The sequence below is a fragment of the Colossoma macropomum genome, unplaced genomic scaffold (assembly GCF_904425465.1).
Source record: "Colossoma macropomum unplaced genomic scaffold, Colossoma_macropomum, whole genome shotgun sequence".
Classification (NCBI taxonomy): domain Eukaryota; kingdom Metazoa; phylum Chordata; class Actinopteri; order Characiformes; family Serrasalmidae; genus Colossoma; species Colossoma macropomum.
The window spans coordinates 426,032-481,356 of NW_023494792.1; the positions used below are offsets into that span (position 1 = coordinate 426,032).

A 55,325-nucleotide genomic window follows, 5' to 3' on the forward strand; every position below is an offset into this window, starting at 1 on the left:
CTTTCAGACATTATAGGGATACCATATCAAGTTCAGGAGCTTTTGTGATCCTTTGTCTTCTGAAGAGGCAGTGCATGTCCTCCTCACAGAGTGTACTGGATGAGGAGCAGTAGAGGTGAAAGGGACCCTGGGAGAACATAATGTTGGTTGGTTATTGGAATTTTCCAACTTTCCAAATTTTCAGCCAGACGTTGGCTCTGATCCAGGTTGGAAGATCGTTTCTTGTAGTTAGTAAGATCTTTAAAACCTCTCCACACTGACGCTGGGTTGTTGACAAGGAATGTATTCTTCAGTTTTTCCGAGTAGCTCCTTTTAGCTGCCCCATTTCCTTCGTCAGTGTGTTTCTGGCCCTGTTATACTGGACCCTGTCTCCTCTTCTGTAGACTGCCTCCTTATCATGTCGAGACTGTCATAGTTTAGCTGTAAACCACGGTTTGTCATTGTTGAATTTCCTGTGAGTTCTGGTCAGCACACATGCATCTTCACAGAAGCTGATGTATGATGTAATGTAATGTCTGTCAGCTCAGCCAAGTCCAGAGCCACAGGTTTGAACATGTGATCAAAGTAATCCTGTAGCTCAGGCTTTGCCTCCATGGTCCAACTTAATGTACTTGATGTGAACATGTACAAGACTATGGTCAAAGTGACCTACAGCTGCACGGGGGACAGCATTGTATGCTTTAAGACAGTGTGGCAAAGATCGAGTGTTCATTTCCCTGGTTGGACACTGGATGCGTTGCCTGTATCTGGGAAGTTTGTGGCTAAGATTTGCTCTATTGAAGTCCCCTAAATGATAAGGAGAGAATCTGGATGATACGCTTCCATGTGATTCATTTAGCTACAGAGAAGTTTATGTGTTATCCCTAACCAGGATGAACAAGGAAAACTTGTGGTGAATAGAACAGTCTACAGTTAATGAAAAGGTCCTCCAGATAAGGCTGACATATTGTTATTAAAACAGTGACGTCTGGTACCAACCTTCATTTATGTAGAAACAAAGTCCACCACCGTTTAGCTTTCCTGTTAGCTCTGATTTGCAGTCAGCATGGTATAGTTGGAAGCCAGGAAGGTGAACTGGACTGTCAGGAGTTTGGTCGGATAACCAGGTTTCTGTAAAACACAGAGCAGTGGAGCTCGAGAAGTCCTTGATGGTTCTGATGAGCCCATCCTGTTGCTAAGAGAGCGGAGATTAGCAAAGCAGGGAGTGGAGTTCGGAAGCCCCATCTTTGGAGTTTCACCAGTGAGCCTGCAAGTCTGTCTCGCCGGCATTTCCTGCATCTCCCATACAACCTTGCAGCAGTGCCGGCTAAGATGTTGACAACCTCCACTGGATGAATGGAGTTAGGCGTCAAGTCATGAGTGAGCTACCGAATGTTCAACAATTCCTCTCTTATATATTTATTGAGTGGATTACACTGTACAGAGTGATACAAACAAAGAAAAACAAACAAAGTACGTAGAAGCACAGTCCCAGAGGCAGCCATGCGTGGCGCCATATTGTGTAAATGCAGAGCATTGAGTTAGTTTCAGCTAACAGGTCTGTTGACAATGCTACAGCATCTTGACAGCCCTGGAAACTACGCTTAATTTCTGTTTGTGGACTTTAGGTCAGCATTCAACACTATAATACTGGAGCTGCTACAGTTCAAACTGTTCCTGCTGTCTGTGCCAGATCTCATGTGCCAATGCATCATGGATTTACGGACAAAGAGAAGACAGCAGGTGTAGTACTGGAGCCCTCAGTACTGGAGAACCACAAGGTTGTTTGCTTTCACCTCTTCTTCTCAGTATCCACACCAATGAGTGGTGTGGAACCAGCTGTGAGAATCCTTGTAGCTGGAACTGCAAATGACATCACTGTGGTGGGCCTTATAGCCAATGGTGATTCCTACAAAAAGTAAGTCAAACTGCTGGTGTCCTCATGCAGCAGCAAGCAAGTGCTGCTCAACATGCAAAAATCAGTGAAGAAGGTGGTGGACTTTAGGTTCTAACTGCCCCCCCCACCCCAAACATCAGTGGCTCTTTGTTTTCCACTGAGGATTCACTCAAATTCCTAGGCACTACTATATCCAAGGACCTGAAGTGGAGCAGGAACATGCTTTCCATAGCCAAGAGAGGACAGTAGACAATGTTCTTCCTGAGACAGCTGAAAAAATTTAACCTGCTGCAGAGCCTGATGATCAAGTTCCATACAGCGATCATCAAGTCTATCCTCACATCATCCATAACCATTTGGTTTGATTCCTCCCCCTCACAAGAATGAGCCAAACTCCAGCGCATAATTAGGACAGCAAAGAGAACCATTGGATGTGGTCTGCCAACACTTCAGGACATCTACAACAGCAAAACCAGTGCAACCAGATACGCTAACAGCTTTTTTCCCCAGAACTGTAGTGCTTATCAACTACAGTGGACACGTTACACTTTAAATTTAAACTAAACCAACAACCTCCTTATTGTATTACAGTAACTCCTCTGTAACATAATACTTATTTGCTGTACTGTACTGAAGTTTTTGTTACAGGTGTTCATATCATTTTCTAACATGCGGTTTATAATAGTTTTTAAAGTATATTTTAGAGAATGTGTCTACTCAGACATAAAAACATGGTTGGCTGAGTTTGGCATGGAAGAACTTGACTGGCCCGCACAGAGCCCTGACCTCAACCCCATCAAACACCTTTAGGATGAACTAGAACGGAGATTGCAAGCCAGGCCTTCTTGTCCAACATCAGTGTCTGATCTTACAAATGCTCTTCTAGATGAATAGGCAACAATTCCCACAGACACTCTCCAAAATCTTGTAGAAGCTTCCCAGAAGAGTGGAAGCTGTTAGAGCTGCAAAGGGGGACCAACTCTATATTAATGCCTATGGATTTAGAATGGGATGTCATAAAAGCTCCTGTAGGTGTAATGTGTAGAAGTCCCAGTACTTTTGTCCATATAGTGTATGTGTGCACTCATCTAGATATTCCTTGTATGTGCAACATATTTGGTGAGATAAATTGATTCGAATTTTGTGGACCTTCATTGGTTAGCCTATAGTCAAGTGTCTAGATACAACAAGGTTTTATTCAAAATAAAGGTGAGACTGGGTCTCGACTAATTTAATAACTAGGCTTTGATGATTGTCTTTGAAAGTAATCTACCAGATAAGGTTTTAGAAGAGAAAGAAATTCTAGATTTTTGACCCTTGCAGAATTCAGGCAGGCTGTAGCCATTTGCAGTACACGTGGAACAGTAAGCAACAGTGCTGTTTTCTGCATCATTTCTAAGTTTTTTTTTGACAGTTTTCACCATTCTGACTGACCCTCTGTTAATTTATAGGTAACATGGTGCATAAATTCCTAAGTTTTGGCAGAAGATTTGTATTGCAAGCACCCATATTTTGGACCGTATTTTAGTGTCTTATATTCTGTTATCTCAACATATCTGCTGTGGCAGACTACAGAGAGAAGGCAGCTCAAACCTGTTTGTGGCTGTGATTTCCAAAGCCTTCATTTAGGTTCTGGTGATGTTCCCTATATAGTTCACTCTGACTGTTATCACGTTGTATGGCAACTGTATTAACAACTTGGGCAACATTTTTCAATACATGAATGTCCGTGCTGCATTTGACATGGAATTTTACATTTTTTTCTGCCCAGTTCTGAATCACTTTAAGAAAAGCCACCAAAAGAAATGTCACGTTGTTGAAATTGGTGACAGAACACATTAGAATATGGTGAACAGAAGCTCCAGTAATCCAAAAACATCCTCTGCTACTTTCCAAACTGGCACATCTAGCAGAGATAAACAAAAAAATGGAGGCAAAGAAAGAAGTCATCAGTGCCTAGATTGTGGGAAGAGATTTACTAAACAGAGTGATCTCAAAAGACACCAGCTCATTCACGCAGGAGAGAAGCCATATCGGTGCTCCATGTGTTCACAATGTTTTACTTTACAGAGTAATCTCCGAATACACGAGCACATTCACACAGGAGAAAAACTATATCACTGTTCAGACTGTGGAAGAAGTTTTATAAGATGGAAACATCTCCAGGAACACCAGCGCATTCACATGGGAGAGAAACCGTATCACTGTTCAGAGTGTGGGAAAAGTTTTAGAAAAAGTGGTACTCTCAGAAAACATCAGCTCATTCACTCAGGACGAAAACCGTATCAGTGCTCAGAGTGTGGACACAACTTTACTGCACAGAGTCATCTCCAAACACACCAGCACATTCATAGTGGTGAGAAACCATATCACTGTTTAGACTGTGGGGAGAGTTTTACTAGACAGAGTAATTTCCAAACACACCAGCGCACTCACACAGGAGAGAAGCCGTATAATTACTTAGATTATGGGAAGAGTTTTAATCAAAGGAGTAATCTCCAAACACACCAGCGCATTCACACAAAAGAAAGACCGTATCACTGTTCAGAGTGTGGACAGTGTTTTACTAGACAGAGTCATCTCCAAACACACCAGTGGATTCACACAGACGAGAAAACGTATCTGTGTTCAGAGTGTGGGAAGAGTTTTATTCGACACAGTTCTCTCCAGGAACACCAGCGCACTTCACACAGGAGAGACACCATATCACTGTTTAGAGTGTGGACGGCATTTTACTTGACAGAGTACTCTCCCACGACACCAGCACATTCACACAGGAGGGAAACCGTTTCAGTGCTCAGAATGTGGGAAGAGTTTTAGAGACAGTGGTGACCTCACAAAGCACCAGCGCGCTCACACAGGGGAAAGACCCTATCACTGTCCAGAGTGTGAGAAGACTTTTACTTCATGGAGTAGTCTACAAACACACCAGCGCATTCACACAGGAGAGAAACCATTTCACTGTTCAGAGTGTGGGAAGAGTTTTACTAGACAAAGTAATCTCCAAGAACACCAGCATATTCACAGAGGACAGAAACTGTCTCACTGTTTGGAGCGTTGGCAGAATTTTACTAGACTGAATCGTTTTCAAAAACACCAGCACATTCACACAGTGAATGTCACTGCTCAGACTGTGGGAATACCTTCATAGATCTGGATTTAAATCTAAAGAATGAGGTAAAAATGCAAATATAATGATTCGGATAAGTTTGTTTGTTGACTTATCTGAAATATTCAACTAAAACAAATTTCAAATGCTTTGAAGTGTAAATAAAATACAGTAGGCTGTTTTTTCTTTGTACAGAAGTGTTATAAAATGTATTGAGTAAGCATAGCAACAAAAAATGGCATGACTTGAAATATTTATTAGTGATTAATGATTATTAATGGACTAGCTGACAAAAGAACAGATTATAATCTGTTTATCTGTACCTGTAGAGAGATAACTGAAGACCTGGTTAACATATCCAAGCCTCCTGCTAAGCACACAGTCCAACAGTCGGTGAGCTGTCCAAGGTGTTAAAAACACAGGCTTCTCTTAAATATTAATCTTCAGAAAGCTGAGGTTTCATCTTCTGGGAAGCAGATCGCCAAAAATCAGCCCCACAACCAGCTCCACTGCACTGTGAGAGATGAAGAGACACCCTGCTTAAAACACCCATCTGAACTCTGCAGTGGTAACTTAAGTTAACCAAAAGTATGTGCACACCCTTTTTTAATTGGTGGCTTTGGATATTTTAACCACAGTAATTGCTTAAAAAGTCTTAAAAGTGGATAAAGAGAACCCAGTTAAACAAATGAGACAAAAATGTTATACTTGTTTGTTCTTTTTTGAGGAAATTATCCAATATTACACATCTATGGCAAAAAATAGGTGAACATTTGTATTCAGTATCTGGTGTGACCCACTTGTGCAGCAATAACTGCAAATAAATGTTTCCAGTACCTGTTGATTAGTTCTGCAGATCAGCTTGCCCATTAGCCCATTCCTCCATACAGAAGGGCTTCAGTTCTGGGATGTTAGTAGGTCTCCTCACATTAACTGCTCACTTCAGGTCCTTCCACAACATTTCTATAGGATTAAGTTCAGGGCTTTGACTTGGCCATTGCTAAACTTTACTTTATTCTTCTTTAACTATTCTTTGGTAGAACGACTTGTGTGCTCAGGGTCATTGTCTTGCACATTCTCTTGCAATTCAGTTCATAGGCAGATGTCCTGACATTTTCCTTTAGAATTCACTGGTGTAATTCAGAATTCATTGTTCCATCAATGATGGCAAGCCGTCTTGCCCAGATGCAGCAAAACAGGCCCAAACCATGATACTACCATCACCGTGTTTCACAGATGGGATAAAGTTTTTATGCTGGAATGCAGTCTTTTCCTTTCTCCAAACATAACGCTTCTCATTTAAACAAGAAAAGGTCTATTGTGGTCTTGTCTGTCCACAAAATATTGTTCCAATAGCCTTCTGGCTTGTCCATGTGATCTTTAGCAAACTGCAGATGGGAAGCAATGTCCTTTTGGAGAACAGCAGCATTCTCCTTGCAACCCTGCCTTGCACACCATTGTTGTTCATTGTTCTCCTGATGAAAAATGTATGAGCATTAACATTAGTCACTGTGATTCAGGCCTTTAGTTGCTTAGAAGTTACCCTGGGTTCCTTTGTGACCTCATGGACTGTTACATACCTTGTTCTTGGTGTGATCTTTGTTGGTTGATCACTCTTGGGGAGTGTAACAGTGGTCTTAAATTTCCTCCATTTGTACAGAGTGCTGATTGGTGTCAATAGAGGTGGTTTGTAACTCTTCAGCCTGATGAGCATCAACAGCTCGTTTACTGAGATCCTTAGAAATCTTCTTTGTTCATGCCATGATACACTTCCACGAACGTTATGAAGATCTGTCTTTAATCAATCTCTGATCTTTAAATGCATCAGGTCTGCCACTCACACCTGGTTTCAGTCACATGAATTGAAAACACCTGACTAATTAACTGCTGAGCCGAGAGTTTCACATACTTTTGCCACTCATATTCTCCCAAAAGGTTAGGAGATTGCCCAAGTGTTTTTTTGGGAATGTGAGACAAGCATTGATTTTTTTTTTTTTTAATAGTGTTTTCTGTGTTGCTGCTCTTCTGTGGATGTTACTTTTGCTACGCAGTCTCTTTCTCACAGATAACTAATATATGATAATTTTTCTCAATAAATAAATGATTGAGTATAATATTTATGTTTCAGTTGTTTAACTTGGTTCTCTTTATCTAGTTATAGGACTTGCATGAAAATCTGATTATGTTTTAGGTCATATTTATGCACAAATTTTCAAGCACCACAGTATCAGGGAAAAATATGGGAAGTACAGCAATCTGGATGCTGAAGGATGAAGACAAGTCATGTACGCTCTCAGGGATGTTTTACTGCTGGTGTATTATGTGCATAAAGAAGGGACAGCATTGGCAGATACTTCTTAATCTATGTGGATAAAACCATTACCAATTGATTTAGTTTATGACGGAACAATTTTAGACACTGTAATTAATCCCCTTTCTTTTGTCTTTTATGTTATTTTAGATGTTTAATGTGTGACCTGTAAATCTACAGCCTGCCTTGTCCTTTTCACTTCACATTGGTTGTTTCTTGGTTGCAACAGTGAGAGGACAGAAGAGGAGAAATATCAATGGCTGCAAGTTATGGAGTCACTTTCACTACCCAGTCTGTTTCTTATTGTGAAGTCATGGACAGTGACCTTAACGGAGGGAAGAGAGACCTGCAGTTCATTGGATGTTTTCCTGGAAGTTTTGGTGATTTCCTGGATTATTTCACCTCTGCATTCATGAATGTTGCTGTGGTTCTGAACTTGCAGACAATTGCTCTCACTATGTGTGTATGTGTGTGTATATATATACGTCAGGCATAACATTATGAGCACCTCCTTGTTTCTATGCTCATTGTCCATTTTATCAGCTCCACTTACTATATAGGTGCACTTTGTAGTTCTACAATTACAGACTGTAGTCCATCTGTTTCTCTGCATACTTTGTTAGCCCCCTTTTACCCTGTTCTTCAGTGGTCAGGACCCCCATGGACCCTCACAGAGCAGGTACTGTTTGGGTGGTGGATCATTCTCAGCACTGCAGTAACACTGATGTGGTGGTGGTGTGTTAGTGTGTGTTGCGCTGGTCTGAGTGGATCAGACACAGCAGTGCTGCTGGAGTTTTTAAACACCTCAGTGTCACTGCTGGACTGAGAATAGTCCACCAACCAAAAATATCCAGCCAACAGTGTCCTGTGGGCGGCGTCCTGAGACCACCGATGAAAGACTAGAGGATGACCAATACAAACTGTGCAGCAGCAGATGAGGTATCATCTCTGACTTTACATCTACAAGGTGGACTGACAAGGTAGGGATGTCTAATAGAGTGGACAGTGAGTGGACACAGTGTTTAAAAACTCCAGCAGCACTGCAGTGTCTGATCCACTCAGACCAGAACAACACACACTAACACACGTCAGTGTTACTGCAGTGCTGAGAATGACCCACCACCAAAGTAGTACCTGCTCTGTGAGGGTCCATGGGGGTCCTGACCACTGAAGAACAGGGTAAAAAGGGGCTAACAAAGTATGCAGAGAAACAGATGGACTACAGTCTGTAACTGTAGAACTACAAAGTGCACCTATATAGTAAGTGGAGCTGATAAAATGGACAATAAGCATAGAAACAAGGAGGTGCTCATAATGTTACGCCTGATTGGTGTGTATGTATTGGAATGTTTGTTAAAGATAGACAGCATCTACAAAGCATCTACAGTGGACCATCCAAATAAAGTGTTACCTGGTTAGGATCAGGTTGGGGGTTGAGGTTAAGGTTAGGGTTAGAATTAGGTTTTAGATTGAGGTTAAGGTTAGGGTTAGGTTTTGTTTAATAGAAGTAACATATTAAGTCTTCATGTAACATATCAACAATACATATACTTAATGTAAGAAGTGCATAAACAGGACATCTTCACAATATTTACCTCAATGTATTCAGATGCTTCTTTACTGCTACTTTACTGGTAGGTTGTTGATGTGTTACTAATACTCTGTTAAGAGTTTATTAATCATCTACAAATGACCACTCCAAATAATGTTACCAATAGCTTCACAGTATAGTGAAGCTGAAGTAATGATACAGCCCATAAACAATCCTAAGCACTATTTTGACTGTTGAAATAGAACACTGTTTTTATTTTATTTTAATTTAAAATACATAACTCTATGATTCAACAATAGAGTGACTGTAAGGAAAACTCTGAGATAGGATACACATGATGAGAGATTTATTAACAAACTTGATGTTTACATGACCCAAGAAATAAATGTACAGCAGAATGCAGCACCATGTTATAACCATTTCAGGAAGCAAGCATACATAAAATGAACAGAACTTAACCATATACTAACAACCATGATTAATCAAAAGATTGAGTTCTAGAAGTTATAGAAATATTACTACTATAGAGCTTATAGTTACTTACAATTTTGCAATGAACAGTTGTTAGTACTGATTAAAAGAAGAAGAGGATAAAGTTGATGAATACAAGTGATTATATTGAATAAAAAAGGATGATTTTTTTTTACTGCTGAGCATTTACATCTGTAATATATAAATAATTACACAATGAGGTATACTATATTTAGGTATAATAACCATCAAAGCAAGCATTGCACTACAGTACATGGAATGCTATGGACCAATGTGATCTTTTCAGTTTGCACACAAAGTGGGAACAAACATTTCAGTCAAATTTCAAGTTTGTAAAGCATTATTAAAAAAAAAAAATCAAAAATAACATTTTTAAAAAACTGAACATGTCAGTCACCATCCAAACTCCACTAATGCTAATTTTCTGTTACCTCAGTAATGGTACTAGCCAAGACACAGCACAAACTATTTCACTCAAAAACAGTGAATTAGCACATTAGGTTGGGAATCCCTTAAACAAATCGTAGTATATACGCCTGTAGAAACACCACTACACCACTGGAATAAAATTCAGTCTAAAAAAGATCAGATAGGCCTATTAACAGATTTCATAAGAGTGCGAAAGTGTGTGTGTAAGATCGTAAGGAATCTGTATACAAGATCTGGTCTGCATACAACTTTACACAGTGTAGAACAAACACGTGGAGGCTACTGAGGAGAGGTGTTTAGCACTTACACCCTGTAATTTGTGAGGACCAATGTGATGAAGTGAAGAGGACAAGCTAGGATGTAGGCTGACATGCCACACAGCAAACTGTAAAAAAATAAAAGACAAACGTATCTCATTGTCCAAATATACAACGACTGTCAAACATTTTAAGTGAAAAAATTGAGCAAGTGTATATAATGCATCTTCATCCTTCACCTGACCATGTAAAAATCAATTGCACTCAATTATGGGACTGCCCTTACCTTTAACTGCCATGACCTAAAAAGTAGGTGGATATGTTAGTTTGAGATGTTTCACTTAAACTGATATACACTTAATGGCCAAAAGTGTGTGAACACCAAAACATCACAACTGTATGTGCTTGCTGAACATCTCATTCCAAAATGGACACTGTTATGGAATTTCCCCCTTTTGCTGCAGTAACAGCTTCCACTCTTGAGAGAAAGCTTTACACTGGATTTTGGAACATGACTGCGGGATTCACTTCTATTCAACCATGAAAGCATTAGTGAGATCAGGTACTGCTGTTGGATGATAAGGCCTGGCTCACAGACAGTGTTCCAGTTTATATCAAACATGGTGGATATGGTTAAGTTCAATGATCTGTGCGGGTCAGTCATGTGCTTCTACACCAAACTCACCATACTGTGCCTGCGTAAAGTTGGAGGCACATAATTCTCTAGAATGCCATTGTATATTGTAGCATTACGATTTACACATTAAGGTTCCAAAACAATCTGTTCTAGAACTTTTACTATTCTCATTATGTGTGTTTCATTGAGTATTTTTATTTGTAAACATGGCATCAGCTCTAACTGATATACCGATGACACAAAATTGTATGTATCGGCCAACTAGGCTAACTTAGTAAGATTTCCAGAGTGTCAATGAGTCCAGAATGCAAAGGTTTTGACCATATCAGTTTGGTATTATGAACATTACACTAGCTGACCTCTACTGTTGTACGAAGGACTCCAGATTTTGCACTAATGAGGTCAGGTGCTGATATTGGATGACAAAGTCTGGCGCCCATTTGGCATTTCAGTTTATCCAAAAGGTTTTGTATGGAGTTAAGGTCAAGGCAAACTGTAAATAAAAACAGAATGCAATGATGTACAAATCATTTAAACACTATAATTAAGTGAAAATCGTACTAGGACAACATATCAAATGTTGAAACTGAGAAATGTAAATGTTTTTTGAAAAATTTATGATTTATGAATTTATGTTTTGAATTTGACACCAGCAAAACATTTCAAAAAAAGTTGGGTCAGGGGCATGTTTACCACTGTGCTGTATCACCTCAGTTTTGCACTTCGCCTCAGTCCATCTTAAATGAGCTCAGGCCCAGAGAAGGCAGCGGCATTTCAGGATCCTGTGTATATATGGTTTCTTCTTTGTGTTTAAGAGTTTTAATTAGCATTTGTGGATACAACGATGAACTGTGTTCACAGACAGCGGTTTTCAGAAGTGTTTCTGAGCCCATGCAGTGATTTCAACTATAGAATTGTGTCCTCTTTTTAATGTAGTGCCGCCTGAGTGCCCAAAGATCACAGCCAGCAAATACTGGTTTTTGGCCTTGTCCATTTCATCAAAGATTTCTCTGGATTCTCTGAATCTTTTATTGATATTGTGTACCGTAGATGATCCTAAAAAAAAACCCAAAGTTCTTTGCCATTTCACATTATGAAATTTTTTTTTTGAATTGTCTTTCACAGAGTGGTGTTCTTTTCTGAAAGACTCTCTCTGGGATGCTCTTTTTATACCCAATCATGTTACTGACCTGTTGCCAATCTAATTAATTGTGAAATGTTCCCCATGTCCTAGTATTACACAATTTTACCAGTCTATTGTTGCCCCTGTCCCAACTTTTTGAAATCCAAACAGTGCAGGAATCAGTCCCTCAAGGACCAGAGTTCCCCACCCCTGTATAATGAGCAAGATAGCTTCTTCTTTAAAGGCAGAAGGAGAACACACTAAATACTGAAAAAAATGTATACTGTATTTAGCTGTTGAGGCTTCTGTGTAATTTTCTGTCAAATACTGCTTTTTTCCTGATGTTGAAAAATTAATAGCTTGTACAAAATGGTTTTGTAGAATGTATTGACTAAAAAGTAAATAAATAATCTCTGACACTTGCAAAATACTGCATTGTTTTTAAAGTCTAGAACAGCATTCTAGATAATTTTAGGAATGCATTTACTTATTTTACCTTTCCAATGATTTATTTATCTCCTTGAGGGTCTTGTTTAGCATTGTGTTAGGCAAGTTTTCAGTAGTTAACAGCTTGTTTAGTACATTGGCAGCCATAAATAAAATTCATTTCAAAGTAATGCAGACCTCTAAATGTAAGCCATGGGATCTGTTAGCTGAAATCTCCAAGACTGTAGTTATATATTTAGGATAAGCCATACATAACATTCTGCCTCAACAACAAAAAATAATGAATAATCTGGGCTGTTTTCTTTGAATCAGTAATGTTTTGGTAAGAACAGCTTAACTTACCACTGCATAGTTCAGATGGATGTTTTAAAAATGGCCCCTTTTGCCTTTCCACTGCAGAGTTGGTTGTGGTGCTGTTTGTTTCTCAGAAGACGACACTTCAGCTTTCTGAGACGTCAAGGCTGTGGGCTTAGAAGGAGGCTTGGATGTTTATTGAGAACACTTTTTTTTTCCACAAAGATGTTAACAAGTTGACCAGGCCTCTTCGGTTTTCAGCTCTCTACTTTCTGCTTGGCAGAGAAAAAACATACAGGTTATATATCGTCACTGTCCAATGAAACAATGTATCTCCATTTTTGTTGATTTTTAGTTTTTTACATCATTTCAACACACCAGCTGTCCTTTATTTAATGTTGAATGGATCAATAGAAATGCTCTAAAATCACTTGGAACAAAATCTCTTTACATTGACTTACATTGAAAGGTAAGAGTGTTTTTACCTTCTCCTGTAAAGTTCATATTTTGGAGATACTTGTTTTTCATTGGACAGCGACGATATATTTATCGCTTCAGTCAGCCATTGACTATTCCCAATTATCAGTCAGGGTGACCATTTGTAAATAAACAATAAAAGTTCAATGATGAGATGGATAATTAGTGCAGAAACAATAAGGAGGTTTTAATGTTATGTTTTATTGATGTAGTACTTGGGGTTGGGCGGTATGATAATACGACATACCACGGTAGGTAAAAATGATAATGTTTAAAAACTATGACAGTATTTCAAAATCATGACATCACATTTCTATTCCACATCTAAATGGATAAATCAACACATTCCACCCATTTATAAGGCTCACTGATTGTTGCTGTGTGAGCTCACTGATAAGTGGCATTAATAGAAAGAGGGGGGGGGAATCAGAGCCAGGAAAAACTGAGCAGCTCAGTAACGGCACATACCACAGAACATGTTTGATTTCGGCTTACTGTCACTGTACTTTTACTCTCTTAAAAATTTTTACCTTCTAAATTTGTGTCAACAGAGCATCAATTTTGGTACTGTTTCTGTAGCCTGCTCGCTAAGCTACCGCTAACGCTAACATTAGCAGCACTAACAGATCGCAACACCACAGAACAGGTTTAATTTTGCCGTTCTGTCCCTTCAAAAGTTGCTCGACTCAACTCTCTCAGATTTTAATCATTAGTTTTAATCATCTAAACCTGTGTCAGTGCTTAAGTTAGCCAGAATCGAACCATTTTTTTTGGTGGGCAGAGCTGTTTGTATGCTAGTGAACGCTAACCAGTGCCACTTTTTATTTATCATTTGTTTGGTAGATGGTTTAACATTTATTGGCTTGAAAATTGTGCACTGTGTCTGTGTTTACTTTAAAGAGTTTACTGTGTTTATCACCAGCAGCTCAGCTTCTACCTTTTTTAAGACAAATACCGTTATATACTGTATACCCTGGTGAAATGTCAGAAAGATATAAAGGTATGAAAATATAGATACTGTCCAAGCCTATTTGTACTTGTTAAAATTTTATGTGCAGTTGAAAAAAGGTACATTAGACTGGAATGCCTGGAGCTCTTCCCACAGTCTAAGCCAAGGGTGTCCAATCTTATCTGCAAAGGGCAGGTGTGGCTGCAGGTTTTCATTCCAAACAAGCAGGAGCACACCTGATTCCACTTCTTTAATCAGTTGGTCAGACTTCAAATGACTGATCACGATCCTGCTTGGTTGGAATGAAAACCTGCAGCCACACTGGCCCTTTGTGGATAAGACTGGATACCTCTGGTCTAAGCAGTGCTAGTTTCTCACCTGTGTGAATGCGCCGGTGTGTTTGGAGATTAATCTGTCTGGTAAAACTCTTTCCACAGTCTGAACACTGATAGGGTTTCTCTCCTGTGTGAGTACGCCAGTGCTGTTGCAGAGAAATCTGTTGATTAAAACTCCTTCCACACTCTGAGCAGTGATACGGCTTCTCTCCTGTGTGAATGCGCTGGTGTGTCTGGAGGTGACTCTGTCTTGTAAAACTCTGTCCACACTCTGGGCATTGATAGGGTTTCTCTCCTGTGTGGATGCGCTGGTGTACTTGGAGATTACTCTGTCTAGTAAAACACTTCCCACACTCCGAACAGTGATATGGTTTCTCTCCTGTGTGAATGCGCTGGTGCTGTAGCAGAGAAATATGTTGATTAAAACTCTTCCCACATTCTGAGCAGTAATACGGTTTCTGTCCTGTGTGAGTGCGCTGGTGTTGTTGGAGATTACTTTGTCTAGTAAAACTCTTCCCACAGTCTGAACAGTGATACGGTTTCTCTCCTGTGTGAATGCGCTGGTGTAGCTGGAGATAAATTTGTCTAGTAAAACACTGTCCACAGTCTGAGCACTGATACGGTTTCTCTCCTGTGTGAATGCGTTGGTGTGTCTGGAGGTAAATCTGTCTAGTAAAACTCTTCCCACACTCTGGGCAGTGATGTGGTTTTTCCCCTGTGTGAATGCGCTGGTGTGATCTGAGGGTACCGCTCTCTCTAAAACTCTTCCCACACTCTGAGCAGTAATACGGTTTCTCTCCTGTGTGAATGCGCTGGTGAATTTGGAGAGTATGTCTGTCAACAAAACTCTTTCCACAATCTGAGCAAAGGTGAGTTCTCTCTTTGCCAATATTTTTTTGTGATTGTCTGCAGGATGTGTTACTGTGGATAGTTTTCCGAGTGCTGGAGCTTGTGGACACCATATTCTCACATTTAATTACTGTGACATATTCCTTCTGGTGGTGTTACTTGATGTGTTTGTGAAAGTAAATTAGGACTGCGTAGGAAGGCAAGAGCAGGGGAAGACTTGCAACAGGAGGTCAATCCTTTCTGAAAGATAAAAAGGGAAAAACATCAAATAGTACAAAATAATGACTAATACAAAGTTTGGTCAGGAATTAAAGTAGTCACTGTCAGTGTTTACAAGATGTATTACACTCAAAAATAATGGTTAACTGTTATAACATTTTATCCAATTATCTGCTCCATATCAGTTTAGGATACCTTAAAGCTAGATCTGATGGCAGGAAAAGTTAGCCGGTAACAAGATCACGGATTCAAATCCCAGGACAGACTCTTTTCGTCTGATTACTATCTTTGCCCCAGGAAGCAGCAGCTCTTGCGGCAATGCTGTGATGCTCCCAGGCTGGACATAGTTAGGTAGCAAAATGACCAAAGTTTGCTCTGATGGCACATTGCCCTGCCCTTTATCCAACAACTCTGAGCCTGTTGCTTAGCAGTCCTATAGTCAAAGACCTTGAAATGGCTCCTCTACAAGAACTCATGGCCTGAGGGGGTAAGAGGCACCTTCATGGGCTTGGACCCCCTGGAATTCGTCATCCTTCTGGGTCATTGAGGAGCTTTGATGAAATTCTGATACTGCTGGGGAGCACAGAGTGGCTCTCTGTGTGGCTGAGGAGCATCAGTTGGGTTCTAGAATTGTTCTGTAGGCACATCTCACAGACTTCCTACTATGCAGTCTGGTATTCCTGAGGCAATCCCAGGTACGCTATATGGACAAAAGTATTGGGACACCCCTCATAATTATTGAGTTCAGGTGTTTCAGCCAAACCCATTTCTAACAGATGGATAAAATTAAGCACATAGCCTTGCAGTCTCGATAGACAAACACTGGCAGTAGAGTGGGTCAAACTGACGGGCTCAGTGACTTTAAACATGGCTCTATCATAGGATATCACCTCTGCTACAAGTGAGTTTGTGAAATTTCTGTCCTGCTATATCTGCCCCAGACAACTGTAAGTGCTATTATTGTGAAATAGAAGCATCTGGGAGCAACAACAGTTTAGCCACGAAGCGGTAGACTCACAGAGCAGTGCCGAGTGCTGCCGAAGCTCACAGTGCCTATACTTTGTTGAATCACTCACTAAAGAGTTGCCTCTGGAAGCAACATCAGCAACAGAACTGTGAGTTAGGAGTTTCACGAAATAAGTTTCCATGGCTGAGCAGCTACACACAAGCCTAAGATCAAAATGCACAATGCCAAGTGTCGGATACCCTTGTATAAAGCATGCCACCACTGAACTTGGAGCAGTGGAAATGCATTCTGTGGAGTGACGAATCACGCTTCTCTATCTGTCAGTCTGATGGACCAGTCTGGGTTTGGCAAATGCCAGGAGAACGTTACCTGCATGACAGTATTTTGCCAACTGTAAAGTTTGGTGGCAGAGGGATGATGCTATGGGTTTGTTTTCAGGGATTGGCCTAGGCCCCTTAGTTCCAGTGAAGCGAAATCCTGAAGCTTCAGCAGAACCAAGACATTTTGGACAATTGTACACTTCCAACTTTGTGGGAACAGTTTGGGGAAGAACCTTTTCTGTTCCAGCATGACTGAGCCCCAGTGCACAAAGCAGCTCCATAAAGGCCTGGCTGGGTGAGTTTGGTGTGGAGGAACCTGACTGGCCCTCACAGAGCCCTGACCTCAACCCCATCCAACACCTTTGGGATGAACTAGAACGGAGATTGTGAGCCAGGTCCTCTCGTCTAACATAAGTGTCAGAACTGCTCTTCTGGATGAATGGGTAAAAATTCCCACAGACACTCTCCAAAATCTTACTGGAGAAAAGTGCCATGTAAATCTATTGAGAGGCTCGTTGGTTAGATTTGGGAGCTCTCAGTCAAGTTTTCCAGATTCTTTGTCCTATACATGCTAAAAAAATTAAGTGCTGAGATGTTTGTTTGCTACAGTTGATACAGGCAAAATACAGGCAAAATTCCTTCCAATTTTGACTATCATGGGAAAGTTGCTTTTTTTGTAGAAACTTGCTCTTGCTTGACAGTGACAACAGGCAGGGGAACAGAAACTGAGTATAAGACTAAGTATAAGAAGACCCACAGTCCATCATCACATCCTAAATCTCCATCTGGTTTTTGCACACCAAGCATAACCTGCAGCAAATGGTGCGATATGCAGAGAAAATCATCACCCTGAAAGATCTTTACCCATCTAGGATATGAGAATGTCTGTATAGTACCAAAAAGGGTCCTTCTATTGTTACAAGCTCATATTGTAACAACTGCAGAATCTTTTCTGGTGCTATACAGAACCCATTTCACAAAAGTTCTATATAGAACAATCTACAACAAATTCTTCATCAGTCTGAAGAACGCTTTCACGATGGAAAGAACCTTTGAGTGCTCATGGTGCTATAGAGAACTGTTTTCTTTACTAAGGAATCCTTGAAGAACCATCGTTTTTAAGAGTGGTAGCTCAGAAGTGGTTGACAAATGCACACTCAAGCTATGTAAACGAATAAATAGCAAGAACTACATTAGAGCTGCATTCAGTTGTCAGTTAGCATTCAGTGTTTCACTACTGTTGAATTCATCTCAAGACATGATTAGAAAAGGTCTGTAGAGTTTAATGTGAGAATCTTGATTTCAAATCCAAATTGTTTTGGTTAAAGATGTAATGTAGCTTACTACCTACCAGTAGACATACTTTGTGAGGACTAAGTGATACATTCAGTGCAGTGAAAACTACCCAGTTCTACAAAATTTCCAAAAACAATTGTTCAGAGTACATAAGCATCCTGCTGTCTTAGACATACAGCAGCTGACAAACTCTTGTAGCAAAAGGTGCCACATTAACATGCCACCCTGCCACAGCTGGCAATGTTTCCTCGATCCACCACTGCATGACTTCATATTGTCATATTTTCAAACATGTACCAATCTAGCACTATGTTTAGCCAAAACATGGATATATGAAGCTTGCGAGACATTTATTTAACTTACTTTTTACTTTAATATGTTACAGTTTTGACAGTTTACAGACTACTGCCAGCTCCTGCTTTACACTTATTCCCTTTGGTACATGCGCATCAATTGCCAGCTGTATCTTTATATCTTTGCAGAGCACATTTTTATGAGAGGCCATGCAATCTGATAGAAAGTGATCATCCATCAGCCTTAGCTGACGCTAGTTCTTCCTCATCAGCTTGGTGTGTCTGGGCCCTTAGCTCACACATCTCACATATTTTACACTTTATTTTTTCAGAAAGAGAACATTTTCCACCTATTTCTGTAAATGTGAGTTAAAAACACAGTGTAAACGGTGTAAAAAGTGTTGAACATCTCTTTACCTTCAGCAGAGAAGCTCCTGTTTCTGTCTCTAATAACACTGTGGACTACTGGTAACAGCTCTTCTTCTTTACGCAATAAGGCGGTTGACACTTACCTGTAAGGTGCATTACTGCCACCCTCTGGACTGTAGTGTGGACATAGACATCAAAGATCTCCTCTTCCCTACATCCCATTGATTAATCCTATGTCCCATAAAAATCTAAACAAGGGTCCCAAGGGTCCAAAATTACTTGGCACAGGTTCCTTTGTGTGTGAGTGTACTTCTGTACAGAGTGTACATATGGAGACAGTAATAAGATTATCTACTGTAATCAAATGTATATATTTTAATATTGAATAATCTAGAATATAGATGTCTTAGGAATATATTTCTTTGACTTTAATGTCTCTATGAGGCCTGAGGTTTGTTCTCTTAATGGACATAATAGTCACTGTGATTGAGAAAAGCTTTTCAGCACTCGTTTTTACGTGCCCTCATCCACTTGACCTTGCAGTTTTCCCTTGGGGTAAGCCCTGACACCATTATAAGAGTTACTGAATTATTTCATTAGCTTAAATGAATTGTGCAAGATGAGCCCTCGGACAGGCAAGGGATCGAGTGAAGTCAAGTGTTGACTTTGGCAGCAGAATTTGCTCAGAAATCATTTCAAACTGTTTCATTTATCTTTTCAAACCATAAAGAAACTTGAAAATCAAAGACAAAGCTTTTTAAAGTCAATAGCAGTAAACTACTTGAAAAAAATTCTCATTATATAAAAACCATAACATTTGATTTGCTAGGTTTTAGGTTTCTACAATTCCATGTGTTATACATTACTGCTGATACTTCATCACTTTACATCATTAGCTTGCTAGTTGGCATGCTAAAGGCTACACAGCTAACAACAACAAAAGAAAAGGCACTGCCCAAAGGTTTTTAGCCAGACAAAGCAATTATTCACAAATTTTTGAATTTGGTTCAAAACCAGTTGCATTATGTTATCACTAATAATCACTGGAAACAGTTTAACTTCTACCTACAAGTGCAAAGCATGGGATGTTTCTTTAACTCAAATCTTGTCAAACATAAAAACAGACCCTACAGACGTCTTATCATTTGCATCTTTGCAAATCTGTTTGAATTTCATACTACTACTTACAGAAACATCACATATATTTGAGGCACGAAGAACCTAAAAAACAATTGTGGCCACATTTGAACATGTGACATCGTAAATAATGTGATCACATGTGATGTTATGCCTAGAAACAGCACATGCAATCACATTTTTTTATCAAGTGATCACATATTTTAAACATATGATAACTCTGCTGAAAAAGGACCATTAGAAACCATTTGCTATGTAAAGTGACCCTGGGCTTGTGAAAGGTGCTATATAAATGTAACATATTATTATTATTATTTATTAGTAGGATTAAAACCTAATGGTTGTGCATTCTAATAGGGGTAGGCTTAATGTTTTCCAATAGAGACCACTAGTTTCCTGTAGATCACCATTAGATCCCATTAGGAAACCTTCAAATGCATTTAGAAACAGGCATTGTTCACCTGTGATATCAACCCATTAAAAAGCTAAAACATATTACAAAATCAGAAACCAACAGACACACTTAATGGTTTCTTTGTTTTTTTTTTCTGCAGGGAACATTTCATCACAATAACGTAGGGTGTCTAAAAAAATGCACAATAAAAAACGTGATTGTTAATGTTTTTTCTAAGGGATCTAGGGATCAGTAGGAAGATAAACACTCTAATTTTCTAGGACTCTACGTTTCTGAGAGCAGTAGAGTGTTGAAGTGTCCCGCTGTGCTGAACTGCGATAAAACTCTCCCGTTACATCTCCTGTTTCTGTTTCTACCTCTGTAAAGTCTCTGAATCTTCTCACAGCTACTCAACTGGCCAATCAGCGGACATCTCATATGCGCTTCCAGCCAATCGTAGCACAGGAGGCGGGGTTTATCAGAAAGCGGGTGGAATTAAAAATGAATGGTTCTAGTGTGAGTCCCCTGCAGTCCAGGTGGGGGCGCTAGATATTTAACTGTGGTCTTCCAAAGATGAAGAGGAGAAAAAGAGAAGCAGATCATCTGCTCAGCAGTGTTATTGGAGGGAAGGGCAGGATCTGCTCTGCCGAAGGTAAAGAGCTGATAAGCACTTTTCCACAGAGTTTACTCCGTGTTTTAACTCAGAAATGGGAGGAGAAATGTTCTCTTTAAGATGTAGAGTATGTGAAATACGTGAGCTCACACAGAAGCAGCCTGTTCAGACTGAGTTGAGGAGGCTACTGTAAGCTCTGTGATTTTGGGTGAGAACAGAGATTATCTTTACTGATGGAAATGTGTTTCTGTTATGAAACTAGGCACATTTATTCAGATTAAAAAAGAACTTTGATGGATGTGCCTAATACTAATATTGTTTACATCTACTCAAGTCTATTAGTCAGTAGTCGACTTTTCCTCAGTTTCATTTTAGCCATTAACATTTAGTTCATAACTACTTTTTATGGATTTGATTCCATTCTGTTGTGTTGGTTCAGCTCCTGAGGTATTATTTATAAAGTGTGCTTTGGGTGTTATACAGAATGTTAGTTTGTAAATCTTTAAGTCTTAAAAGGTCCAAGAAGCTTCTAAGCTTTTCACCTCCGCTCTCTTTTAGCTGATTTGCATATGAAAGTTTATGGCAATAAATGCTCAAAAGGGGAGAAAACAAGCTTGATGCTTCATTTATGTATTCATTGTTATATTGACAAAGAATACAATAATGCATGTATTTATCTAAGTTTAGATGCATTGGAGCCCACAAATTGTGAGTTTTGGGTGAAAAGTACATGTTAATGTCATACACAATGTTATTGCCTGTTGCTCAGAAAAAGAAAACTTAGGTAACAATAATTACCCCAAAAATTCATCCATATAAGTAAAACCTAAACGATAAAATTAAGGTCAGTACACTCTTGAACTTCTGGTTTTACTTTAAGATTTCAATTAAATATTATTTTTAAAAATAACCAATTATCATTTATGTTTATGTATACTCAAATACTTTATAGATTTCTCAGAAGATCATGTTGGGTATTGATTTTCTAGCTATGTTATTAGCAGGTTTTGTAAACAACCTTTCATGACGCCATTTACCCAAAGAAGGGGCACTGACTTAAGAAAGATTTCTAGAGTTTATACAGAAGCTATAACAACAGTTTTGCTAGTAATTAACAGTAAATGGCTGTGCTGTACAGTCACATGGAGAAGTCAGTACACCCAATGAAATGTTTCTTTTTTGACATATATCAGTATTTGATCTACAGTTAAACAATATGTATAGATGAGCGTTATGTAACAGAGCAACAAAAAATAGGAGCTTGACTTTGCAATCATTTATTTTAAAAAAGCAACTGATGTCACTTTTTTCTCTTGACAAAGTAAGTACCCATGGCTTCAGGAACCGGTACTGCCCCCTTTGGCAGAAACAACTGGGAGAAATATTTGCCCACTCTTCCATGCAGAAATTTTTAGACTGTGCAGTGTTTGAGGGGTTTCTTGCATGCACAGTCTGTTTCAAATCCCCCACAGCATTTCAATGGAATTCACATCTAGGCTTTCACTAGGCCATTCTATAACCCTTCTGTTTAATTCAAAACTAGTTAATTAAACATCATATAACAAGGTTTGAGCTATTTCTGTACACAGAGGTGTACTGATGCATATAAGTGTGTATATGTGTACAGCTTTTTTACGTTTATATTACAGCTTTTGGCAGATGCTCTTATCCGGAGCGATTTACAATTTGATCAGTTTACACTAAGGTAGGCAAAGATAGGAGTCTTGCCCAAGGACTCTTGTTGGTATAGTGTAGGGTACTTGCCCAGGTGAGGGACTGAACCCAGTCAGAAGGCAGGGGTGTTGGCCACTACATTATACCAGCCATTACATACATATATGTACATGTAGTAGCGTTCATTAAATGATGGTATGAATGTAAGCTCAGGTGTTCAGTCCAAAGATAAGACAGGAGTTCAGAATAACATTAAAGTGCCCTGTGCATTTAATTCGAGTAGAGTTTGAATTCATAATCTGGTGGTTGTGGCCAGCTTAACAGCTCGAGGGTGGAAACTGTTCTTGAACCTGGTTGTTCTGGCTTAAATATTCTGATATCTCTTCCCAGAGGGCAGCGGAAGTGGCTAGGGTGTGTGGGGTCTGAGATGATACTACTGGCTTTCCTCAGACATCTTTTATTGTAAATGTCCTGTATGGGTGGGAGGACAGCTGCAGTGATGGAATGGACAGTTTTCACCACCCTTTACAGGGCCTTGTTTTCCACAGCAGTGCAGGTGATCTGGATACTCTCCACTGTGGACCTGTAGACGTTGCAGAGGAGCTGTTGTGGCAGGTTAACTCTCCTCAGCCTCCTGAGGAAATGAAGACATTGTCAGACCTTTTTGATCAGGTGTGAAGTGTTGAGTCATACAGACTTTGGCTGTATGAACTCTGAGGAATTTAAATCAGGATTTTTTGGTATTGGTATGATGATTGTAGTTTTGAAGCAAGTGGGAGTTTTTTCTTTTTGAGCCATTCCTTGGTGGATTTACTTGTGTGTTTGGGATCATTAACCTGTTGGAAGACCCACTTCTTCAGCTTCAACACTTTGACAGATGGACTCATATTTTCCGAGCAATCTAGGCCTTAAAAGAATATTCATAGTCAGTTCTATAATTGCAAGTAGGCCAGGCTCTGAGGCAGGAAAGCAGCCCCAAACCATAACATTTCTGCCACCATGCTTTGCAGTTGGTATGAGATTCTTCTGACCCAGTACTCTCTTTGGTTTTCACCAAACATGGCTTCTGGTACTGTGGCCAAACAACTGTCTTTGACTCATCTCTCCATAGAGCATTGTTCCAGAAGTCCTGGTCCTTGCTTAGATATTCATGAGCAAACTTTAGTCCTGCCCTGATTTTCTTTTTGGACAGCAAAGGCTTCCTCTGTATGCACCTTCTATGGACGTCAAATTCGTCCAGTCTTTTTTATAATAATAGATGCATGCACTTCGACATCAGTTGTGGCAAGAAGTATGTGCAGATCTTGTGATTAAATTCTGGTATTCTTAGATAGAGACTTCTTTTAGCATCTTACAGTCTGCTGCTGAGAGACTTATGGGCTTATTTTAACATCTTACAGTCTGCTGCTGAGCAGAGCTTGTAAACAATCTTAGCAAGCCACAGCATGGCAGAAAGAGTAGCAAACAGCAACCTTCAGTTCTCTCTTGATGACTACTTTTAGATCTGGGGCTGCTTTTCTTCCTGACAAACCTGATGATGAATTTTCCCATTGGTTGGGAATGAAAGTGTAAATGGCATTGGTGATGGTGGCAGTTATTTTCTTTCAGTCCCTGTTCATGGCAACCCATGTAGTGTCACTCTTCCAAGGCTCCAGGACAGCTGCTTAGATTGTGCTCCAGTGTTCCTCCCCCCTGGTGCAGTGAGCATATGCGTGTTTCTGATTTATTCCAGGTGAAGAGGTTGGATGGGTTTGGTAATACATCTTAGACTGCCCAGATCAGGAAACCAGAGCTCAGGCCATTTGACTGCATGTGGAATCACTGCTTCCCACCTTATCCATGGTCCTTGCTGCCTCATGCCACCCATTCTGCTGTATTGTACCTCTTCAAACCCTGCCCACACTTCCTCCTGTACCAGCTGCTACCTGTCATTCCTTTAGGTGCAGCGGTAGCACACAGCCCGGCACCTTTCCAAATCCACTCTTCTGACAGCCACAGCACTCGTTAGGTCTGGCACAGATTCTGCTGCTCTCTGTGCCCTTTACTTCCTCCCTGTTCTCATCTCAACACTCCCTTTGATATTTTGGAGTCAGTTGTGCATAAAACTGTATTATTCTTAGTTGAAATAACTCTTTTCTTGGATGTCCTTAGTAAATTTAGCTAGTGATGACGTTTTGCATAATGATCAAATTTTGTGCCTTTTAGAAGCAAACCATAAAGGATATCTCTCATTTGTCTGAATAATCTATGTTCCTTTGGCATTTTCTCTGTCCTTGATTGTAGGAAAGCATGTCTTTGCTTTGTTACAGCAAGAATATTGTCTTTTGCACATTTAAAAAGCCATTTCAGTTAAGTGTTGGGTATATGGGGATGTTGCCCAAACAGCTTCAGGGACTTCAAGGGCTGCACGATATTGAACAGAGAACTGGAAGAACTTTTATTGTACTTATTTCTAAAATTATTTAGTGAGCTCTGTCTTATAAACCCAACAGGCAACATAGAAAAACCTATTTTCTACCCATTTAAATACTTTAATCCCTGACCAAATTATGTTTTGTCTCTTTTTTGTTGCATTTGATATTGAATTGTACTGTTTTTTTCTTCTTTCTTCTTTTCCAGAATGTAATGCCCTGTTGCTTCTAGTATCCAGTTTTTGGAGTTCTAATTTACTTCCCCAATAAAATTGCATCAGGAAACACCAAGAGGAGTATGTCACTATGTTGAAATCAGGAGAGATTAAATATGAGGATGTGGTGTGTGGAAGCTCCAGTTCTCAGAAAACATCCTCTGCTACTCTCCACACAAACACATCTTGCACACAAACAAAAAACAGACGTAAACTACGCCAGCACACTCATACAGGAGAAAAACCATTTCACTGCTCAGAGTGTGGGAAGCGTTTTAAGCATCAGACTAATCTTCAAATACACCAGCACACTCACACAGGAGAGAAACTGTACCATTGCTTGGAGTGTGGCAAGCGGTATAGTAGACAGTGTGATCTCCAAATACACCAGCGCATTCACACAGGAGAAAAACTGTATCAGTGCTCAGATTGTGGGAAGAGTTTTGCTAGACAGAATCATTTCAAAGAACACCAGCGCATTCACACAGGAGAGAAACCATATTGCTGCTCAGAGTGTGGGAAGAGTTTTAGCACAACAAGTCATATCAAAGCACACCAGCGTGTTCACACAGGAGAGAAACCGTATCAGTGCTCAGATTGTGGACTGAGTTTTGCTCGACAGAATCATTTCAAAGAACACCGGCGCATTCACACAGGAGAGAAACCGTATTGCTGCTTGGAATGTGGACGCAGTTTTGCAAGACTGAGTTATCTTCAAGCACACCAGCGCATTCACAGAGGTGAGAAACTGTATCACTGCTCAGAGTGCGGGAAGGATTTTACTACGCAGAAAATTCTCAAGAAACACAAACGCATTCACACAGGACAGAAGCCATATCACTGCTCAGTGTGTGGGAAGAGTTTTAATGAAAATAGTTCCTTGCAAATACACCAACGTGTTCACACAGGAGAGAAGCCGTATCACTGTGCTGAGTGTGGAAAGAGATTTACTGATCAGAGTACTTTCCACAGACACCAGCGCGTTCACACAGGAGAGAAACCGTATCAGTGCTCAGAGTGTGGGAAGGGTTTTACTAGACTGGTTTACCTCCAGACACACCAGCGCATTCACACAGGGGAGAAACCGTATCAGTGCTCAGAGTGTGGGAAGAGATATACTGATCGGAGTTATCTCCAAGCACACCAGCGCATTCACACAGGAGAGAAACGGTTTCAGTGCTCAGAGTGTGGGAAGAGTTTTACTAAACGGAGTTACCTCCAAGCACACCAGTGCGTTGACACAGGCGAAAAACCAGATCAGTGTTCAGAGTGTGGGAAGAGCTTCAGGCATTTGAGCCTAAAGAGACACAAATGCATAAAGAGCAAGGTAAAAACTTAATTGTGTCAGATCATTATTTCATAAGGTCACTGTGGCAGTGATCAATGAGTGCATTTACATGCACTTAATATTCTGATAACTGCAGAAAATCACATAATGGGGAAACTCCAGTCCTACAGGAGTTAGGCAGTAATCGGATTTCTGCTTTACAAACAATAAACTCCCAGAAGAAGACAGTATGTAAACATAATGTAAAACTCAAACTTCATGCTGCAGCTTTTTAAAAACAACATCGCCTTCATTTCGTCAAGCATGTATTTGGTTTCAGTGTGGCTCCAAAAGTATTTTGCTCCGTCTCATATTATTGAGTACATGTAAACACATGCAAAGAAGCCTATGTGCTTTATTTTATCCACCTGTTAGCAATGGGTGTGGCTGAAACACCTGAACTCTTAGGAGGGGTGATCCCAATACTTTTGTCCATATAGTGTATGTGACCATGCCCTGTGAACACAAGCACACGCACACCTTTCCCAAAAAAACACACTGTGATTAAAAACTCTAAAAAAGTGTGATATAAAAATGTATTAAGTTTGAAAGTTTGGACTGGCTGATGAGGTAAGTGTTAAGGGATGAGAAAATATAATTGTTATTACTCTTATATCATCTGTGATCCATAGCATTCCATCTTCTTACGGTGGATAGTTTCACTGCTTGGCCTCTGGGTTTGGAGAGATGTGCAAACTTATGGTAGAACATGTAATTCTGGGTGTTTTAGGTCTGATTATCTCTGTGTTGATTATAACAACACAAAACAGTGTCAAATATCTGTTGCAACACTTAACACCTAGACGGTGTAAATCAAATGATGGTGTGTGTTTGTGTTTATTCCAAAATGATTTCTGAGGTTACTAGAAATTAGGATGTAAGCTCAGTCTAGTTGATTTGATGCAGTAGATTTGATAATTATATATTTGTTCTATTGATAATTTATATATAGTGTTATCTATTATGTTCTTTCATTGTTGGGAAATGGTTAGATTTTGTTTGTATACTCTCCCCTCCTCCATGGTTATGATATTTACAGGCCTGTTTAGTATTGATAGTGCTACAGTGCTGTAAACTTTCATGTAGACCTTAAGTTTGTTAATAAATCTTGTAAATGTGTATCCCTTGAAGTTGTCATTAATCATTTTCATCATAAAATTGTTTATTTTTTATGATATCTGGATGACTCTTTCAAAAGGGAACATTAAAAAAGGGTAGGTTATTTACATATGTTTTTTAATCAATAATTAAAATACTTAGGCTTATTTTTGGTTTGAAATTTTTTATTTAACTTCTACTCCATGAAATTGCTGCCCTGGCACCCCCCATGCGTATAGTTTCTAAAACAAAAGGATCTCCAAAATGTTCACAAGAGAGGGGCAAAAATGTTCATATAGGTCAACGTAAGAAGATTTTATTCCAAATAATTTTGAAGCATTTTGATTGGTCTATTTATGAGATTTTCACATAATACAAAGGACAGTGCTGAAATAATGCATAAAACTAAAAAAGAAATGTTTTTGCTACATACCCCCATATTTGTGCCCCTGAATGAGACCTGTGTGGTGTCTCAGGGAGTCTAGCAGACAGTTGGCTTAGACAGTCTGTGTACTGCTTGTACTTGGTTCTGGTTTGTCAATGAATGTCTTCCCTACACAGATGACTGTCTGAGAGACTCTGTGTTATTCTACAAGAAATGAGAGCTGCACCTTCCTGCCAGAGGTGGATACCATCCCAACTCAAGAGACCAGGCTTGTCCTCAAAGGTAAACTAATTGTTAGTAAAGCCCATTTTGGTTTCTGAGCACAACTTGGACAAGCAGTAGTTTAGCGACCATAACTTTTAATAAGTTTAAATGGCACTGTATGTCACAGCAAAAAATGCTGTAGATTTCAGAAAAACAGCTCATAGTCTCAGTCTCTGGTCTGACAGCTGGAGGTAAGAAAGCATTTTCTGAAGGTTTAGCATTACTTTGATTAATATTGTGTCAAAAACACCAAATGAAAAAGTAAATTAGAAAATGACTTCTGTTCATGGATCGTGCCACATGAAAACCTGTGACCAACTGTTAGAGGCTCATCACAGTGAAAATGAGAGTTAAATCCATGAACATCATTGGCTACTGTTAGGAACCAGTCATGATCTGTAAGTGTGAAATAGTATGGTGAGACAGGTGAAACTAAGTCTGTGATTAAACAGCTCCAGTTTGAATCCGTACAGGCACCAGTATCATCAGGAGGGTCAGTTGGGGCCAGGAGAAGCTTTCAGCACAGCACTGGACAGAAGGAAGCTCCTTGTTGGTCAAACAGGTCTAAAAGGTGGGCTGCCAGGGAATTCCGATCAAGGCAGATGAAAAACATTTTAGGTGTAACTAATGGATTTAAACAGAAACAGGAGTGTTTCTAAAAGCAGTAGAGCGTTAAAGTGTCCCGCTGTACTAAACTGGGATAAAAGTCTCCTGTTAGATCATCTGTTTCTCAACAATGTGGATAATCTAATGCTGGTTGTTCTGGTAATGTAAGGAATTGCTCAGCATGCACTGCTAGCCAAAGTATGCAGGGTTATTGAATACAGGTGAGGTTAGTCCCCCAGCAGTCCAGCGGGGGCGCCAGTTCTATAACTCCAGTTCTTCAGTGCCAACAAAGCAGGAATGAAGAAGAATGTTCACAGTGTGATTAACAGATGCTGTTCTGTTGAAGGTAAAGAGCCATTTAACACTTATTCTATGCTGTTTATTACGTGTTTTGAACTCACTCTTACATAAAAGGATAGGGAAATGTTTGCATGTGAAACAAAAGATGTAGAATATGTGAAATATGTGAGCTCACACAAAAGCAGCCTTTGTCCAGACTGAGCTGAGGAGGCTAATGTTAGCTCTTAGCCCAGTGATTTTGGGTGGTGGTGATGTTTTTCTGGTTGGGTTGGAGAAGTTCAGTGACGGGTAGAAACTACTTACATTTATTTAGTTACATGTAAGAAACACTTTGACTCATTGGTACTTTCCTGAGTATTTTCAATTTAAAATAAAAGTAGGAACTTAATAAGTCAAGCAATGTATTTTTCCCCAGTGTCATTTTAGTCATTAATGTTTTGTCGCAGTCCAGAAGTCAAAAAGAAACATGTATCTCCAGTTTTGTTTTCCCACAGCATTTGAACGCAGGAGCTGTCATTTACATCATGTGTACATTTCATAATGACTGGGCAGATAGAAATGCTCCAGAATTGCACAGAACAAAACAAAACTTTCACAGAACTGGCTATACCTTTATCTGAGACTGAACAATTCAGAGCATTTTTTAGACCAAACAAACGCAGAAGAAGCTGTACACATTCAAGGACTCTCTTGCCGTCATGTGGGGAGTTATACAGATATTTCCAGCTCACCAAAACTGTCATTCAGTGAAATTTCTTGTAAAATATAAGCCTCTGCCAGAAGAAAAAAAATAATGGGAGCCAGGTGCTGCTGATCACTAAGTGCGTTTACGTGCACTTAATGATCCAATAACTGCAGAAAATCAGATTTTGTCAGTAATCTAATTAACGTGTTTACATGCACTTGAGTAATCAGATAATGGGGAAACTCCAGGTCTGCATGAGTCAGACAGTTCTCAGATTTCTGTTTTACATTCAGCCAGTAAACTCACAGAAGAAGACGTGGCGTAAACATAACATGAATCTCAAACTTCATACTGCAGCTTTAAAAAAAAACACATTGTGTCACTTTACCTCAAACTACGAACATACATCATCTAGAAAATAAAGAATATTTAAATCCTTCATTTCGTCAAGCATGTATTTAGTCTTTAGTTTTTAGACTGAGAAATCTGAAAGACACTGAGCTAAAGTCCAGCCTCTTCATCAGATTTCTTAATTTACTCTGATCTAAGAAATCTGAGTGTGCTGTTTACATGACCATTTGAATAGTCACATAACTACAGAAATCCGATTCTGATCGGATTATTGAGTGCATGTAAATGCACTCATTGTCAGAGTTCTCTACATGAGTGGTTTGATTGCACTGCTAGTCAGTAACATGTACACAAATACTCTCAATAAATGAGGGCTGACTAAACGCCTGGACAAAGTCATCTCAGTTGAGAGATAGGACTGTATAGTGTCAAACTAATATACGCAACCTAATCTAACTACTAAACTTAATTCTAACACCTACTGTCCGTATCTCAGTGGTAGAACCTATAAACAGCCTGATAGAGTGCAAGTTCCTGGAGGGTGTTCCCATTTGAGGTGTGTATTTGACCACCTGAGGTAACTTTTCCTCTTAAAAAGGAATGGACCGTCCTTAGCCCTTGGGCCATGGAGAGTGCACATGGGATGTAGCTGTTTGCAGAGGATGTGGAACAGTAAGCCAACAGTGCTTTATGAGTATTATCTGCATTCTTTAGAAGGTTTTTGGTTTGCACCACTCTGTCTGTTTATGGTTAATATGGTGTATAATGTCATGAGCTCTGGAAAAGGCTTTGAAATGCAAGTGCCCATATATGTAATCAATAATGAGTAAATACAGTATTCAGGGTTTGTATGTCGTATTTGCGAAGAAGATTAGTCATCTCGACTTGTCTGATGTAGTGCTCCACAGGGAGGAAATACTACTTTTCAGCTGAAAAATGTGTATGGCTTTAATATGCCATTAAATGTCTGACAGTTCTGTAGGACAAAATGGTTTACGCTGATATAAAGACCAAGCTTTGTGCCAAACAAACTGTATTGCTGTTGGAAGACATGTCCTTTGGGAATGTAGCTAACGGTAATAGCATGCAAAGAGTTTAAAATGCCTAATTTTAAAAAAAAAAAGTTAATGTGTCTCTTTTTGCCTGCATGGTTTTTCTTAATGTACTTCTTTTAGAAAATTCCTTTGGAATTTTTGTGCATCCAGTTGTAAAGCATGACTTTGCTTTCTCACAGAAATACTAGTATCTTTTGGACAAAATGCCCCTACTATTGAGATGAGTGAGCCTTAAGCCGAGGTTACAGTACACGATTTTTACCCCGACTTTAGCCCTGATTCTCAGGCTGGCTTAGTCTGAGCTGGTCGGCTTTAATCTGCAGATGTTTGGGTCAGTCTGAGTCGACAGTTGGAGAAATAATCAAGTAGTGTTTGAGGGGCACAGACTCAAATTTACTGCCGGCTTCTGATTGCGTTTCAGACCAGTTGGAATTGATCAGACACGATTTTTTTGACCCAACTCTGAGTGTAATCTAGTGTAAACTGGTCAACGACTCCATCTGAATGGATTCCCGCGACAGCCTATGAAAACTGAGAGCACGAAAGAAGAAAATACAGCAAGTTTACAAAGAAAAATGGTGAAAAGTCTCTCGTGTGGAGCAAAGTTTTTCAATGAGCTGAGTTTAAGGCACAGTTGAGTTTATGTACATTTAAAACTAAAAAATAACGCACATCAGATTTTTAAATCCATGAGCCACTTAAACATGTTTACCTGCTCCACATTTGTTTATTTGGGTCTCTTAGTAACATGAGAATGTGAGAGTTTGTGAGAGTTTGCGTGAGTTCAGAGTTCTGTTCGGTGTGATCCCCAATATTTCAGTCGCCTAAAAAATTCTGACAGTGGACAGTGTGAGATGCCCAGTCTTTTTATAATCCATTAAGAGTTTAAAAGTCAGGTCGTGAACCCAAGGCTTTAGGTATGTGGAGATGTTGGCACGGCAGCTTCAAGGACTTGAATTGTACATTTCATTGTCTTTCCTTTTTTCTTTTGCAGACAAAAATGACCCATTCTATGTCTTCTCCTGCTCCCTGTGCCCACTGTCCTACAGAAGTTTAATTTACTTACACAAACACGTCAAGAAATATCACCAAGAGAAAGACAATGTTGAAATCAACAGAGATTAAATGTGAGAATACAGCATCCAGAAGCCCCAGCCCTCCAAAAACATCTTCTCCTACTCTCCAAACTGACATATCTCATGGACAAACAAAGAAAACTACAGGAAAAGAAAGAACTCACCAGTGTTCGAACTGTGGGAAGAGTTTTACTAGACAGAGTCACCTCCAAAGACACCAGCTCATTCACACGGGTGAGAAACCGTATCAGTGCTCCGTGTGTGGGAAGAGTTTTACTAGACAGAGTACTCTCCTAACTCACCAGCGCATTCACACAGGAGAGAAGCCGTATCACTGCTCAGAGTGCGGGAAGAGTTTTAATCGACTGAATAATCTCCAGATACATCAGCGCATTCACACAGGACAGAAATCTTACCACTGCTCAGAGTGTGGGAAGAGTTTTACCCAGCAGAGTAATCTCCAACAACACCAGCACATCCACACCGGAGAGAAACCCTATCACTGCTTGGGTTGTGGGAAGAGTTTTAAGGCACTGAGCACTCTCCAATCCCACCAACGCATTCACACAGGAGAGCGACCGTTTCCATGCTCAGACTGTGGGAAGAGTTTCACTAAGCAGAGTCATCTCCATACACACCAGCGCATTCACACAGGACTGAAAGCGTATTACTGTTCAGTGTGTGGGAAGAGTTTTAATCAACACAGTTCGCTCCAACAGCACTTACGTGTTCACACGGGAGAGAAACCGTATACCTGCTCAGATTGTGGGAAGAGTTTTACTATACAGAGTAATCTCAGAATACACCAGCGCATTCACACAGGAGAGAAACCACATCTGTGCTCAGAGTGTGGACAGACTTTTACTAGACTAAGTAACCTCCAAAGACACCAGCGCACTCACACGGGAGAGAAGCCGTATCACTGCGCTGACTGCGGGAGGTATTTCAGAGAGAGCGGTACCTTCAGAAATCACCAGCGTACTCACACAGGCGAAAAACCGTATCAGTGCTCGGAGTGCGGGAGGAGTTTTACCGTACATAGTAATCTCCAAATACACAAGCGCATTCACACAGGAGAGAAACCCTATCACTGCTCATTGTGTGGAAAGAGCTTCAGGCATTCAATTTTAAAGACCCACAGATGCATTAGGGAGGATTTTGTGCTGCCTGCTGGGTCCAGAAAATAAAAAAAGTCTATTTCAAATATTCATTTTTTGACAAATTTTAAATGCGTTGTTTTTGGAGAAACAAAATAAAGTAGACTCTCCCCAGTGTTCTTTTTATTACAGTGTTAAGTTTTTGCAGTTGACTTATAAACTGCAAATATTATACACAGTCTTTTAAACAAAAGGAAATTTAAACAAAAGGAAAGATAACGTAACAAAATTAATTTTCATAGCATTAGATTGCCTTGGGCTATTCTGATGGATCAAGTGTGAAAGTTACATCTTCATCAAAAATACTATAGGATAAGAGAATATAAATGCATAAGGGATCTTGGAGCTGATTTCACCTGGAATGTGTTGGATAGTGTTACTGTGATCTTCAGACACAACATTGTGCATAATTTCACTGCACCATTGCCTGTACTTTTAAGCTCTGCCTTCCTGAGCTGTTGAATTGGTTTAGAAATTTTAAATTCAGTTTATTCCCACTCATGTCCCACTTAGCTTTGGTTTCATTATGGCTCCAGACAAGAAATAACTACAAATTTTATTTATTTTTATATTTATGCAAATATAAAAGTTAATCTAAAAATTACATTTAAAAAATGAAAAAACTTACATAGCAAATTAGAATATTTGATAAGCAGTTTAGCTTCTTTCTAAACTTATGTTCTCATGTTTAAAAACAATGAAATTCCTTCCACCAGAGGGCAGTGTAAAGCCTGCGGCTTACTTTTTGGTCAGAGGTTCTTAGCTGGGGCAATCTCAATCCCAAAACGTTGTGCATCATTTTGTCAAAGTTTTAGGGTTGAACGACATGTTTTGTGGAAACAGTGCCAAACGTTGTGCAATGGCCTTTGAGGTACATTTTTTCTCATTTGATGAGTGTGTCAGAGGTGTTATCCAATCAACAGCTATGTGTATATAAACCCCACTGCATTAAAAAGGCAACGCACATAACGGATTCTAATAAAGTCCTCTACAAATGCGGCCACTGCAGCTTTATGTATGCATCCATTGAAGACATTAGAAGAGGTTTGTCATAATAAATCATATTTAAACTTTCTTCATCAGGCTCTCAGTTGCTGTGGTTGCGATGCTTGTGTAACGCAACAGATTCAACCTACCACTGTTTCCGTTTAAATATATGTTATGCTACGTTTTGTCGGGGTGAAACGCAGCCCCGTTTAGTCCAGTGGTCTCCAACCCTTCTCCTGGAAAGCTGCCATCCTTCAGAGTCCACTTTCAACCACAATCTTCCACAACTAGATCAGATGCACCAATGTTAGGTGAGTGGAAGGGTAAGATGTTAGATGCAGGCTGGAAGTAAACTCTGCAGCACTGTAGCTCTCCAGGAAAAGGGTTGGTGTATTATAGTGCAGCTAAATATCAAACTTCAAAGTCATTTTACACAGTTTTATTAGAGTAAAACTGAAGTAAGACAATGTAAGAAGAGGCTTTTCCCTGTAAACGCTGTAATTTAACACTAGGATATTAATTTTAATGTCTTTATGAGCCTGTTTACACCAGTAAGTGTTTTTGGTAATTAGATCACCACCAAAGCTGCATTGTGTGGGAATTACAAATGGATCACTGAAACTACCTTTGGAGGATCTTCACCACATTTAACACAAGTGTAAACAGAATGCATTTATGTTATCTGTATACAATTACAAAATAGAAGATGGAGAGTATGCAAGGTTGGAATTCCCCAAACCAAAAGACTTCCTGCAGTCTGGGTGAATGAAAGTGTCCAAGTCAAGCTTGTGGACTCATACTATAATGGGGAAAAAGTAAACAAACATACAATGAAAATGATTTGATTCAATGTGCTTTTATGCGAGAAAATACAATTGGATTTCATCTGTTCAAAGCTGATAAAGGTAACTGTTCTTAAAATAAACCCATCAGAGTTTAGTAATCAGAGCAACTAATCTAAGAGAAAAAAAAATGAGATATGTTGCCTTGATGTGTGAATTTTACTTGCTGAGATTTTGTTTTTTGCTGTGTGGTGATTGTACCAATGCAGTACAGTACCAAATGCTTGTTTCAACTCTGAACACCTAGATGCTATAAATCTAAGCCTGGTCAGTGTGGTCTGTTATGTCACAACTTCATCTCATTAAAATCTTGACTACAAGAAAATATATTTATTATTATTATTATTATTATTATTATGTACTTAATTGTATTATAATTTATGTATCACAAATATACATGTTCAGCAGTTGTCTATCTACTCTTATTCAATTTAATCAATTTTATCCATTTTTTTATTACTCCTGTAATCAGTAATTGTTACAGTTTAATAAAATTTCCTTCTGAAGTTACTGGATCTTAAGGCGCAAGCTCCGCCAGGCCGATTTGATGCAACAGATTTGCTACTCTAATATTCTTTCTATTAATCATCATTTAATTATTTAATTTTCATTCTTTCATCACATTTCATTTTATGATCATGGGGGCGTTGTTGGGAAGATTATAATTTTCTGAATGCTTTCTTAAAAGATAACGACATTTATAGCTCTGTATATTGCTGCCATTTTTTCCTGAATTGTGTAAACCTTAAGTTTGCTAATAAATCTTGTGTGCATGTTCTACCCTTGTGTATTCATTATAATTGTGAAGTTTTTTAAATGTGCAGATATTTACGTATGTTTATTTCTGGGTGACTCATTAAAAAAAGAAAATATAAACAACCGGTTCTCTCAATTTTCCATATCACTACTAGAATAATGCTTAGGCTTGTTTCTTAAATGTATTACTTTAACTTTTTCTGTTTAAAAGCACTTGCAGAGAAACTGTCAGTTCAGATGTGCTGATGTTGTCATGTAGTTTGGGAATGTGTTCAAAGTTGTGCTTGAGAATGCATGCTTTAGAGGCAGACGCTCCCGACTTTTTCAAACCATCGTTTTCACATTTAAAACATGTTTTATCAAGATTTCTTTCTTTATAAAACATACCTTTGACTGAATATGTAGTAAATTGTACTAATACATTAGTCTAATCCTCTTTCTCTCTCCTACCCTTCCCCCGCCCTGCTCTCCCTGAAGCCATGCAATTTTGGTGTGGTGGCTCCAGTAAGTAGCTCAGATGAGGATTTCTTATCACTCAGCACCAACACATTACAGTCATTAGCAACAGTCCTCATTTTTGCAGCACTGAATCACAGATCACTCTTTATGTTGTTTTTGTTAGATATTTGATGTTTTTTTTTTATCTAGCAAGCTAATGTTGCAGATTCTCAATCAACGACCGTCCACTGTATGAATTAGAGTGAGAGAGGCTGGCTGTTGTGCCCCTGGTAGGCCTGTGTGTTGATAGTAAAGCCAAGGTGCTAGATTAGCACTGTCTGTATGTCTATCAGCTAATTAATGTTATAAAATGAGAGAAGATATGATAAGAAAAAAAATGGGGGGAGATGGGGGTTGGGGGTCTGGTCTTATCGAGTGTTCAGCACCCCTAAAGCTGTGATCCTAGAATCACCTCTGCTCTACATTTCCCCAATTAGTTTATTCATTAAAGAAATTATAATTTTTAAATATTAGTGTAATGTTTGTACAAAATGTAAGCTTGAATATGCTACACTTTAGCTGTTAAAAGTCTTGATCATTTTGAATTTGATTCAATTTATCCTATGCAATGTATTTGTATAACAGCAATCTGCATTTCTGAAGTAAAAGTATATTTTGTCAATAAATGAACCACTGTTCAAAATACAAACTAGCGATTGTGGAATAATTTGTGTTACTTAATCAAGACTTAAAGTCTGTGAAGGGCACTTACATGGACTAATTCATAAATCTGATCAATCAGATCACCTGAAATCTGTAAAGAGATCTTGTACATTTTCAATAAATGTTTGTGCTCTTACAAAATCATTAATTATTAAGCTTTATGAAACTAATTTCACCAGTAATGTTTATAACAAGAAAAATATGTATTATAACACTTTGAGCTGTGAAGACTGTGGTGTTATAACATTGTATGTGTGCGATTATGAACATTTACCTACAGTTACAAAGGCTTGTGTCAGGCCTTGAGTCAAGGTTGACATGCTGGCCAAATATGAGAGGTTGCTTCAGGATGTGAATAAACTGAAGATATGAAAGATATAAAAAATCCCCCCTTTTGCCAAAGGTTGAAAACCAAACTCTAAAACTTAATTTAATAGGATGGGAACAGTGGCTTCCATATCCTTTGTTCACCTAAACAGAATCCATCCACAGGATTTCTCCCTTTGTACTGCTATATGAATGTCAGGTGAGGGGTCTGTTGAACCTCCTGGAAGAACAGTAGGTGGAGTCAAGGCAACATGGGATAATGTTTTAAAATTTGTCATCTGAGAAAAGAAAATTATGGCTCAAAAGAACCTGAGAAAAGCCTTCTTGGTATGAACAGACAATTACTAACAGGAAGAGCCACAGCTGGGTGGACTGATAGTGTGGATCTTGTGTTGGCTGTGAGAGCTGCTGGAGGGAGAGATTTCCTGTGTGTTCCTGGGAGCTCCCCCTCCAGCAGCTCTCACAGCCAACACAAGATCCACACTACGTGCTGACGTGTCTCCCTCCAGTGGTCAGAGTGTGTACTGGCAGACAGTGTAACATGGGGACTGCTAGAGCAACGTTCTTCACTACTGGAGCTCCACAGCATGGTACAGTTTAGTGCTCTCATTGCTACAGGACTGAGAATGAGGGATAATTCACTAGACACTAATTAAAGAGTAAAAACACACAGTTACCTCCACACAGAGTGTGTTTCTTGTGAAGAAAACGAAGAAACAGATTTTACTTCAGGAGTCTGAGTTACAGTCACCTGACAACTAGACAAACACATCAATTAATTCTATATAAGCTACTAATAATTTATTCTATGTATAAATGTTAAATTATGCATTTATTACATGTTTTTGGGGTTACCTGCACGGACTTGAACAATGACTATGAATCAGATTCTAAATGCAAGTACTGCTCTACTTCACACACACAGTTCACCTCAGCAGTTAAATGAGTGAGTTACATTGAGTCCAGAGGGTCAGTGTCCAGATGAAGATGGAGACCAAAGTCATGGTTGCTGTGGGTGAAGTTTGTGGGGCAGCAGCTCTCAGTCATGAAGTGTTAAACTCACAGGACTATAAACACTAGCAGAGCACTGAAGCATGGGCTGATAATGCAAAGTGGAGCCTCTATGGAAATCATCTTTCTAACAACGCTAAGTAAAGATGATTTTATTAATTATAAGATGAATATGTTGTATTATCATTATTTTTTTTGTTAATTTATCTAATCCAGGCTTGTGTTGTACAGAGATGCTAAATTTAGCAGCTATTAGATCTTTGTTTTCCAATCACTTGTCAGCACCTAGACATCAGACAAGTCAACTAATCCACTTTAAATCCAGCAGAGGGCGATCTCTTACTGTGCAGTTCTAACTGTCTCTGCCTTTCATCTGAGGTATTTTGCAGCTATGACTGCCACCCAGTCTGTCTGTATGAGGGCTGGATGACTCTTTGGTGGAGAAAACACGCTGAGAACTATAAAGACTAATTAACTACTTTGTTACTGTTCTTTTATTCGTTTTGAAGTTCTTTTCCACTCAAAAGCCCAGACAGCTAGCAGATTTGTCTTCACAGAGAAGCCAAGACACAATAATGTAGTTTTGCATCAGATTCATCTCACAAAAACAGAATCCAGCCTGACTAAAGTGCTATAGAACACACGGAAGCATATTGAAACTGGTGCCAGAGGAGCAGCCCATTAGTGTTTGGACCAACAATGGATCAGTACTGGATAGACCTTTAGAAGTTACATACGCTGTAATTTGCTCTCCAAATTTGACACAGATTTGATGATCAAATTTGACACAATGATAGACCTGAGAAAAAGGTACTGTAGTTGCCATTAGTTGAAGAGGAAAAGGATTCAACTGTTGACAGATACTGGAAAGATACTGGAAAAAATGGCAGAATTTGTGGCATCAGAATGAGTATCTTTTTAGGGAATGAAGTGGGGAAATTGATGGCAATCTGCATATTTCTATTCCCCATAATCAAAAGAAGGATCCAGTTTTTTTCAGTTTTCTTATTTATTGACTGGCATTGAAAATTCATACCACACTGTTCCACCAGAGCAGGTTCCTTCACTGACCTCTGACAGGAGTGAGTTACTGACCTCACGATAAGCTCTGCTTGTGGGAGGTTAGGTATATATAAGGAATATTCACTACTGAGACACTTAGAAACTGTTCATCTATCTTTCCAGTGGATGAACAAAAAGAGCCTTGAATGCTTGGATTTCCCTGTTTGGTGATTTACCACCGCTGAACTAAAATTTAATTAAGAATAAAAATCTATAAATGTGTGAAAAACACCATTTCACAATATTGCTGATGTGTCTTTCAGGATGTAAAAAGGAACAACCACAAATGTGAATGTAATAGATCTTTATAACAGCTTAATCGGTTACCGGATGTGTTCGTCAAAGCAATGCACATCAACTTCTGGCTTTCGCTAGTGGTGGATTCAACATGGCATTGGGATATTGCTCCTCAAGACTCTGACGAAATTTGGCCAAGACGACGTGGTCCAATTAGTAAAGAAAAATTCTCAAGTAAACCGGTCAATGAGAAAGAATGAGGAGCCCCCACACTACAGATTCCATAAAATGTTCAGCATGCCTTGCACATTGATGCCCTACTCCCTGTTTCTTACAAATATCAACATGCATTAACCTGTGTCCTCTGTGGCAGTGGTTCTAAAAGTTTCTGGTGGCCTCTGCACATATTTGGATAACACACTTGAGCAAGTTAATTTACTAATTAGCTGAATCAGGTGTGCGAAATGAGGGGAGCATAAATGTCCACAGTGTGGGGTCACTGTTCAGTGAAAATGTGGTTTCGGACTTCTGAGTTCCAGTTTAATATAATTTGTTCCACTGCTGTTGCAGTTTTTTTCTTTTTTGTCCCTTTAATTTGTTCTTATTTTATTCAGTCCTGTTTCTTGGTCACACATTTTCTAATTTTAAAGAATGGTTTAGCAAAATAAATAAAAATAAATTAATGGACACAGTTTTCCTAAACCAGATGTAGATTATCAGCCAAGACATGTTTGGTGTCCAGATTTTGCTTATTTAGTTTTAAACTGTTGAGTTGAGAGACCATAAATTGGAACAGCATCTACATTTTTCACCCAGTTATCATCATTTTTATCATTTGGAGAGTTTAGAGGTCAAGTTCGTCAGTGGTCAGGGCAAACTGAATAGAAACCACAAGTACTTTTGGCAGGTTCAAGGCCAGATGGTCATGACTGGTTTGCCTCGGTGTGATTTTATCACATCTACCAAAACTGACCTCACTGTTGAGAGAGTCTGGTGAGATGATTCCCTGATCATGGAAATGAAGAAGAAGCTTAACCTGTTCTATTTCAACACATGGATACATACCTGAATATGAAATAATTAGCCAGTGAATCTACTTTTTTTACACACGTAAAAAAAGTTCAACACTCTTAAAAAGATGTTTTTTCAAGGGTGCTTTAGGAAAGACAATGGTTCTATAAAGAAATGTGACCACTTGAATCATCTGCATGATGAAATGGTTCTTCAGATTGATGAAGAATGCATTGCGTATGTTTCTATATAGCACCTTTCTGAAAAGGGTTCTAAATGGCACCAAAAGGTTTTCTGTTGTTGTGATGTCAAGCTTGTTACAATTAAATAACCCTTTTTGGTGCTATGTAGAATCATTTTCAAAAATGTTCTATATAGAACCATATAAGCCATATTCTCCATCAATCTGAAGAACCATTTCACCATGCAAAGAACCATTTATATATGTATTAATGAAGAACGCTTGAAGCACGATCTTTTTAAGAGTGTATATTTATGACATTTCTAGACAACATAAAGGGCAGCTGGCATAACAACTATAGAGATACAAGAGTTTGTCCTGAGGCTACAGTAAGTTCCCAATTGGTGGTTCCCAAACCTGGTCCTGGGGTGCCTCCGTCCTTCACATTGTAGAGTTATCTCTGCTCTCAACACACCTGGTCTGAATCAGCTCATTAACAAGCACTTCCTGAGTTAAAATTGTGTTGTGTTACAGTAGGATAGACACTAGAATGTGCAGACCAAGAGGTACAGGGTTTGGAACATGTGTTCTTATGTATTATTATCAGTAGTCCTGCTAACTTTGGTACCTATGTTCCTGTACTTATGTATTGTTCCTTTTTTTTACTCTCAAATATGCTGTCTTAGGAATGCCATGCTTTATTTAATCAAATAAATGTGTAAACACAAACTATATAAAAAAAGAACATTTAATTAACAATCAGCATTGAAATTATAAACAATGAACTGTTTCTTTGTTTCTTCTAGTGTTACAGGAATAATACGAACAGGTACATCACCTTTCACATCTAATGGACCTTGGTAGTTGGTCATTAAACAGCAGTTAGTCCATAGCTGACTGACTGAGCCTGAAAGGGTGAGAGGAATGGTTGTATCCCAGATGTGGTATTCCTTGACTCTTCTGATAGCTCTCTCCACCAGGATTCTGAGACGAGCTATGGCCTGTGTTTTCCTCTTTGCTGAAGCAGGTACCCTTCTTGAAGATGAGACTTGCACTAACATCAGACAGCATCTGATCAATGACAAAGCCTTTGTCTGCCATGTATGTATCTCCTGGCTCCAGTAATCTGAGAATTCCAGATTGCCTTGTTATTTCTTGGTCAGATATTAATCCTGTGAAGAACTTTGAAACAAAATTGATCACTCCACATGGCACAACAGCATAATGATGGTGTTTTGCATCTGATTTCAGGACAGTCCAGAATCACTCTCACGTTTGAACAGTACTGTGTAAACTTCTCCGACATTGTTGCTTGGACCTTCTCCCTTGACATCCAGGTTGGCATTGACTCTAAGACAAGGTACAGATAGTTGGCCCATGTGATGATCACTCTGCTTACAGTTGGTGTTGGTGACACTAAAGATGTCTGCTAGGACCTTTTTTTTCACGCTAACTGCAACATGGCAGTAGTACATGAACAGCTCGACCACAAGTGCTAGTCTCCGGTTTGGACTTGGTTTCTCAATTTCTATGACATCCTCAACTCTCTGAGCTTTACTCCAGTAAACTAACCTTGAAACTGAGGGGGCAACCAACTCCCAAAAGATCCAGAAAACCTTCTCTGATGGAAAACGGATGTAGAATCGGAACTCTTCATCAGTTGCACAAAATTTGTTGATTTGTAGTTTTGTGGCGGTCAAGTCCATGAGCTGATATTCTAATTCTCTGACCTTGCAGCTTCTGATGCACCTGAAAAACTGAAGTTGTCGTGTTCTTTAAATTGAGACATTTAGTGTTTTCCCAACACTAACACACCACAGTGATTTCAAGAAGGGCATGTAACTTTGTTTGAATCAGGTGTGTTGGAGCAGAGAGAATGTCAAAACATGCAGAGCAGAGGTAGTGCAGGACCAAAGCTAGGTAACAGTGTTTTCCGTGCTACAAAACATCTGATTCAAATGATCAGCTCTTTATCTTGCATTTGAATAGCTGAATCATGGTCCCTATTCAAGAAACTACTTAGAGTACGAACGCTGATCTAGGCTCAGATTTCATTATTATTTACTTTGATTTTACTCTAATTCTGGATCAACAATCCTACTCTGCGAAGCTTAGTGTATAAATGCACATGTGTGTAGTGGGGTCAGAGATTAAATATACAACTTCCTTCCTTTCCCTAAATAATTATAAAATATGTTTGGTGTCCAAAACTTTGCTTATTCAGTTTTGTATTGGAGCCACAAAGCTAATGTAGTACACAAGGAAGTGAGGCATATATGCTACAGTAACTTAGCTAGCTACCAGTGTAGTATTGTGCAAACTGTATTAACTAGTTAGGTACATTAGACTTACAGCTCCACTGCAAAGGGGTTCAATGTAAGCTAAAGCTACTGTAAGCTAAAATAACAAAAGACTGCAGATTATTTAAACCATTGCATTAAAAAACCTAGGTTAACTTGCATTTACTTACCAGAAGGAGGACAGGCATAGTAGTTGTGGTCTGTTGTGGGTTGTACCTCATCCACTTCATCCACAGTAGAAACCCTGTTAACCTGCACAGCAGCACTCTCTTCTTGAACATCGACTCCAAGATGAGCGCTAGCGCGATCAAAGGCAGATTCCCAAGACATCTGGTCATTCTCCCAGTTGTTCCAGGAAAAATGGCGATGAACAGCACCAGTTTTCAGTTGTTTCTTGCCCCTTTTTCTATAACGTAAACACTGGCGCTTATGAAGTGCAGGCCACATACAAAAGTGCTCCCACGGACTATATTAAACAAAGGACCTTTATTCCTACTTATTAACCTCACCCACAACCTCTGCAATTCTTTGTCTTTCAGGAAATCATGAAAACTCAGGTATAAGTGTCTCTGTTCAGAGTAAGAGCAACCGGAACACCGCAATAATACCAACGAGAGGATTCCGCCATTGCTAATCTAAACTGGAAGTGTCCAAACACTGCTTCACTCAATTCCGACCTCCCGGAAACAGAAAATGTGATAAATGGTGAATAATGGTGAAATTTAATTTAAAAAATAATATTTTTCAGGATTACAGGAACATAAAAAGAAAACAAAGACTGCATGCATTTATTTTGTGATTTTAGCAAAAAGGAAGTAAAGCTCTCTACTGTGCAGCTCCTGGACTGGACCACAGCACTCAGACGGCTGGGTGGGCTGCTTGTCAAGAATAGCATTCACTTTTCGCATAGAGAAAAATAGGCTTAGACCCAGGATTCAGAAATCTGGATCTCCGGATCCAGAAAATCCTTGACGTCCCTCAAGCAGGGAATAGTATACTATAGGGAATGTCATGTTGACCTTGAAGAAGATTCTTGATGTTCCTGAACTTCAGCACGGGCCCTGGCATCACTCACAGTGTAGTGTGGAAAGATGGCAATCTGTTCTCCCTTGTGATGGACAGGCCAATTCAACTAGGCTCGGCGCAGCACACCAACGCAATCCTGGTAGTAGTGAAGTTTGGTGACAATGACCCGTGGCTTTCCATTGGGCTTTCTCAGGGTGAGACCTCTGTGCAAGCGATTGACCAAAATGTACTTTTCCAGATGTAACACTTTCAGGAGCTTGGAGACCGCTATAGTGGAACATGAACCAGGTTCTGCTGCAAAACCCAAAATTTAGATATTTCATCTCTACATCCTCCCTTCCATGTCCTTGCACTTCTCCTTCAGTTTAGCTATCTCAGTTTTGAGTCTAGCCACTGTAGTTTGTAGTGCAATTACCTCACCTGATCATGTTGACAGGCCTTCTTCCATGTCATTGATAGTCTTCCTCATAGCGTCCATTTCAGAGTGAATGGCCATTGTGCTGCTTACAATTTTCAGATCTAAGTTCTTCTAACTTACATTTTAGATATCTAAATTCTTGAGCAAGAGCATTTTTAGCTCTGAACTGATAACAGCAGAAATGTCCATTCTCAAAGAGGAGAGGACATCAGCTTTCAGAGCTGCAGCATCCATTTTTGACTCTGTCCATAGGCTCAGTGGTGAATCACAGCGGTCTGTGACGGTGAGGTTTTGGGCCCACTACTTGCGATGCTGTTGTATTTGTTTGTATGGAGACTGGCGGCCATAGAGAAGTATTGCTCAAACTTGCTGTAAAGTATTCCTTCATGCATTAAAAAGTAGATTTTGCATCAAATGTGGAAACAATCAAATGTGCACAATAAAACAAGATGGTTTATCAGCGCCCTCGTGAATGAAGTGTTTAGTTGTGTACAGCAGTGTGTGAGTGTGAGAGAGTGACAGAGCTCAAAGATTCTACATGAAAGGAATGTCAGGAACAGTCTTACTGATATCAGTCATGAACAGTCAACAACAAGCAAGAGTTAACAAGAAAGCCTTATTTCAACTGAGCCCTGAGGCGCTTCTAGGACAGGTTTTTTTGGTCATGTAGAATCATGTTTGAAATGTGGAAAACTGGATCACACAGAGAACACTAACTTTTGGGCAAATGTACACACTTATACTCGTATATAAAATAGCAAAAAAACAAGTGGACATTACACACCTGTAGCTTTTTACACTGGAAAGAGTGTTGTGTTTCTAGTTTTCTCTAAAGACAGATTGTTTGCTTTAGACCCAACTATTCAGCACAGTCACTGAGGAGAGCTCTGTGACTGGTTAAACATCACTCCACCCTCTTCATCCTGTTAAAACACCCACCTCCTCCTCCTGTGGCAAACAAATCCAGTCCAACTGATTTTACGTTAAAGTGAAACCTTCAGCAGCGTCTGTTTTGTGGAGAGAGAATAAAAAACAGCTCTTGAAGAAAAGACACAGAGGTAATTACTGAATTTCTGACTTTACTAAAACATTTCAGACACAGAGAGCAGAAAACAACTGAACTGTACACAGAGAGATATTTCAGACAAAGACTTTCAGGAGATGTCATTAAGGAGACCTGACTGTGTGTGTGTGTGTGTGTGTGAGTGATTACAGGATTAGGTTTAATCTGAAGGAGTCATGACCTCCAAAATGAGCTCCTCTGAGGAACAGAACACACAGAAAGCTGAGAGGTGAGAGAATCATGTGGTTTGGTGTAAAGCGAGTTTTTCTCATCTACACCAACATGCAGGAACATTTGTAGATCATGTCTGATACTGTTTGTGTTCTAGACTGGTTCAGGGTCAGAGATCTGACTCACCTGAACCCAGCTGTGTGTCCATGAAGAGTGATGAGACAATGGACAGAATGATAAACTTAAGGGAGGATAACAGCTCTACTGAGCTCAGGTAAGGATGACGTAACACTGTAGAAGAAAACATTCTGCTAATTTGAACTCCAACACTCCTGAAGGACAAATATTTAAAGACTTCAAGTTTCTAGCAGGTGAGGAAAGCGCAGTCAGAAAATTCTTTACTCCCTGCAGTTCTTCATTATACAATATATCAAGGATGTGGGAAGGTGTTTTGAGTGGGGGGAGCTGATTTTAAGCAGCGTGTGTAAGTGATGTTCACAGTGACCTCATGCAGAAACCTATGCGCTTTGTTTTTTTGATAATTTACGTTTCATAAAATGTGCTATAATGAAGCAAGAAATGACAAACACATAAAACTGACACAAAGAAACGCTAATGCACACCCTGATCACTCTGCTCTCTCTCTGGATGAACTTTATGTACATGAGCTGAGCGGCAGCCTTTTAGATTGTTGATATATGGAGCAGTAATCAATTGTGTCACACCCTCAGTCACATGCTGAGTTTCAACACCCAAACACACACAGATGTAACAGCTGAAAAATAGACTAACATATTCAAATTGTGAGACATTATTACAATAAAATATTAAAATAATAGCACTCTTCAGAACTATCCTACAGCTCTGCAGACACTTTTACTGGCTTGTGTTTTTAGCGACATGCTCCCAGCGTGGCCAGGAATAGCGAGGGAAGTGGTTCAGCTTGCTTAATGAAAATGCGGCATTAACAGCGTATTACTACCGCAGCTACTGAAAATATATAAATAAAAAATGAAATAAAGATATAAACTCAACCTTAAAACAAGCACACGCAGGTCTTCACTATGCTCAGATTATTCAAAAAAATTTTTTTCTTTTAGCAGTTGCATTACTTCCTGCATCCTGCTTGTTATGCTATATAACATATTATTATTATTATTATTATTATAGATTATGTTTTCTTATTATTATATAGGTATATAAAATTAAACTAGGCTAACAACTCCTAGTATACATCAAATTTAAATTGTTTTCTGCAATTAAGGCTCTAACATCACTTTTCTTCATTTGTCTTAGTCTGAATCAGAGAGAAAGACCAGACTCACCTGGACCCAGCCATGTGTCCATGAAGAGTGACTGGTCAATGGATCCTCCAGGGCAGTTCAGACAGGAGGACAGTTCTACTGAGCTGAGGTAAAGATAGTGTTAAGTAAGAATGATGTAGGGAAACGTTCCTCACTTCCAGTTCCTCCTGATTAATCTCAGCAGGTGAGTGAGGTGTGTTAGAGCAGGTAAACACTACACTGTGCAGTGCTGTGGTTCTGGTGGACTAAAGAAGAACACTGGTTCAGGGGATTAAGTCCTGGAAACTCTTTCCTTCTAGCTAATATCTAACCACATATGTGCACACTCCTGTTTTGTAATTGGGGTTAGGAGGGTTACTTAAAAAATGTATTCCAGTACAGATTTCTGATTACCTGGAAAAAAAAAGTTATATGTTACTTTTTCGATTGCTTGTCTTTTTAACGTCATATAATCAAATAAACACAAGAGACAAACAGTAACTGTAACAGAACACAGTTACATTTTTATGTATCCTCATTAGGTAGCTCAGTTATATGCATTCCGTTACTGTCAGGATCAAACAGAATTCAGATGCTCGCAGACCACGCTAAGGTAAAAAGGGGTTAGTAATAAAGGGAGTACACATTATCAAAGTCAGCCAGTCCAATGTCAAAAACCAATACACCAAAACAGTGACCATGAGGAGAGTCCAAAAAGCAATGTCCAATAAACAGAAACAGGGTCAAACCAGAAATCACAATAATACTGAGAGGGCAATGCAAAAAGGCAAGGTTGAAGAAAACAAAGCAAGGTTCATACATGAATTGGCAGACAGAATGGAAGGCTCAGTAAGGCTCTAAATACAAAGGCAATGCTTCTCTAAGCTAAGCTAAAGCCCGGGCTTATATGCTAAACTAACAGGGAACCATAACAAAAAAACAGGTGTGAGTGATCAGTAGTCAGGTGAGGCAGAATGTTGGAGAGTCATGTGAGGAAGGTTGGTGGTCATGTGATCTGGAGTGGGGTTCTGGAGTTCGGAGGCTGGGAGGCAGAGACAGCGGGAACGGAGGGAAGCGTGACAGTTACTACCCAACAGACAAATGAGTATCACTCAGAAACTCCAGTCTTTCTGTAGTAATTTATCAGCTAACTCACCATTTTCCTCATGGTACTTACAGAAAAATTGAGAAATTCTGCAGTTAAAACAAGCATAAAATTCACCATCACTTTGCTCTCTTTTCTATAACCTTTGTTCAGTGTGGTTGTAGTAGTTTATAATTTTTGGTGTCTAAATTTAATTCAAACTAGGAGCTGTTTTTAGTTAGTTGGCATCATTATCAAGTTTTATGCAGTATATTTGCCTTAATGATTTAGTTCAACGCATAAAAAAATCACAGAACTGACCCTCGGTCTGTGTTGCTTGCCAGGAAAGGCAGCACTGGAAAACGCTATTCTTAAAAATGTGCTACAAACAACATATGGGCATTGCCACAGAAGAACCACTGTAATTCCCTAAAGAACCATTATAGTGTGGGGGCTTTTTGAGTGTAAATAACCAAATAACCTTTCAAAGGTATACAGAATCTTCAAGCAATTCAAGGTTTTTTGAAGAACCTTTACAGTATTTGGAGGTTCTTTGAACTTCATAAAGGTTCTTTATACTCACACATCTCATTTATAATGTTTATTCAAATAGCGATGATGTGAAGATGATGAAGTCTCCGCTGACATCGTCATGTATAAGATATTTATTACGAAGTAAAACAGCATCATATCAAGGACTATAAAGTACTTGAGAGAGGATCTGTGCCAGTTCTAAAGTGTCCCCTCCAGACCAATATATGGAGCTGCTTATATACGGTGCTTGTTTTCGAAAAAGGGAACAGAACATATGGTCCTTTTTAAAATGGTCTCATCTGTCTGGAACTAAGAAAGGAAGGGAGAGAGGCCCACTCCCTATGGGGGCCTTTGGACCAGGGGCCTCCTAACTTAAACATTCCAAACCTGCAAAAACAGACACATAGAACTTCTAGATACTACAACATCAACTTATACTAAAAGTTAAGAGTGTTTTTGCCTTCTTCTTCTTTTAAAGATACTTCAATAACAATGGTTCTTTTAAGAACCATAGTTTGAAAGGCTCTTTACGGACTCTCAAATGGTTCCTTTATGGCATAACTCAAAAAACTCTGTCTGGATCCTTTATTTTTAGGAGTGTAAGTTACTGCTCAGCTATGCTGATTACCTAGCAGCCAGAGAAATTCTGTAGCGGGTGGGGCAAGGTTAAGTACTGCAACATTTTCTGGTATAAAGTTTTTTCAGTAGCATTGCTTTTTATTTCATGTGTAGCTGCACTAACATTCATATTTGTTTATACCATTGTTTCTGTCCTGGTTATCCATGTACCATAGATTCAGTTAGTTTGAAATGGAAAAAAATAATGACTTTCATGTTAATTTACTAAATACTACATGTTAATTTAAATGGGCTATATTACTGTTACCATCATTTTTTGTGTTCAGTGTTGAATTGGTGTTAAATTTTAACCAGAAAAACATCTGAAGAATGCATAGTGACTTGTTTAGGATGCAAAGTTGACGAATTAAGTTGAGACTACCCTCAAGACATGCTACTTTCAACTCAGTGACTTGTTCCCACCCCTGCTATCCAGTTTCAACAGGGAACAACTGTGTTCTAGTGACAGTATAAGACTACTATAAGACTATATATGATTATATATTTAGGACATCCTCCATTGTGAGTACCTTAAGTTTTAAATTAATCTGTTTTAATATTACATATAATTTTATTGTAAACGTGATGAGTGTATACAATGTTCTCTTCAGGTCGTTCACCCTATAATGTTGAGTCCAGACAGGGACCAGGAAAAATATGGAGTCCATATACAAGGTTGGGCTGCACAATTCTTGATTAAATGGGAATCATGATTCTTTTTTGGTTTTTATTTACTTAACATTTAGATTTTTTATGGAACAACATGTATATTTACTAAATTCTTACATGGTAAAACGTTGTGTGTATAATAACAGAGGTCAATATAAACAGCTATTATAAACATACAAACAAATCTATGAATAAATTGCTAAACAAACAAACAAATAAATAAATTATGCTTGTAAAAAGAAACAAACTTGACCTGTGCTTTAAACAAATTCTGTGGGAGTATGTTGAGCATGTGTCTACTGGAATACAGCTAACGGTAAACTTGACACTTTGAGCACATTAAACACCTGCTGGCATGTCGACCGAGGTCAGCATACTACCATCACAGTGTCACAGTGATCCATTTAGCCCTACTACAGTCTGCAGAATCAACATTGTTGTTGAATTAAATTTCAAAGAGTAATGAATCAAAATCTTGATTTTAATATGATTTTTGGTGTGTGTGTGTGTATATGTGTGTGTGTACACACAACTCATGCCAGAGTACATACTGTAGCATGGGGGTTTCTCCAAAGAACTCAGACAGGTAAAACATATGGTCCATAACTTGGCTTATTGAATAACTCAGCAGCATCATATAAACCATATAAACCATATAAACCTCATGGCTCAGACTAGTACTGTTAGCGGGCCAGGCTCACTATGAATAACTCTCTAGGCTACTCTTTTGTTTACAGCTCGGCCTTGTAAGCTTTGGTACCACCCACATAGCCCTGCCATTCAGAATAGAAGTCCCTGTAGAAGAAAAAAGTATAAGCATTTCTAATGAACTAAATAACCTCATCTTAGCATGCACTGCTATTTTAATCACTTACTGTAATAATTTAAACTAACAGAACTAAGCATTCTCTGATGCCACAATATGTATATCATTCATAAATTATGATGAAAGCTATCACACTACTAGGTGTTTCAGTTCTGAGCAGTTTTTTTTTTCTAATAATATTTTACTCACATTTCATTTACATTACAACTCTATGGATGAACAGTGTTGACAAGCAGTTTAACTTGTGATAAAGGATAGTGACACTGGGCTTTCACTCATGTAATATAACACAATATAAATCCTAAAATAATGATCATAATATAATGATCATAAAATGGCAGATGACACACGCCCACAATATATGCAATTAGAGCGCATCCCCATGTGACAGGTGTTGGCGAACATTTGAATTGTGTGAAATATAATCCAAAAATATTATACTGCGTTAAGGTACTAATACTTTTTTCATTAAAACAGTAGTATTATGTTAGACCACCTTGCACTCACTATCAGGGCCCTGTTTCTTTTACCATTTATTGTTTACTCAGGAGCTGGAGCACAAAGTCATCTCTCTGGTGAAGAATCAGCTGAAGAAGTTTGTGAAGTTAATGAGTCTGGATTACCCAGCATGCTCTGAGAGAGAGATGGAGGATAAGGAGGATCAGAGCAGTGTCAGAGAGGGGGTGCTAAAGATCACACTGACCGTCCTGAGGAACATGAACCAGACAGACCTCGCTAACACGCTACAGACCAGTAAGAGTTCAGGGTGATGGGATTACTCACTATGCAAAATAATCTGAAAGATTTAAATGATGATGATGATGTAATGATTATATTCATCATAGCTGAAGAGCTATTACATTTAGTTTTGTGAACATTCTTTGTGACCGTAATGTGTCATTTTGTGTTTGTGTGTTTTTTTTCATCTGTCTATTAGAGCTGGCTCCTTCTTGTCATCAAAAGCTCAAATCCTCATTTAGAGAAAGGTTTCAGAAAATTAATGAAGGACTCTCTAGTCCTGGAACCTCACTCCTTCTGAATGAGATCTACACAGAGCTGTACATCACAGTGGGAGGCAGTGGAGAGGTCAATAATGAACATGAGGTCAGACAGATTGAAACAGCATCCAGGAGACCAGCAACACAGGAGAAACCCATCAAATGTAATGACCTCTTTAAAGACAAATCCATCAGAACTGTGCTGACTAAAGGAGTCGCTGGAATTGGAAAAACAGTCTCTGTGCAGAAGTTCATTCTGGACTGGGCCGAAGGAAAAGCAAATCTGGATGTCCACTTCATATTTCCACTTCCTTTTAGAGAGCTGAATTTGATGAAGGACAGAAAACTGAGTCTACAGGATCTCCTTTATCAGTTTTTTACAGAGACAAAGGAATTAAAACCTAGAGAATTTTATCATTATAATGTCATGTTTATCTTTGATGGACTGGATGAGTGTCGACTTCCTCTAGATTTCCAGAACAATGAGAGCTTATCTGATGTAACACAGTCAGCCTCAGTGGATGTGCTGCTGACAAACCTCATCAAAGGGAATCTGCTTCCCTCTGCTCTCCTCTGGATAACGACCCGACCAGCAGCAGCCAATCAGATCCCTCCTGACTGCATTAACCAGGTAACAGAGATACGAGGGTTCAGTGACCTCAGTGAAACACAAGGACCAAAAGTACCATGGGAAATGTGACACTGATCCTCAGCAGACTAGAGAGATTCTTGCACTGGGAAAACTGGCTTTCCAACAGCTGGAAAAAGGCAATCTGATCTTCTATGAGGAAAACCTGATAGAGTGTGGCATTGATGTCAGAGAAGTGTCAGTGTACTCAGGAGTGTGCACCCAAATCTTCAGAGAGGAGTTTGGGCTGCAGCTGGGGAAGGTTTTCAGCTTTGTTCATCTGAGCGTTCAGGAGTTTCTGGCTGCTTTATACGCATTTCATTATTTTATCTCCGAAAGCAGAAATGTGCTGCTACAGTCAACCGGTGTAGTTTGTGGTTCAACACTGTCTGACTTCCTCAAGAGTACAGTGGACATGGCCTTACAGAGTGAGAATGGACATCTGGACCTTTTCCTCCGCTTCCTTCTGGGCCTCTCACTGGAGTCCAATCAGACTCTCTTACGAGGTCTACTGATACACACAGGAAGCAGCTCTAACTGCAAAGAGGAAACAGTCCAGTACATTAAGGAGAAGATCAGGGAGAATCCCTCTCCAGAGAAAACGATCAGTCTGTTCCACTGTCTGAATGAACTGAATGATCACTCTCTGGTGCAGGAAGTCCAAACATACCTAAATAGAGGAGGCTTCAGTCGTCTCAGTGGAGTTGAGCTCTCTCCTGCTCAGTGGTCAGCTGTGGCGTTTGTGATGCTGAATTCAGAAGAGGAGCTGGAGGAGTTTGACCTGAGTAAATTCAACAGATCAGAGGAATGTCTTCTGAGACTGCTGCCAGTAGCTAAAGCATCCAGAAAAGTTGTGTGAGTATTTTCACTTGTATGCTTTACTGAACTGTTGTATATTGCTAATTTTCTACTCATTGCATTTAAAGACATTTCACAGTTACTGTGTGTATTTGTTGGTATGGTGTTATTTTTAATAAACAAATCTCAAGTTGCATAAAGGAATCACATTTCTAGTCAGGTATTTGTAATGAAAAAGAGCATGAGACAGACAAATAAGAGAAGATGAGTAAACAGAATGCTCTGGAGCAGCCAGGGCAGAGCTGTATATGTCCATGACTGATGCCATTGAAGTCCTTTTGTTATATGTGGAAATTCTATTGTATTCAGCTAATTCAAGTTTCTGAGTTTGCATGTTCTCCCTGTGTCTGTGTGGGTTTCCTCCTGGTGCTCTGGTTTCCTCCCACAGTCCAAAGACATGCAGTCAGGCCAATTGGACATGCTAGATGCGAGTGTGTGCGAGTGTGTGTTTGAATGTATATGTCTGTGTGTCTGCCCTGTGATGACTGTCCAGGGTGCATCCTGCTTTCCGCCCAATGACTGCTGCGACCCAGAAGGATAAGCAGTTCAGAAAATGTGCCTGTGTGTGTAATTCAAGTTTCTGCCTCCTGAATGTATATTTGTTTTTTTGCCTCTTGGTGTTTGTGTGTATATGTTTATGTGAATGAGAGGGACCTAAACACAGATTTTTTTGTTAGCATTTTTTGCAGGTTGATTGTCCTATAAGTAGATAAAGAGAACAAATTGAAACAAATCAGACAAAAATATTAGACTTGTTCATATATTTTTGGAGGAAAATCATCCAATATTACAGATCTGTGAGTGGCAAAATGATGTAATTATTATCCTTTGCTTTTCAGTATCTGGTGTGACCCCCTTGTGCAGCAATACAACTAAATGTTTTTTTGTCTCATTTGAGCTCATGATTGCACCTAAATAATTTCTCATGTACCTTAGCCAAAGTAAACCTTCTCCTTGCCATGATGTCCAAAAGTGTTTGAGATCAACAATTATTACCAAATATTACTTAAAAGTCTAAATCAATGTGGTACGCTCTGCCAGTTTGAGTAGCTAAAGCGCATGAAGGGGTGACTGATTTACACATTCCCAACCCCAATTCAGTAGGTTCAGCGCCAGCCACCTATCTACATTTTTGTCTGAGTGAGTACAATTTATTTAAGAATGTGTCAAACACTTGTGGGACCATGGTGTCACGTCTTGTACAAACTCACAGACTGAAATGGACTTCATTTCCCAAGCTCCCTTGAGAGATCACGTGACTAGGAACTTCCCTTCGGAATTGGAGTCCGATGTGGACACCATTACCCAAGAGACACATGGGGGTCATGTGACTCCTGACACATTCCCACACACCTGTCAGAGATCTCAGTCTCCTGAGTACTAACTGGAGCCACCCTTGTGCCTAAGTCATGTGTTTAGCTAGAGCAGTATTTAAGCCCGGGCTTTAGCTAGTATCAGTGTGAGATATTGCTTCCCTGAGAATATACTGAGCGTTATTTTGGATTGCATTATTCTGGATTGCATTATTCTGTTTTTGACCTTTGCTTACTTTTTGACTCTGCCTTTTGCCTGTTCCCTTTTGTATTGCTGCCTGGTATTTTGGATCTGTGTTTTGGCTATTTTGCCTGCTTTTTTGTCCTCGTCTTTTGTCTTGCCCTATTGTTTTGTTCGCCTTGTGATATGATCACTTTCGTGATCTTTTTGCACTTCTTGGTTTTGACCCACGCCTGTGTTTTGACTACGTTTTTGCCTAGTGTTAATAGAACCCATCTTGTCAGTTTTATCCGCAAGCGTCTGGATTCTGCTGAATGGTTACACATGGACAAACACTGCGAACTGATTTGATATGACACTTTTGAACATCAGTGTGATCCACTGCTCATGCCATAGGTGCAAAAGACTGTCACTCAAGGAAAATATTTAGC

General features: G+C 39.3%; 2 protein-coding genes and 1 pseudogene across 3 annotated transcripts; 2 read left to right on the forward strand and 1 right to left on the reverse strand.

Moving 5' to 3' along the window:
• Positions 1-622: 622 nt before the first annotated feature.
• Positions 623-5,027, forward strand: LOC118812689 (annotated as a pseudogene).
• Positions 5,028-9,744: 4,717 nt separating this feature from the next.
• Positions 9,745-18,719, reverse strand: LOC118812792 (gastrula zinc finger protein XlCGF7.1-like). Of its 2 annotated transcripts, XR_005007565.1 has the most exons (4): positions 18,650-18,719; positions 14,332-15,377; positions 12,576-12,799; positions 9,745-10,154 (listed from the first exon to the last, which is right to left on the reverse strand). XR_005007565.1 is itself a non-coding variant. In XM_036577916.1 (3 exons), exons 2-3 carry the CDS (start codon positions 15,248-15,250, stop codon positions 12,756-12,758), a joined length of 963 nt encoding a protein of 320 aa, XP_036433809.1. In that variant the 5' UTR covers positions 15,251-15,377; positions 18,650-18,719; the 3' UTR covers positions 12,547-12,755. The 2 variants fall into 2 exon arrangements, 1 of the variants encoding a protein (XP_036433809.1); XM_036577916.1 differs by lacking the exon at positions 9,745-10,154 and having other exon boundaries at positions 12,547-12,799.
• A 1,995-nt stretch (positions 18,720-20,714) lies between these two features.
• LOC118812690 (zinc finger protein 850-like) lies at positions 20,715-33,468 on the forward strand. Its single transcript, XM_036577808.1, has 3 exons — positions 20,715-20,784; positions 25,039-26,381; positions 32,174-33,468. Exons 2-3 carry the CDS (start codon positions 25,137-25,139, stop codon positions 33,377-33,379), a joined length of 2,451 nt encoding a protein of 816 aa, XP_036433701.1. The 5' UTR covers positions 20,715-20,784; positions 25,039-25,136; the 3' UTR covers positions 33,380-33,468.
• Positions 33,469-55,325: the final 21,857 nt, after the last annotated feature.

Coding starts and splice junctions, on each gene's coding strand:
- LOC118812690 (XM_036577808.1), top strand. CDS start 25,137: ATGTTGAAATCAGGAGAGATTAAATATGAGGATGTGGTGTGTGGAAGC. Junction 26,382..32,173: donor TAAAGAGCAAGGTAAAAACT/TAATTGTGTCAG, acceptor ACAGAAGTTTAA/TTTACTTACACAAACACGTC.
- LOC118812792 (XM_036577916.1), bottom strand. CDS start 15,250: ATGGTGTCCACAAGCTCCAGCACTCGGAAAACTATCCACAGTAACACA. Junction 12,800..14,331: donor ACACCGGCGCATTCACACAG/GTGAGAAACTAG, acceptor TCTGCCAAGCAG/AAAGTAGAGAGCTGAAAACC.